Here is a 72,089-nt window from a genome sequence, read left to right as displayed (position 1 = left end):
CGATAGAACCATAGCAATGGTGGTGATATAAATGAAGAGTTCCTCCCTAGTTGAGTATTTTCTACTGAGTAGAGGAGTACTTGAAATTTTCTAAGAGAATAGGTCTTAAATCAACATACATACACACAAGGGTAACTATGTAGAGGTATGTAGAGGTGATGGATAAGTTACTTCGTTTGATGGTGATTTTTCCACTATATATATATGTATAAACATGAAGTTGTACACCTTAAATATATCATTTCTGTATGTCAGCAGTATCTCAATAAAGTTAATATATACGTTAAAAAGTCTGCAGAAAAGAAGGGATTTTAAGTCTTCGTTCCACTAGAAGGCAGGCAGATGCAGTAGTTGCTTTCAGCTTGCCAAGTTGAATGCATAGGCCCTGAGACTTAACTTGGTCTTCAAGGATAATTTAATCGGTTAAGTTTTGCACCCGGGTTATAATGGAATTCACTGGCATTCTGTGGTATGGAGAATAAGCGTCTCTCATTAGGAATGAGCCCTAGAAAATGGGAAGGTTGTGGAGTGTGGAGCAAAACTATATTCTTGTGCAAATGAAAACATACAGCCTGCAGAATCCTTGGGGACCCCGAATAAGTTGCAGAATTTGGGTTGCACAATGATGTGAATGTACTTAATGCCACGGAACTATACACTTAAAAATGGCAAAAATGGTACGTTTTATGTAATGTACATTTTACCACAAAAAAGGACGCGTAATTGACCATGACTCATTTTCAGAATGATCCTGTCTTAGGACGAAGGAGTAACGGGAGCCGGCTTGGAGGAGCTGAATCTAGGACCCTTGCTTGTGCCCTTGGGAGGAGTGAGTTCCCTCTGTTTCCCTGATTTGGAATAGCAGGAAGCCGGTAATTTAGGGTGGTGTTTTCTGTTATGTCCGCATCGGAGTGGTATGAGGAATTGCTGGTTTTGTTTACAGGCAAGGGAAATTTAACAAATTAATATCGCTGAGGAGCGTCTAGCCGCCTGCTGCTTCTCTCCAAATTTAGCCACGTGGGTTGGGGGAGAGATGTTTCTGAATTCTGAGTTAAGTGTACTTCTTGGTTAATCTAGGTTAAGGGCCAATCTAGGCTGTCCTGGAACCCAGTCCTATTTAGTTTTTGTGGAAGAACTTTTTCCACTTTGCATTCCGTCTCACCAGCTCACAATTCATATTGAGCAGTGGAATTCATTACTAGAGACTGTGTATAGTTTTATATTTTCACTCATCTTGGTTGTGTTCTCTCTGTTCAAATCATTCATTTATTTTTCCTATACACACTGTCATCTCTACTATTCTAAGAGTTCTAAAGTACCTTGTTATATCCTTCTGCCTTCTTATTCTTTTACAGTCTTCTGTGAAATAGGTTGACTTGATAGCCCAGTCATTTTTTTTTTTTTTTTTTTTTGCGGTACGCGGGCCTCTCACTGTTGTGGCCTCTCCCGCTGTGGAGCACAGGCTCCGGATGCGCAGGCTCAGCGGCCATGGCTCACGGGCCCAGCTGCTCCGCGGCATGTGGGATCTTCCCGGAGCGGGACACGAACCCGTGTCCCCTGCATCGGCAGGCAGACTCTCAACCACTGCGCCACCAGGGAAGCCCCTTGTATTTTTTAATAATGTGAGAAAAGCAGTCAGAATGTAAATAAGTCAAATGGAGATACAAAGTAATCTGTTTAATAATGTAAATGGTTCTCATTGAGGGAGGGCACATCTCAGCAGAAATGTATTTAGATTTTTTATAAAAAATTTAAGACATAGTACAAGTTAAAAGACTAGTATAATGAACCCCCATAGACTTTCATCCAGCTTGAACAGTTTGCTCTACTCTTATGTCGTCTGTACCCCCATCTGGTCTCTTCCCTCACAGATTATTCTGTAGTAGTCCCCAAACAGCTTGTCATTTCTTTTGTAAATATTTCAGTATGTAGCTCTGTAAGGACTCTTAAAAAAATTAAAACAATAACCATGATATGATTACTATACCTAAAAATTTCAACAGTGATTTCTTCATATCATATAGCAAGTGTATGCTTCCCCATCTGTATTTCCCATTTAATTTGCATTTGTATCTATTAAAAAAATTAAAACAATAACCATGATATGATTACTATACCTAAAAATTTCAACAGTGATTTCTTAATATCATATAGCAAGTGTATACTTCCCCATCTGTGTTTCCCATTTAATTTTGCATTTGTATCTAGTGGGTGCATGAGACTTAGGTTTGAGTTTTTACTCTTTCCCTTTCCATACTCAGAATTCTTTGAAGATAGTTGCTGAGTGCAGCCCACATTCCAGGAGGGAGAGGATGAAGCTCTACCTTCTGGAGAAGGGGGGTGGGATTCAGAGAATTATTTTGAAGTCAAATAATATTTTTTTTCCTGGTAGTCTCCTTGGGTCTGGTAAAGAGTAGAAGACAAAAGAAAGGACTCAGCTGAATAGGTATTCCAGGAGAATGTAAGGGGAAAAAAAATGGCCAAAGGGAGCTCCCTTGGCTGATGAACTGAAGGAGCTCTGATGATGAATCTATGATTTTAGGTTTTCTTTTTGTGTGTTGTAATTTATACTTTCCGTGAAATTTGTTAAATGCCTTCTGTCTGGCATGAACATTAATTAGCAAAGGAACATTGAGAGAAGTGAGCAGGTAAAGCTGTAGCAATAGCTGGTCAGTGGTTCTCAGAGAGCAGCTGTAGAACAGCAATCACCAGTGAAAGGTGACACGTGACAATAACCAAAACATAGAAGTCCCTCACGGGAATCCTCAAACATACAGGAGAGACTTGAATTTCCTATCCTAAAAGAAGGGGCTTGATTTCCTTTCATTAGATCTTAAGGAAAATATGACCCCAGAAGGCTAGAAGGTTACTCATGAGACATATATGTTTTCATAAAGTGAAATGGATATAATATGATGAATTGATTAGGGATTACAGTGTGAAAGTCTTATTACATGGACCTCTCTTTGTTACAAAGTGATAGCGTTTTGGATATAACATAGAGCCTAATAGGAAAATAGCTGTTAAGTAACTCATAGGAACACATTACTGTTTATTTGAATGGCTGACCACTTAGGTTTTTTTAAATTAAATTTAATTCTTCTTTTACTTATTCTTAGTGGCAGTGAATTGCTACCAAAATTGCTAGTTCAAAGCCAATAGTAATAGAATTTTATTTTATTTATTTTCTTAAATTTTAACTTAATTTAATTTTTATTTATTTATTCATTTTTGGCTGCTTTGGGTCTTCGTTGCTGCGCGCGGGCTTTCTCTAGTTGGCGGTGAGCAGGGGCTGCTCTTTGTTGTGGTGCGCTGGCTTCTCATTGCGGTGGCCTCTCTTGTTGTGGAGTATGGGCTCTAGTCACGTGGGCTTCAGTAGTTGTGGCACATGGGCTCAGTAGTGGTGGCTCGCCGGCTCTAGAGTGCAGGCTCAGTAGTTGTGGTGCACTGGCTTAGTTGCTCTGCGGCATGTGGGATCTTCCCGGACCGGGGCTCGAACCCGTGTCCCCTGCATTGGCAGGAGGATTCTTAACCACTGTGCCACCAGGGATGCCCCTGGCCCACTCTTGAAGAAGAATGATAAGGTGGGGGAGTTAGCCCTCTTAGATATAATGACTGATAAAGCTACTGAATTTAGTTGAGTGTGGTATTGTTGCAGGGGTAGACAAATAGACCAAAAGAGCAGAATAGAGAATCCAGAAGCAGAACCACACTTTAAAAGACCCTTGATATATAACAAGATGGTTTTCAAATCAGTTTGAAAGGATAGTTTTTTTCCTTCAATAAATATTAATGGGACAATTGGGTACCCATATTCTAATAAATGGAACAGGACCCCTACTTTATACCATACACAAATGAATTCCAGAAAAAATATCTTTGTATTTTCCACATAAGGAAGAATTTCCTAAATAAGACTACCCTCACGCATGCATGCCAAAAGCAAAATAAAATAAAGTGCAGTTGTGTGTGTGTGTGCAGAAACACACATACACATAGCGTAAAAGGAAAGATTGTTAAAATGAATTTCTTTTCGTGAAAGCTACCATGAAGACGGTAAAGACACAAGTTGCAAACTGGGTGAAGATAATTACAAATCATATAATTGACAAAAACTGATATCCAGTATATATAGAGAATTCCTACCAAATAAACAAAAATGAAAGAATCTAATAGAAAAATGAGAAAAACATGAGAAAAGGTACTTCACAGAAGAGGAAATCTGAATGTCAATAAACATGATAATATGTTCAACCTCCTTATTAGTTAGGAAATTCAAATTAAAAGTACAATAAAAAACATTCCTATGAGATTGGTAGTATTATAAAGTCTGATAATACCTGGGATTAAGAATGTGGTGCAGCTGTAGGGATGTATACATGAAACATAATGTTATAAACCAGTGTTACCCCAATAAAAATGCATTTTATTATGTTTTAAAATTTTATTTTATTTTTTGGCTGCACCGCACGGCATTCGGCATTCAGAACTTCTTAGACCAGGGATTGAACCCGTGCCACCTGCAGTGGAAACAAGGAGTCTTAACCAGTGGACCACCAGGGAAGTCCCAAAAATGCATTTTAAATAAATAAAACTGGGAAAAAAAGAATATGGTGCAATGGGAACTCTCAGGCACTACTGGTGAGAATGTAAATTGGTTCAACTACTTTGGAGACTAATTTGGCATTACTTAGTAAATTCAAATATGTGCAAATCCTAAAATCCAGTGGTTCTACTTCTAGATTTTTAACCTAGAGAAAATCTTGCACGTATACACCAGAAGACAAGTATAAGTGGTGTTCATAAAAGCCCTAAAGTGGAAACGATCCAAGTATTTATCATCAGTAGAATGTATAATTAATTGAGGTGTGTTTATATGATACTGCAGTGAAAATAAGATCTATAGCTACATGCAGCAATATGGATGGGCTGAAAGACAGTGATGAGCAAAATATTCAGGCTACAAAAGAATACATGCAGTATGATTCCATTTAGGTAAAGTTAAAGGAACAGCCAAAATTAAGCAGTGTAATATATACATACATGGAACAACTATGAAGTCGGACTCAAGACAGTGGGCTACTTTCACAGGGGAGGGAGAGGATGTGATTGGAAGAGGGGCACACAGGAAGCTTCTAAGGTTTTGGCAATATTTTCTTTCTATAAGATGTGCTTTTGCCTAGGTGTTTGCTTTCTAAAAATGAATATTCTTTGAAAAATATGTATATTTTATTTTCACCAGTATATTACAATAAAATTACAATTAGAAAGTTAAATAGGAAAACTTTAACAAATGCATCGTGTATAGAAAGTACTCTACATTTTTAATTTATTATTGCTTTATTAGTTATTAATATCAAAATGTTTCCTTCTAAATACAGCTATAGCTGCATCTCACAAATTTTTCATATAGTGCTTTTATCTAGCTTAAAGGCTTTTTAAAATTCGCTCATAATGTTCTCTTTAAAACAAATATTATTTAGTAGATTATAGTTTTTGGGTACATTGGATTGTTCAGTTTCTCAGTGCTGCATTATAGAAAACAGTCTATGAAGGTAGTTTTTATTTTACTTTTTGACATTCATTGAATAAATTTATTTGTAGCTTGAAATAACAAATTGTACTTGGGTGAATAAAAATATCTTTTGTAGTTTCATGCAGTGAAAATAATTTTGGTATTGCAGTTCTGAAACTCTCTAGTCCATTCCCCTCTTTCCTCATTATAGCCTTGATTTTAATATCTCTATTTTTGTTAAGCTGAGGTTTCTTAGTACCGTAACCGTAGTGATATTACAGAATAGACTATGATATTTTGTGTTTTAGCTTATTGTTTAGTGTCAATTTAGACTACCTTCAGCAATGTATGGGAGTGCCCATTTCCCTGTCCCTTGGTGAGTGGTATTGAATAATATCTTTCAAAAATAATTTTTGGCAATTTGAAATATATATATCTTTCACTTATATTTTATTCTTTTTTTTTTTTTTTTTTTTTTTTTTTTGCGGTACGCAGGCCTCTCACTGTTGTGGCCTCTCCCGTTGTGGAGCACAGGCTCCAGACGCACAGGCTCAGCGGCTGTGGCTCACGGGCCCAGCCGCTCCGCAGCATGTGGGATCTTCCCGCACCGGGGCACGAACCCGTGTCCCCTGCATTGGCAGGCAGACTCTCAACCACTGCCCCACCAGGGAAGCCCTATTTTATTCTTTATATATCTTTCACTTATATTTTATTCTTCATAATTAAGGTTTAACTTTTTTATCCATACATTATCCAATTGTCACTCTGTGTGAATTGTTCATGTAATTTTGTATTGTAGAAGCAATGTTTTTCTTTTAATTAATTTTAAAAACCTATTTATGTATTTAGGATGATATCATCCCTTGTTGCAATCCCCCCCACCCCATTTGCTATTTACTTTTTAATTTCAACTTATTCTTTTTACCTTTCTTTTCTTCCTCTTCTTCAGGAAAAAATATCCCCACATTTTTCATCTTATTTCATTTAGAGAAGTTTAGTCTTTTATTGCAGGGAGAAGATGATCATTTGGCAGAGATAATGTAGCCCAGATTGCAGAATTGAGTTGAAGGTTAAAGAATGTGAGCACTGATCCTCTCCAATTCTGTAAGTCAGTGAATATCACACCTATTCAGACAGCTTTCAGATAATAGATAACTGAAATACAATGTTCCTTACGATACAGTAGTGACCTCATATTTAAGCATGTCAAGAAAATATGACCTTCTGACTCCTTGACAAAATTTTATCTTAGGTGACTTCATAAATACACTGTGCACACTTTATCAAACAATCCCAGGGAAAACATCTCTGCTATCTATAGTGAAAGAATAACATTGACATTTGGCAAAGGTCAGAGCTTCAGAAATTTAACTTATTAATAAATCTGTGAACTGCTAGTATTTTTATATTGTTGTAAAAGAAAATTGCAGGATTTTTTTTTAAACATGTTTAATTCCTACCAAGAGTTTCTAAGCACATTGTTTTTCTACTAAAATCCAATCTGTTCCACATTTTTGACTGAGAGAAGCTAAATCTTTTCTCTTTGGAAAATAAAAAAGAGGCTTTTTTTTTTGTTGTTGGGGGGAGATCTATTATGTAGGATAGAGGTCTAGGAAATATGTAAACTCTGCCACAGGCTTCCCCACATTCCCAAAACTGACTTAAGATGACCCCAAAAGAGGACAAATCCGAGAGAGCCCTGGAAGTAGGGAAGAAAGCCACATGCCCCGATACTAAGAGACCATCTACTGTAATACAGGAGGAACTATGTTGAAAGAAAACATTAGAACTGGCCTGCAGTATTGCTTTTTAAAAAATCATCAGTATCACATGAAATGAAGGGAGATTATGGGAGAACCCTACTGAGAGCCCTCATTTAGAGGGGTGAGAGAGCTAGAGGTGAGGGCTGTGGGACAAAAAGTAAACACTGTGATATGAATCAACAGCATCTAAAGCAGTTAAACCAAGGGGCCCCAGGATAAACAGGGCAACATCAACATAGTCGTATGTGGGCAATGGGCTGCTTATTGATACAGCTGGGCTTTTCCATAGTGTAGTGGCCCATGGCCTTAGAAAGGAGGAAGGCCACAGCCAAAGCCACAGAACAATTATGTAACAAATACTTACATAGCCTTTATTATATTCCAGGCATTGTTTTAAATTAGTGGTTCTCAGCTGGGGGTGATTTTGTCCCCCAGGGGACAAAACATGTCTTATCACTCCAAGTTTTCTTGGAGTGTAATCCTTCCTTCCACTCACTTTCTGGTCTTTGCTCCAATCCTTATCTACCTTTGATCTGCTTTCTGTCACTATAGATTAGTTTGCATATTCTGGAGTTTTATGTAAATGAACTCATACAATATATACTTTTTGGGGAGTTATGTTTTCTTTCACTCAGGATGTTTATTTTGTGACTTATCCATGTCATTGCATGTATCAACAGTTCATTCTTTTTACTGATAGATGGTATTCCATTGTGTGGATATAATACAATTTGTTTATCCCATTCACCTTTTGATGGACATTTGGTTGTTCCCAGTTTTTGGCTATTACAAATAAAGTTGCTATAAACATTCATGAGCAAGTCTTTGTATGGACAGATGTTTTTGTTTCTCTTGGGTAAATATCTGAGAGTGAAATGGCTGGATCATATGGTAAGGATATGTTTAATATTCAAGAAACTGCCAAGCTGTTTTTCAAAGTTATTGTTCCATATAACATTCCCACCAGCTGTGTAAGAGAGTTCCAGTTGCTCCACATCCTCTTCAATATTTATTATGGTGAGTCTTTATAATTTTAGACATTCTAGTAGGTGTGTTGGGGCTGCTATACAAAATGCCATAGACGGGGTAGCTTATAAACAAAAGAAACTTACTTCTCACAGTTCTGGAGGCTGGAAAGTCTAAGATCAAGTCTCCAGCAACGTTGGGTTCCAGTGAGGACTTGCTTCCTGGTTCATAGATGACGGTATTTTCACTGTAATTTCACATGGTGGAAGGGGCAAGGGAATTCTCTGGGGTCTCAGAGCCCTATTCCCATTCATGAAAACTTTACCCTTATGACCTGAGCATCTCCCAAAGGCCCTACCTTCTAATACCATCACCTGGGGGTTAGGATTTCAATATATGAATATTGAGGGGACACAAACATTCAGAGCATAGCAGTACTAGTATCTTGTATTCTCTAATGTAAGTAATTAATGATGTTGAATATCTTTCCCTGTGCTTATTTATCATCCATATATCTTCTTTTATGAAATGTCTGTTCAAATCTTTTATTGATGATATATATGAGAGATTGAGATTGATATAAGGAACTGGCTCAAGCAATTATGGAGAATGAGAAATCCTGTGAGTGAAAGCTGGAGACCCAGGAAAGCCTGTGGTGTAGTTCTAGTCCAGACCCAAAGTCTTGAGAACCAGGGAGCCAGTGTTGTTAAGTCCCAGTCAGCGTTTGTAGGCCCAAGAACCAGGGAGGCGATGATGTAAGTCCCAGTAAGTTCTGAGTGCAGAGAAGACCAATGTCCCAGCTCAACAGTCAGGCAGAGAGCGAATTGTATCTTCCTATGACTTTTCATTTTATACAGGTCCTCAATGGATTGGATGATGCCTGCCCACATTGGAGAGGGCAACTTGCTTTACTCAGGCTGCCAATTCAAATGCTAATCTCATCTAGGGACACCCAGAAATAATGGGACAGTGATTAAATCAGATTAGATTAGATCAAGTGTTTCTAGTTTTCTTGCCTCCTTACTGAGCAATTTTAGCTTTCCATTTTCTCAATATTTCCTTTTCCAGAATAGGGTCTTTGCCCCATCTTTGCAAAACCAAAGAGTGTTTTTATCAAAACAGTCAGTGTGTTAAAAGTGAAATAATCCTCTATTTCTGGAGAAATGGAAAAAGTTCTTATAGTTTTAAAATGGCAGATTTTCTTATTCCTAGTCCTTAGGGTTCCCTAAAAAATTGAAGTTTAATTTTATTGAAGGCACTCTATTACAGTGGGTAAAACATTCTGATACCTTTGAATTAAAAAAAACAAATTTAAAAAACAAAAAAAATTCCAATTTTAAAAAATTGTATATACAAACACGAAGTTTAGAAAACTGAAAGGGAAATTTCGTTACAGACTGTTGGAGCTATGTTTTGGTTTACAAAGCTTTGTTTTGTGTTAGGTGTACATTTCCTTTCTAGTTGTACATTCCTTTCCTAGTCTAGTTGGAAGAAACTGTTAGAAAATGATTATTTTTGTCTTTATCGAAAGCACTCTTGAAATTAGACCTGTTTTTTGGGAAACCTTGATATCTAGAATTGAGGAAATTTCCCATTTAAAAACTCGTAAAACTGGTCTACCTGGGCACAAATCCCATTTCTGCAACTAATTAATTGCATGATTTTGGACAAGTGCATAATTTCCTATGGCTCAGTTTCTTCATCTATAAAATGGGGATAATTCTAATGACGAGAAGGTACCAGCTTGACAGAATATGCTGATGACTTTGTTAAGGAGTGTGTGTGTGTGTGTGTGTGTGTGTGTGTGTGTGTGTGAGTGAGTGTGTGTGTGTGAGAGAGAGAGAGAGAGAGAAAACACTAGCAAAGGAAATTGAAAAGGGTCAGCCTACATGGTAGGAGGAAACCAGGAAAGTGTCTTTAGAAACCAAACTAGTTTGTGATTAATTGAATTAAATTCTGCTGTCTAGTATATTAAGTAAGATTTACAGCTACTGTTGGATTTAGCCATTCAGCAGTGATTGGTGACTTTGAGGGGAGCAGTTTTGGTGGAGGAGTGGACAAAAGCTTGACTGGAATGGTTTCAAGAGAGAATGGAAGGAGAGAAATAGGAGCAAGAAGTATAGACATTAAAAAAAATAAAGTTTTACATTAAAATTGATAAACAGTATGTAACGTCTTTGAAATAATAGGTGACGTTTATTGAGCACTTACTGTGTGACAGACACTGTTTTAGGCACTTGTATTAACTTGTTTAATGAGGAATAAGAAATACAGCTGGTCCTTGGTTTGTATGACAGTGTAAGACCACATGCACTAAAACCATGGAAAGCAATCTTGAAAATCAGTGAGAAAGATTAAGATGTGACCTTTAACATTTTTGTCAAAACATTCTGTATTTTTTTTTTTTTTTTTTTTGCAGTACGTGGGCCTCTCACTGTTGTGGCCTCTCCCGTTGCGGAGCACAGGCTCTGGACATTCAGGCTCAGCAGCCACGGCTCACGGGCCCAGCCGCTCCGCGGCATGTGGGATCTTCCCGGACTGGGGCACGAACCCGTGTCCCCTGCATCGGCAGGCGGACTCTCAACCACTGCGCCACCAGGGAAGCCCAAAACATTCTGTATTTTAACTAGCTTTAACTGTTGTTTATTAATGTATTGAGAAGTGAAAAAAGTTAGTAAAACTAATACTTATAGTACATTGTAATTTAAAACATTAAAAACATTAAAGACAAAAGTGTTTGTTTCACTGTAACATACCAAGATTAGTTTGAACAGTGCTTGCCTTCTCATCTGTGTTTGTAAATCAGCTTCCAAAATTTTAGCTTTTCCTCTTTCAGTGTTGTGAAATATTTCTGAGAGTCGATTTAATGTGAAGTTTTGTGGGTATTACTCCCTCTGGGATGTCTCATCATTTTCATCATAACCACTTCCTCATTTATGTTTATAAATCCTCCTTCACTAAGTCCCTCAGGCTGCATATCTGCCCTTCTGTGGGTCCGGGTCCGAGTGTGCCCTGCCTGAGCTTTCTATTGCTAATATGCCAAAGTTAAAAAAAAAAAAAAAAAAAAATATATATATATATATATATATACTGAGACCAGGAGGGAGAAGTCAGTGGAGACAGGGGTACAGTGGGCAAGTATCGTACAAGTGGAAAAGACTGTTTTTTGGTTTTTTTTTAAATTTTTATTTATTTATTTATATTTGGCTGTGTTGGGTCTTCGTTGCTGCGTGTAGGCTTTCTCTAGCTGCGGCGAGAGGGGGCTGCTCTTCGTTGCGGTGCGCGGGCTTCTCATTGCGGTGGCTTCTCTTGTTGTGGAGCCTGGGCTCTAGGCACGCGGGCTTCAGTAGTTGCGGCATGTGGTCTCAGTCACTGTGGCTCGTAGGCTCTAGAGCACAGGCTCAGTAGTTGTGGTTCACGGGCTTAGTTGCTCCGTGGCACGTGGGATCTTCCCGGCCCAGGGCTCGAACCCGTGTGCCCTGCACTGGCAGATGGATTCTTACCCACTGCGCTATCAGGGAAGACCGAAAGGTTTTTAAGGGCAGGATATCTCACCCAAACTCAGCTGTGCAGGGTCCTCCAGGTGCATAGGATCTGATGAAATGTTCGAGCAGCTTTAGCTTGCTTTCTCTGCTGGTAAACAACTTATTGGACACAAATTCCCCACCTTTCATTTGGTCAGTCTTGCTGGTGATCGGTGCTGTTGGGGAAACAGAATTGAAAACAGCATCTCTTGACACTGCAGGAAACTGCTCCATAAAGGTTGAAGACCAAAGAGTTTTATTACTGAATGAGGGTTTGAGCAGAACGGGATGCACATCACAGGCAGTCAGCTAAAGAGAACGTTAAAGGCAGAAGGAAATTTCACCCTCTCACATAGCCAGGCAGATAAAACATACCTCTACACCATGTTCTCAAGATAAATGGTAACCAGTCCTCAGGTAAGAGGACAGGACAGCACCATTTGTCACAAATATTCCCTCATAGGTTCACTTGGTAATTGGGGTGACCCTCTGTGTTTGTTAACGGTCTTCATCTGGAAGAAGAATGAAGCTTCGCTTCTCTCTATGACAGTAGGTAGTTAGAATTTGGAGCCAGAGGACTAAGTTAAACACTCACGGAGACTTCAGACTGGGCTGTTCTTTCCCTTGATGTTTACATTTCAAAGATGTGGCTCCTAGGTCCTCGAGAAAGACATTCCGGAGTTGTAAACCTGGCAAGAAGCTTATTTAGCTTTTAAAAAGATTTACATACCTCTCAAAAGGACAGAGAAAGAATTTATAATTACAAGTTTTCTAAGGGGAAATGGAGGGGGGAGGTGTCTTTCCCTATGTGCCATTACAGTACTTAGGATCAGAAAGTCTTTGAACATAGTCCAAAGCTTATTTCTGTTCATATGATCTCATTGGAGACAGAAGAAGAGCTTGTTGTCAACCTCCAAATAATTACTTTGATTTTGAAGATTATCCTCTCTCCTTTAGGCCACTAATTAATTACTCCAGTCATTGTTATCTGAGCCCTTTCTTTTCTTGGCCTGTGAACTATATCAACAAATGAAGATGTTTTCAGGCATGTTCAACTAACCATGCTAAAGAGAAAGTCCTTTACATTAAATTCTCTTTGATTTTGAGTGGCAATGAATATTAAACAGCAGATGTTGTGCCCCACTGTCCTGTGCACTAGGGATAAGTGCTAAACATGGTGGCTGCGGTGCTTTCCCTCCTGGATCTTACTCTCTGGCAGGGAATCAGTTTAACACATAGGCATCAATGCCCTGAGTACAACTCCAGGGGAAGTACAGAGTGGATAGTGAATAAAGTGCCTGCCTTAGGCCGGGATCTCAAGAAGTCAGATTATGGAGGTCCTGTAAACTTTAGTGAGGATTTGGGATTAAGAATTCAGTGTCTTGGGCCTATCCCTAGAGATTTTGATTCTTTGGGTTTGGTGCAACTCAAGAGCCAATGGTTTTAAGGAGCTCTTCTGTAGGACTCTGGGGCAGTTAGTCCCAACATATCCCTTTGAGAGTCTCTGGACTTCATCGCCTTTGAAAATTTTAAAAGGCAGAGATTGACATAATTGGATTTGAATGGATTGGTGGAGGGAGGGGACAAGAATGGTAGGATAGTTAGGTGGCTACTGCAGTAGTCAAGGAAGGAATGATGGTGGCCAGGATTAGTGGGCATTTAGAGAAGTGACAGTTTTGAGACACTGAGGAGGTAGAATAGGATTTTGTGATTGTTTAAATGTGAAAGGAGATTCTGAAGGAGAGGGAGGTATCAAGGTTGACTCCCAGATTTCATATTCGAGAAATGGGCAGGATGGTGATGTCATTTCCTGAGATAATGAACATGGGAGGAAGAGCATTGGGACTGAGGGGTAGGGATGAGAAGTTCATGTTTTAGACACAGGGACAGCCACAGGGAGACGTTTAGGAGGCAGCTGAATGCAGCAGTCTGGAGCTCAGGAGCTCTGGGTGGTTCTATACTAGAGATGGGGATTTGAGAGCAGTCAGCCGATAGATGGTAATTGAATGGAACGGATGAAATCCCCCAAAGAAAGGCTGTAGATGAGAAGGGAAGAAGGTCTGGAGCAGAGCGTGAGCAATATCAGGATATATTTTGGTAGGAAGAGGATCCAGCAGTCGATGTTGAAAGGAATGGCTAAAGTGATGGGAGGGAAACTGGGAGAGTGTGGTATCCATGTGGATATATATCTGTGGAGAGTGGCCCTTGGTGATTTTTCTGTATTTGTAATTTGGCAAAAGCAAGTTAAAAAACGTTTCAGTCTCATTTCCAATCACACGATCCGGAAGGTGGATATTCTCAGTGCCACATGCAATGGTTTTATCCCAGGCATCAATCACTTTCACAATGAGATCTTAACACATACCTTTCAGGATAAGTGAGTTAATACAGCCACAGAAGTCACAAGTCTCTCTCCTTCCATATGCACATCATTGATGTTTTCCATCTCACTTTGGTGTCTGGACTTCTCAGGAGCAGACATTCAATGGCTTTTTTTTTTCAATAAATTAATTTTATTTATTTATTGCTGCATTGGGTCTTCGTTGCTGCACATGGGCTTTCTCTAGCTGCGGCGAGTGGGGGCTACTCTTCGGTGCGGTGCATGGGCTTCTCATTGCAGTGGATTCTCTTGTTGCGGAGCATGGGCTCTAGGCGTGCAGGCTCAGTAGTTGTGGCTCGCGGGCTCTGGGGCGCAGGCTCAATAGTTTTGGCACGTGTGTGCTCCACGGCATGTGGGATCTTTGCAGACCAGGGCTCGAACCCGTGTCCCCTGCATTGGCAGGCGGATTCTTAACCACTGTGCCACCAGGGAAGCCCTCAATGGCTTTTTGACCCTGTGAATGAAAACACTGATAAGAAATGATCTGAAGCTCCAGTCAACGGGGATGAGGATGACTGTATTGTTTGCTGCTCTCAGGTCAGTTTCGGGGCGATGTGTTTATCTTTTACTGAGAAAAAATTCAGCGTGATAAAATCCTTATCTTTTCCACTGAATGTGAATGTTTTTTCTGCATCTAGTAGTACATATTTCTCTTCTTTTTTTAAAAAAAATATTTTTTTTAAGTCTGCCTGACCCAAAGCTCTCAACCAGGCCCACCACTTGCTCTGGTACAGCCCACCAGCCAGGAATGGTTTTTATATTTTTGAATTGTTTCGTTTTAAGGGATTACATAAATACCTACATAACCTTGATTTTGCCTCTTGACCCACAAAACCTAAAATGTTAACTGTTCGGCCTTTTATGGAAACATTTTGCAATCCCTGATCTTAACTACCAAAGACTGAAAAAAAATCTTTTCACTCAAATGGGAAAGGCAACTAGGCCAGTGGTTCTCAAACTTCAGCATAGGTCAGAAGCACCTGGAAGGCTTGTTCCGGTACAGATTGCTGGGCTCCATCCCCGGTGTCTGGAGTGGGACCAGAGACATGGCATTTCTTTCTTTCTTTTTTAAATTAATTTTTAAATTGTGTTATATTTGACATATAACATTATATTAGTTTTAGGTGTGCAATGTAATGATTTGATATTTGTATATATGGCAAAATGATCACTACAATAAGTCTAGTTAACATCTGTACCAATACACAGTTACAAAATTTTTTTTCTTATGATGAGAACTTTTAAGATCTATTCTCTTAGCAACGTTCAAATATGCAATATATCAATAGTATTACTATTAACTGTAGTCACTGTGGTATGCATTATACCCCCATGACTTATTTACTGTATAACTGGAAGTTTGTACCTTTTGACCCCCTTCACCCATTTTTCCCAACCCCTCCCCTCTCCCCCCACTTCTGGCAACTACCAATCTTCTCTCTCTATCTATAAATGAGCTCAGGTGTTTTTTTTTTTTCTTGTTTCACTTTTGTATTATCCATATAAGTGAGATCATACAGTATTTGTCTTTCTCTGTCTCACTTATTTCACTTAGCATAATACCCTCAGGATCCATCTATGTTGTCACAAATGGCAAGATTTCATTCTTTTTTATGGCTGAAAAATATTCCATTATATATATATATATACCACATCTTCTTTATCCATTCATTTGTTGGTGGACACTTAGGTTGTTTCCATGTCTTGGCTATTGTAAATAATGCTGCAGTGAACATAGAGGTGCATACATCTCCTCAAATTAGTGTTTTTGTTTTCTTTGGATAAATACCTGGAAGTGGAATTGCTGGATGATATCGTAGTTCTACTGGTTTTTTTTTTTTGGCTGCACCATGCGGCATATGGGATCTTAGTTCCCTGACCAGGGATTGAACAGGGATCGAACCCAGGCCACCTACAGTGGAAGTACAGAGTCTTAACAGCTGGACCACCAGGGAAGTACCCTATAGTTCTATTTTTAATTTTTTTAATTTTTTTTTGGCCACGTTGCACGGCTTGTGGGATCTTAGTTCCCCTACCAGGGATTGAACCCATGCCCTTGACAGTGAAAGAGCAGAGTCCTAACCACTGGACTGCCAGGGAATTCCCCATTTTTAATTTTTTGAGGAACCTCCAGTTACATTCCCACCAACAGTGCACAAGTGTTCCCTTTTCTCCACATCCTTGCCAATGCTTGTTATTTCTTGTCTTCTTGATAATAGCTATTCTGATAGGTGTGAGGTGGTATCTTATGGTGGTTTTGATTTGCATTTTCCTGATCATTAGTGCTGTTCAGCACCTGTAGGCCATTTCTGAGTTGTCTTTGGGAAAATGTCTATTCAGATTCTCTGCCCATTTTCTAACCAGGTTGTTTCTTTTTTTCTTTTTCTTTTTTCTTTTTTTCTTTTTGCTGTTGAGTTGTATGAGTTCTTTATGTATTTTGGTATTAACCCCTTATCAGAAGTACACGCTTCTTTTATTTTTTTTAATAAATTTATTTACTTATTTTTGGCTGCGATGGGTCTTCATTGCTGCGCATGGGCTTTCTCTAGTTGCGGTGAGTGGGAGCTACTCTTCCTTGCGGTGCATGGGCTTCTCATTGCGGTGGCTTCTCTTGTTGCAGAGCACAGGCTCTAGGCGCGTGGGCTTCAGTAGTTATGGCACACGGGCTTCAGTAGTTGTGGCACACAGGTTTAGTTGCTCTGTGGCATGTGAGATCTTCCCGTACCAGGGCTCGAACCCATGTCCCCTGCATTGGCAGGCGGATTCTTAACCACTGCACCACCAGGGAAGTCCGTACACGTTTCTTAAGTAATCCACTTCCATGACGGTAGAAACACACACACACACACCTGTTACTGATGGTAAATAAACCATAGTTTTTTTTTATTTTAAAGAAAAGAATAGAATTTGTCACTTTAAAACGTTTGACTGTAGTAGCCATATATCTGCCAAGTCTAACTTTCTCGAGCAACTAGTCCCCCCCCTCATCCCACCAGGTGAGCTGTCATTCTGTCAACCTGTCAGGACTGGTGCCCTGTCTTTCCACCACATGGGTTGTGGACACATGGCTAGGGGTCCCCTGGGCCAAGTGATTGGTTTAGGGATAGGCACATGGCCCATACAGATTTCTGCCCGGAATAGGTACCTGGATGTTAGGGGCGGAAAATCCTTTGTTCCTGTTGCGGTGGCTGAGCTAGAAGGATGTGCCTCTGGGTCTTTGGGCAGCCGCCTTTCTTTCTTCATGGTGAAGGGCTTCTCTGAAGAAGGAAACCAGCCCATAACCAGAAGCAAAGTTGAGAGATGAGCTCTGGTGACAGTGTGAGTGGTGGATCCAGCTCTCACTTTGAATCCTTGTATCCCACTTAACGTGATAATACCCTTTCTTACTTAAACTGATTGGCGGTAAACTGTAGTCATCAACAACTGAGAGAGTCTTAATTAATCCAATGACCCAGTGGTTAAAGTATTCACTCTAATGTTTTCAGAGGTATTTATTAAACATCATTTATGGGCCTGAAGCCCACTACCCTATTCCTCTATACTTACCATAACAACAACAAAAAAGGGGTCATCAAACTGTGACTTGTTGGGCTTCCCTGGTGGTGCAGTGGTTGGGAGTCCGCCTGCCGATGCAGGAGACACGGGTTCGTGCCCCTGTCCGGGAAGATCCCACATGCCATGGAATGGCTGGGCCTGTGAGCCATGGCCGCTGAGCCTGCGCATCCGGAGCCTGTGCTCCGCAACGGGAGAGGCCACAACAGTGAGAGGCCCGCGTACAGCAAAAAAAAAAAAAAAAAGATGTGACTTGTTAATTTTAAGTCAGTTAAGAACAGTATTCTCCCTTTTAGGGAAATAAATGATATTTATTACAACAAGAGAAGAGAATATACAATAGTTGCTAATTTTTTTTGAGAAATCTCTCTCTAGAAATGATGCTTGCTTGCTGTTTAAATGTTTAAGTAGAGGATCAGGGAGGGACTCTGCCCACTGAACTTGCCTCAGACGAGGTTCTAGAGTTATGATTGGATTCACCAAGGACCATTTATTTCTACCCCAGGGCCTAAGCAAAAATAGTCAGAAACTTCGCCCTATTGTGTGCACAGAAATTGGTTGTCCAACCCTTGGTACTAAGTGAGTTCCCAGCTTACCGTGGGGGTGGGATGATGGTGTCACACTGTGGCAGATGGCTGAAAACTGCAAAGTAATATTTAATGTTGCTTAGTCCTGCCTTGGAAAATGAGCGAACAGAGACCTTTGATTGGTGTCCTGAAATTTCCATCTCATTGCTTAACAAATTTCAAAGTTAGCCCAGAACAGAAAAGGAACCCATCCCAGATTTTGGTAAGGTTTTAAAACACATGACAAGATAATCAAATTTTGAGCATGTTGCCTAAAAAGGGCAGATCTCTAGCTCAGATGAATTAAAACTGCAATGACAGAACTTTTCATTAGGACATGTGAAGAGGAAGAATATTTTTAATATTCCTTGTGACAGGAGAAGTGAAATTTTAAAAGTTAACTCACAAGTCGAAAAGGCGGATGAGCCCAAATAAGACCATTAGCATAGGAAGATCACATTTAAAGAGATTCAAAAAATGATGCTTGAATTTTAAAATTAAGATAGAAGAAACGTACTTTCAGAAACTGTTGGAAAGTAGTCAGTCCTGTGGTGTAGAGGTATAAGTCAGTTTTCCTTTCAAAGAGTCGTTGATGACATTTAATTTTCTGTTAGCAAATTCCTGCAATCCGTCCTCCTTCCAAAGGGCAACCACTGGGAGGTGAGAACTTATCTCAATCTTTTGTTTCCCCCCATCTTTTCACTCTCTGGTAAAACAAATAGCCCTCATAAGCAATGTTCAGCCCTGCTGTTTTTTTTTTTTTTTGCGGTACGCGGGCCTCTCACTGTTGTGGCCTCTCCCGTTGCAGAGCACAGGCTCCAGATGCGCAGGCTCAGCGGCCATGGCTCACAGGCCCAGCCGCTCCGCGGCATGTGGGATCTTCCCAGACCGGGGCACGAACCCGCATCCCCTGCATTGGCAGGTGGACTCTCAACCACTGCGCCACCAGGGAAGCCAAGCCTTGCTGTTTTTGTTACAGACCTTCCTGTACACTTGCAAGTATCAGAAACATCAGCCATATATTTCTCCTACCTCGGCACGTGGAGGAACGTAGCACAGCTACTATGTTAAGGATGGCTATGTGCAGGTTTCAGCTGAAAGACATTAAAGAATCTCTCAATTTGTGCTCATTGGCAAGTGGTGGTTGCATGCCTGCTCTTTCCTCACCCATTTATCAAGTGCCTGCACCATAGCTCTGCAAGGCTCAGGAGACACAGAGATGAAAAAATATCTCCTGCTCTTAAGTAGCCTACAGCCTAGTGTGACTCCAAATATGAAAGGCAATACTATACAGCCTCTTCACCATTGACTCTGAGGTTAGGAGAGCAGCTTTTAGCTCTGAAACAAGGCAGTTAACTGACCTGGACTCTCAAGACACTTGCCTTGTCAATATTGTGATTTAATGAACTGAGTTAAGCAACTAGAGTTGTCTCTGAAGTGTAGACATTACCTAAGTTCTAATGAAAAGATTTCAGACAGTAACTCCCAGGAAATCTTACAAACAAAGGAATCAACACATGCTGATTATTTGGGATGTTGGTGCATTTTCCAATAGTTTTAACTGTACTTTGAACATTTACAAATCTTCTTTCTCCCTTCCATCCTCCCTACATAACAGCAAATTACATTTCTTTAGTTATTCATCCCTGTTGAAAGCAGGTGCAAGGTGCCTTAGCTAACAGTCTACAACTACAAAGGTCTTGCACAACTATCTTCCCCCCATAATGCACACCAAATACTCTCACGTTGTCCAGTCTGTCATTCCCATACCTTCCACCCTTGTACTTTGAATCCTTGTACACTTAGACATGGGCTGTCCAGCACTCTTCTGCATGTGTGTCATTTTTTAAGAAGCTTCTTTCAGATGTGGTACATATATACAGTGGAATACTACTCAGCCATAAAAATGAATGAAATAACGCCATTTGCGGCAACATGGATGGAACTAGAGATTATCATACTAAGTAAAGTAAGTCAGAAAGAGAAGACAAATACCATATGATATCACTTATATGTGGAATCTAAAATATGACACAAATGAACTTTTATGAAATAGAAGCAGACTCACAGACATAGACAATAGACTTTTTGCCAAGGGGAGGGGTTGGGGAAGGGATGGAGTGGGAGTTTGGGATTAGCAGATGCAAACTACTATATATAGAATGGATAAACAGCAAGGTCCTACTGTATTGCCCAGGGAACTATTAATATATTCAATATCCTGTGATAAACCATAATGGAAAAGAATATAAAAAATGTGTATATATGTATAACCAAATCACTTTGCTGTACAGCAGAAGTTAACACAACATTTTAAGTCAACTATATTTCAATAAAAAAAATAAATAAGAAGCTTCTTTGCAGTAGGAAGTGTGGTTGTCTTACGAGAACTGAGCATGTACAATCCACAAGGATTTTTCAGCATTCTTTCTTGGGCTCCTACCCATTCCCTGAGCCAGTTGTTAGTTGTAATCTCGCATTGCTAGATTATAATAGTTAGGTTCCTCTCACTGTTCCCAATGTCCAGCTACCAGTAATTTTACTCCTTCCTTCACCAAGTTTCTATTCATAAAACCTTGCTGAACTTATTTATATTCTGTTACCATTTTATTCTTTCATTTCCCACTACCTTAATCTATGTATTTCCTAATTGGTATATTCCCTATTTTCCATAGTGATACAAGAAAGAGTAATGTTTACATTTTCAATAAGTGGATTTGTTAAAATGGTTTGAAAATTATTCAAGAAATAGAAACTGGCGTATCTTGAGGCAGATTGCCTTGGTTCAAACCCCAGTTCTGCCTCTTGCTGGTTGGATTAGTCATTTATTCTGTTTCTTTAAACATCCAAAGAGTGAGTGTAATAGTGGTACACAGGTTGTATTGAGAGGGTTCTGGCATTGGGTTCAAATCTTCACTGTCACTTATTTGCTGTCTAATGTTGGTCAAATTTACTTAACCTTTCTAAGTCACAATGTGCTCTTCTGCAATTCAAGGATAATGATAGCACCTGCCTCTTGGGATTATTGTATGGAATATGATATGCATGTAAGGCATTTAGCACAGTGCCTGGCACACTTTAAGTGCAGAAAAACATGTTAGATATTCTTAGGAAAAACACACAGCAGGGCCAAAGCTGATAAACTAAAACTCAGATATGTAAAATAGTATATAGCTTTCTAACTTTTTTTGTGACTGGATGAATATTGTTTCTGCTGTTGAGGGGACAAAAGTGAAATTTCCCTTCACAGGTCAATGTCTCTTCTAGTATCTTTCAGATAAATGGTATCTTTCAGGTTATTTCCCCATTTTGTTGGTAAATGGACAATCTTGGAGGATTCCTCTCCCTGCCATATTCCTCTTGATTGCCCTGCCTTCCTCATTCTTTACCTCCATCTGGGCACAGAGACACTTACATGACCTGGTAGAAGGAAAGATTTCTATCCTAAGAAAGGGCTTTCTCTGCTGGTTCCCACTGAACTCTGATCCATGCGTAACTTGTGCCACTTCATCTCTGAGAGTCTGCTTCTGTCTTTTCTGCAGCTGTTGTTGATGCTTTGTGGCCAATGTAGCTTGTGTTTTCTAGTCAAAGGAAATGCAAGATGACCCACTGATTCCTGAGCTCCCACTTGACTCCTACTGATGCTGATGCCCTTATGTGACCCAGCAACATTGCTCCCTTCTCCCCTCCCCTTTCATTTTCACTCTATTATATGTTGGCACAAGGTACCTGCCAGCCATTCTTTTATCAAAGTTCCAAATGGAAAAGGAAATTCAAGTCTCCTCTTTGCTTTTGGCGTGACCTCAAACTATCTGGAGTATTTTTATTGCAAACCTTACCCAAGGTTTGACAGTGGGAGATATGGGAGGCAGGGGGACAGAATTGAGGACTCTCCTTGATAACTTCTCTCTCTCTCCTCTCCCAGCTTCTTTTCCCAGTGGCCAAAGGGCTTTCTACTTTTCCTCTCTACGTGATGAGAATGCCATATCTTCTTTCTTCCCTGTTCTATGGATTTTGTAAGACTCTGATCAAGTTGGCCAGATTTGACTCTCTTGATATATGAAAGATATTAAATACACTTTTGAGGTATTGTCCCCTCAAAAAACAAACAACCAGACCTAGCTTTCAGATCTTTTCTTGTTCCTATGTGCTAGACTTCTGGTTTGAAGATCAAACCTGAGCAATACTTCTCTGTCTCCCCAAAATGTTGAATGGATGCTGTTGCTTAGGCAGGATAACACAACATATGGGAAATGAAACTTACATCAGTTTAATATTTCAAAAATATCATCCTTATTATTTCTGTTTGTTATAGAAAGGGATCATCACAAAGTAGAAAAAGTCATTTGTAATCCCATCTCCAGGAAATAATCACAGTTAATAATGTTTTCTAGCTGGGTGCTAACTGGGTGACTTAGAGCAAGTTACTTTACTATCTGATGCTCAGTTTTCTCCTTTGCTAAATGGGAATAACCCCTTCCTCCCAAGTGGGTTGTTTTGATTCAAGATGGCATTTTTATCACAGAGGGAAATTATTATATACAATTGGTTCTGATTCTTTCTTTCTGTTCCTGTTGTAATACTCTATTATTGTAATTTATGTATCTTTATAGTACATTTTAACACTTGGTAAAACAAATATTATACATCTTTTATTATCTTATTACACATCTTTTAAAATAATTTCTGCCAATTATAACTTGTTTATTCTTTTAAATGAACATTGGAATTATTGTGTTAACTTCTTAAACAGTTTATTGGTATTTTCATTAAGATTACCTTAATGTTTATGACATTAAACATTCAAATAAACAGATTTTCTTTTCTGGACCTTGGTAAAGTTTGGTAGTTTTCGTCATATAAGGTGTTTCACATTTCTTTTTTTTTTTTTTGCGGTACGCGGGCCTCTCACTGTTGTGGCCTCTCCTGTTGCGGAGCACAGGCTCCGGACGCGCAGGTTCAGCGGCCATGGCACACGGGACCAGCCGCTCCGCGGCATGTGGCATCTTCCCGGACAGGGGCATGAACCCGTGTCCCCTGCATCGGCAGGCGGACTATCAACCACTGTGCCACCAGGGAAGCCCCACATTTCCTATTAGAAGTTTCCTAGGCCTTTTATATTTCTGATGGTTGTTTAAAATGAGACTTTTTTCTTGTTAAATTTCTTAACTGATTACTGGTGGTATATAGAAAAATATAATCTTGACTTTTGTATATATGTATATATTTTTAACATCTTTATTGGAGTATAATGGCTTTACAATAGTGTGTTAGTTTCTGCTGTATAAGAAAGTGAATCAGCTATACATATACATATGTCCCCATTTCTCTTCCCTCTTGCGTCTCCCTCCCACCCTCCCTATCCCACCCCTCTAGGTGGACACAAAGCACTGAGCTGAACTCCCTGTGCTATGCGGCTGCTTCCCACTAGCTATCTGTTTTACATTTGGTAGTGTATATATGTCCATGCCACTCTCTCACTTCGTCCCAGCTTACCGTTCCCCCTCCCTGTGTCCTCAAGTCCATTCTCTACATTTGCATCTTTATTCCTGTCCTGCACCTAGGTTCACCAGAACCTTTTTTTGTTTTTATAAGATTCCATATATATGTGTTGGTATATGGTATTTGTTTTTCTCTTTCTGACTTATTTCACTCTGTCTCTAGGTCCATCCACCTCACTACAAATAACTCCATTTCATTTCTTTCTTTGGCTGAGTAATATTCCATTGTACATATGTGCCACATCTTCTTTATCCATTCATCTGTCGATGGACACTTAGGTTGCTTCCATGTCCTGGCTATTGTGAATAGAGCTGCAATGAACATTGTGGTACATGACTCTTTTTGAATTATGATTTTCTCAGGGTTCATGCCCAGTAGTGGGATTGCTGAGTCATATGGTAGTTCTATTTTTAGTTTTTAAGGAACCTCCATACTGTTCTCCATAGTGGCTGTATCAATTTGCATTCCCACCAACAGTGCAAGAGGGTTCCCTTTTCTCCACACCTTCTCCAGCATTTATTGTTTGTAGATTTTTTGATGATGGCCATTCTGACTGGTGTGAGGTGATATCTCATTGTAGATTTGATTTGCATTTCTCTAACGATTAGTGATGTTGAGCAAATTTTCATGTGCCTCTTGGCCATGAAATGTCTTCTGTATGTCTTCTTGGGAGAAATGTCTATTTAGGTCTTCTGCCCATTTTTGGATTGGCTTGTTTTTTTAATATTGAGCTGCATGAGCTGCTTGTATATTTTGGAGATTAATCCTTTGTCAGTTGCTTCATTTGCAAATATTTTCTCCCATTCTCAGGGTTGTCTTTTTGTCTTGTTTATGGTTTCCTTTGCAGTGCAAAAGCTTTTAAGTTCCATTAGGTCCCATTTGTTTACTCTTGATTTTATTTCTATTACTCTGGGAGGTGGGTCAAAAAGGATCTTGCTGTGATTTATGTCATAGAGTGTTCTGCCTATGTTTTTCTCTAAGAGTTTTATAGTGTCTGGCCTTACATTTAGGTCTCTAATCAATTTTGAGTTTATTTTTGTGTATAGTTAGGGAGTGTTCTAATTTCATTCTTTTACATGTAGCTGGCCAGTTCTCCCAGCACCACTTATTGAAGAGTCTGTCTTTTCTCCATTGTGTACTCTTGCCTCTTTATCAAAGATAAGGTGACCACATGTGTGTGGGTTTATCTCTGGGCTTTCTATCCTGTTCCATTGATCTATATTTCTGTTTGTGTGCCAGTATCATACTGTCTCGATTACTGTAGCTTTGTAGTATAATCTGAAGTTGGGGAGCCTGATACCTCCAGCTCTGTTTTTCTTTCTCAAGGTTGTTTTGCCTATTCGGGGTGTTTTGTGTTTCCATACAAATTGTGAAATTTTTTTGTTTTAGTTCTGTGAAAAATGCCATTGGTAGTTTGATAAGGATTGCATTGAATCTGTAGATTGCTTTGGGTAGTATAGTCATTTTCAGAATGTTGATTCTTCCAATCCAAGAACATGGTATACTTCTCCATCTGTTTGTATCATCTTTAATTTCTTTCATCAGTGTGTTATAGTTTTCTGCATACAGGTGTTTTGTCTCCTTAGGTAGGTTTATTCCTAGGTATTTCATTCTTTTTGTTGCATTGGTAAATGGGAGTGTTTCCTTAATTTCTCTTTCATATTTTTCATCATTAGTGTATAGGAATGCAAGAGATTTCTGTGCATTAATTTTGTATCCTGCTACTTTACCAAATTCATTGATCACCTGTAGTAGTTTTCTGGTAGCATCTTTAGGATTCTCTATGTATAGTATCATGTCATCTGCAAACAGTGACAGTTTTACTTCTTTTCTGATTTGGACTCCTTTTATTTCTTTTTCTTCTCTGATTGCTGTGGCTAAAACTTCCAAAACTATGTTGAGTAATAGTGGTGAGAGTGGGCAACCTTGTCTTGTTCCTGATCTTAGTGGAAATGGTTTCATTTTTTCACCATTGAGAACGATGTTGGCTGTGGGTTTGTCATATATGGGTTTTATTATGTTGAGGTAAGTTCCCTCTATGCCTACTTTCTAGAGGGTGTTGAACTTTGTCGAAAGCTTTTTCAGAATCTATTAAGATGATCATATGGTTTTTATCGTTCAGTTTGTTAATATGGTGTTTCACATTGATGGATTTGTGTGTGTTGAATAATCCTGGCATTCCTGGGATAAACCCCACTTGATCATGGTGTATGATTCCTTTAATGTGTTGTTGGATTCTGTTTGCTAGTATTTTGTTGAGGATTTTTGCATCTATATTCATCAGTGATATTGGCCTGTAGCTTTCTTTTTCTGTGACATCTTTGTCTGGTTTTGGTATCAGGGTGATGGTGCCTCATAGAATGAGTTTGGGAGTTTTCCTCCCTCTGCTATATTTTGGAAGAGTTTGAGAAGGATTGGTGTTAGCTCTTCTCTAAATGTTTGCTAGAATTCACCTGTGTATCCATCTGGTTCTGGGCTTTTGTTTGCTGGAAAATTTTTAATCACAGTTTCAATTTCAGTGCTTCTGATAGATCTGTTTATACTTTCTATTTCTTCCTGGTTCAGTCTTGGTAGGTTGTGCTTTTCTAAGAATTTGTCCATTTCTTCCAGGTTGTTCATTTTATTGGCATATAGTTGCTCTTAGTAATGTCTCATGAACCTTTGTATTTCTGCCATGTCAATTGTTACTTCTCCTTTTTCATTTCTAATTCTATTGATTTGAGTCCTCTCTCTTTTTTTCTTTATGAGTCTGGCTAATGGTTTATCAGTTTTGTTTGTATTCTCAAAGAACCAGCTTTTAGTTCTACTGGTCTTTGCTCTCATTTCCTTCATTGCTTTTTCATTTATTTCTGATCTGATCTTTATGATTTCTTTCCTTCTGCTAACTTTGGGGTTTTTTTTGTTCTTCTTTCTCTGACTGCTTTAAGTGTAAGGTTAGGTTGTTTATTTGAGGTATTTCTTTTTTCTTGACATAGGATTGTATTGCTATAAACTTCCCTCTTAGAGCTGCTTTTGCTGCATCCTAAAGGTTTTGGGTCATTGTGTTTTCATTGTTATTTGTTTCTAGGTATTTTTTGATTTCCTCTTTGACTTCTTCAGTGATCTCTTGGTAATTTAGTAGTGTGTTGTTTAGCCTCCATGTGTTTGTATTTTTTACAGATTTTTTCCTGTAATCGATATCTAGTCTCATAGCATTGTGGTTGGAAAAGATACTTGAAATGATTTCAATTTTCTTAAATTTACCAAGGCTTGATTTTTGACCCAAGATATGATCTATCCTGGAGAATGTTCCATGAGCACTTGAGAAGAAAGTGTATTCTGTTGTTTTTGGATGGAATGTCCTATAAATATCAGTTAAGTCCATCTTGTTTAATGTATCATTTAAAGCTTGTGTTTCCTTATTTATTTTCATTTTGGATGATCTGTCCATTGTGAAAGTGGGGTGTTAAAGTACCCTAGTATGATTGTGTTACTGTCAATTTCCCCTTTTATGGCTGTTAGCATTTGCCTTATGTATTGCTCCTATGTTGGTGCATAAATATTTACAATGTTATATCTTCTTGGATTGATCCCTTGATCAGTATGTAGTGTCCTTCTTTGTCTCTTGTAATAGTCTTTATTTTAAGGTCTATTTTGTCTGATATGAGAATTGCTACTCCAGCTTTCTTTTGATTTCCATTTGCATGGAATATCTTTTTCCATCCCCTCACTTTCAGTCTGTATGTGTCCCTAGGTCTGAATTGGGTCTCTTGTAGACAGCATATATACGGGTCTTGTTTTTGTATCCATTCAGCCAGTCTGTATGTCATTTGATTGGAGCATTTAATCCATTTACATTTAAGGTAATTATCAATATGTATGTTCCTATTACCATTTTCTTAATTGTTTTTGGTTTGTTGTTTTAGGTCTGTTCCTTCTCTTGTGTTTCCTGACTAGAAGAAGTTCCTTTAGCATTTGTTGTAAAGCTGGTTTGGTGGTGCTAAATTCTCTTAGCTTTTGCTTGTCTGTAAACATTTTAATTTCTCCATCGAATCTGAATGAGGTCCTTGCTGGGTAGAGTAATCTTGATTGTAGGTTTACCCTTTCATCACTTTAAATATGTCGTGCCACTCCCTTCTGGCTTGCAGAGTTTCTGCTGAAAGATCAGCTGATAACCTTATGGGGATTCCCTTGTATGTTATTTGTTGCTTTTCCCTTGCTGCTTTTAATATTTTTTCTTTGAATTTAATTTTTGAAAGTTTGGTTAATATGTGTCTTGGCATGTTTCTCCTTGGATTTATCCTGTATGGGACTCTCTATGCTTCCTGGGCTTGATTGAATACTTCCTTTCCCATATTAGGGATGTTTTCAACTATAATCTCATCAAATATTTTCTCAGTCTCTTTCTTTTTCTCTTCTTCTTCTGGGACCCCTATAATTCGAATGTTGGTGCATTTAATGTTGTCCCAGAGGTCTCTGTGACTGTCCTCAATTCTTTTCATTCTTTTTTCTTTATTCTGCTCTGTGGTATTTATTTCCACTATTTTGTCTTCCAGGTCACTTATGCGTTCTTCTGCCTCAGTTATTCTGCTATTGATTCCTTCTGGGGAGCTTTTAATTTCATTTATTGTGTTGTTCATCATTGTTTGCTTGCTCTTTAGTTCTTTTAGGTCCTTGTTAAACGTTTCTTGTATTTTCTGTATTCTATTTCCTAGATTTTGGATCATCTTTACTATCATGACTCTGAGTTCTTTTTCAGGTAGACTGCCTATTGCCTGTTCATTTGTTTAGTCTGGTGGATTTTTACCTTGCTCCTTCATCTGCTGTGTGTTTCTCTGTCTTCTCATTTTGCTTAACTTACTGTGTTTGGGGTCTCCTTTTTGCAGCCTGCAGGTTCTTAGTTCCTGTTGTTTTTGGTGTCTGTCCCCAGTGGCTAAGGTTGGTTCAGTGGGGTGTATAGGCTTCCTGGTGGAGGGGACTACTGCCTGTGTTCTGGTGGATGAGGCTGGATCTTCTCTTTCTGGTGGGCAGGACCATGTTCAGTGGTGTGTTTTGGGGTGTTTGTGACCTTATTATGAATTTTGGTAGCCTCTCTGCTAATGGATGGGGTAGTGTTCCTGTCTTGCTAGTTGTTTGGCATAGGGTGTCCAGCACTGTAGCTTGCTGGTTGTTGAGTAGAGCTGGGTCTTAGCGTTGACGTGGAGATCTCTGGGAGAGCTTTTGCTGTTTGATATTACATGGAGCCAGGAGGTCTCTCATGGACGAGTGTCCTGTACTCGGCTCTCCCACCTTGGAGGCTCAGGCCTGACACCTGGCCAGAGCACCAAGACCCTGTCAGCCACTCAGCCAGGTACGTGGAGAGTTTCCTGCCTTTTGGGAAGTCTGAGGTTTTCTGCCAGTGTTCAGTAGGTGTTCTGTAGGAGTTGTTCCACATGTAGATGTATTTCTGATGTATTTGTGGGGAGGAAGGTGATCTCCACGTCTTACTCCTCCACTATCTTGAAGATCTCTAGACTTTTGTATATTTTAAAACTAATTAGCTTAATGACTTCTACTAGTTTATTTTCATTTGATTTACTTAGGTTTTCCATTTAAAGAAGGATGATCTAAAAATAGAGACTAATTTGTCCCCATGTTTCTAAAATTTACCAATTAAAAGAATTCTTCTGTCCTTTATTGCATTGGCTAGAACTTCCAGGAAAGTGCTAAATAATAACCAGCACACTGCTCTTGTTGCTAAATTTAATGGGAATGGGCTCTAGTATTTCATCATTAACTCTAATATGGGCTATCTCTATGTAGTAACTATTTTCTAATTGATTAAGGAGGTTTTCCTCTATTGTCAGGAAGCTTTTGTATTTATTTAATATTTAATTTATTTTGTAATCTTTGCATTTATTAAAATAACTGTTTTTAATCTTCTGAGGTACTGAAGTGACTAATTAAATGACTGGTGTATTTTACATGATACTGGATTAGCATGTTATATAGGGAGATTAGTTTGTGATTTACATTTTTGTGCTCTATTTGTTGGACTTGGGGATTAGAGTATTGCTGGTTTGGGAAAATGAATTGGGCAGTGTGCCATCTTTTTCTGTACTCTGGAACACTTTAAGTGATATGTGAATTATCTTTCCTTGAAGATCTGCTAGAACTCACTAGTAAAATTGTCTAGACACAGTACAGCATTTGGAGTTATTCCCTAGGCAAAAATTTCCATTTCTTCCATGGTTGTTGGTATCCACATGGACTACTTTCTCAAATCATTTCTGGAAGTTTACATGTTTTTTAGAAAATCATGTGTTTCATCCTTATTTTTGGAATTTTTAGCTTAGAGTGGTGCATTTAAATTTCTTATAGCATTACAGGGTACTTGTATATCTGTGAATAAAACCTGATTCTCATTTTTAATGATTTGAATATATTTTCTGTTGTCTAAATCTGTAAGCTTTGTCTATTTTATTGATATTTTCAAAGAAATTATTTCTCAGAATTATTTATCATATCTATTTTTGTTTTCTAATAATTTCTACATCATTATTTTTATTTTATTTTTTTATTTTTATTTTTATTTTTTTTTTTGGCAGTATGTGGGCCTCTCGCTGTTGTGGCCTCTCCCGTTGCAGAGCACAGGCTCCGGATGTGCAGGCTCAATGGCACGGCTCACGGGCCCAGCCGCTCTGCGGCATGTGGGATCTTCCCGGTCCGGGGCACGAATCTGTGTCCCCTGCATCAGCAGGCAGACTCTCAACCACTGCACCACCAGGGAAGCCCTACATCATTATTTTTACATCATTATTAATTCATTTCTCCTTATCTCTCAGATTTCTCTTCTTTTTTGACATTTTTTCAAATTCATTTTCATTTTCTGTTTTTAAAAATAAATATATTTAAGGCTGTGAGATTTCTTCTAAATGTAGTTGGCCTCGTCATATCAATTTTGATTTGTAGATGTTGTTGCTTTTATAGGTGTAATGTTCTATAGCTGCACGTATTTTTAACTTTTGTAAACATTGAGTATAATTTACAAACATTGAAACACACATATTTGAATAGTACACTTTGATAAGTTTTTTATTGAAGTAAAATTTATGTACAGTGAAATGCATTTCTTAATTGTGCAGTTTGTAGAGTTTCGATAAGTCTGTGTAACCAACACACCAAACAAGATGCAGAACCCCTCCCTTGAGCTTTCCTTTGGCCCCCTTCCAATCAGTCCCCCACCGGGCAACCACTGTTTGGATTTCTATCACCAGAGTCATTTTGTTGATTCTTGAACTTCATATGAATGAAATCATACAGTAGTGCTCTCTGTGTCTGAGTTCTTTCCCTCAGCATAATGATTTTTTGGTTAATCCATATTGTTGCTTGTATCAGAGGCACATTTTTTGTAAACTGCTGAGTTTTAAAATTACTGAGTTTTAAAAATTGTATCATTTGACTGTACCACAGTTTATCCTATGTCCTCTGGATGGACTTTTGTGGTATTTCCACTGTTGGACTATAATGAATAAAGCTGCCTGGACATTCCTGTAAAAGTCTTTTTGTGGATATGTTTTCATTTCTTTTGGGTAAATACTTAATGGTGTTACTGGGCCAAGGGGTAGATGTATGCTTAATTTTAAAGAAAGTGCCAATCTTTTTCCAGTACTTGTACCATTACAGACTCCTTCCGGAAATGCATGAGACTCCAGTTGTTCACATCCTTACTAACAATTGGTATTGTCTGTCTTTCATTTTAGTCATTTTTGGGGGTATAAAATAGAATCTCATTGTGGTTTTAATTTGTATTTCTCTGTTGTCTAATGATATTAGGCATCTTTTTGTGTGCTTCTTCTTGGCTATTTATATAGCTTCTTTTGTTAAATGTTCAAGCCTTTTGACTATTTTTAAGTTGGGTTGTCTTTTTGTTATTTGAGTTGTAGGAATTCTTTATATTAATATGTTCTGGATATAAGTTCTTTGTCAGATTTATGATTCTAAATATTTTCTTCTAGTCTGTGGTTTATCTTTTCTTTGCAGTGTCTTCGAAGAATAGGAGGTTTTAATTTAATGAATCCCCTTCTTGTAATTTTTTTCTTTTATGGTTATTGTTTTTTGTGTTTCATTTAAGAAATTTTTACCTACCTGAATATTGCAAATATATTCTATATTTTCATGTAGAAGCTTTCCAGTTTTAGCTTTTTTTGATCCTATCATTCATTCCCAATTAACTTTTGGGAGGAAGTGTAGCGGTCAGGATTCATTATTTTTTACCCAGTAGCTCTTTGGTTGTTCCAACACCATTTGTAGAAAAAACTATCCACTTCCTATTGAATTATCTTGGTGCCTTTGTTGAAAATCAGTTGAGGGCTTCCCTGGTGGTGCAGTGGTTAAGAATCCGCCTGCCAATGCAGGGGACATGGGTTTGAGCCCTGGTCTGGGAAGATCCCACATGCCACGGAGCAACTAAGCCTGTGCGCCACAACTACTGAGCCTGTGCTCTAGAGCCCGCAAGCCATAACTACTGAGCCCGTGAGCCAAAACTACTGAAGCCCATGTACCTAGAGCCTGAGCTCCGCAACAAGAGAAGCCACCTCAGTGAGAAGCCCGCGCACCGCAACGAAGAGAAGCCCCACTCGCTGCAACTAGAGAAAGCCTGTGAGCAGCAATGAAGAACCCATGCAGCTAAAAATAAATAAAATAAATTTAAAAAAAAGAAAGAAAATCAGTTGAATGTATCTTGTAGGTCTATTTCTAGACTTTCTAGACTGTTTCTGTAGTTGCAGGTTTGGTATTCTCTTTGACCCATGAATTGCTTAGGAATATGGCGCCATCTTTAACAACAACTCTAACTTATGACCCTGAAGACCATTATGTTGGAGCCAGATCAGGAATGAGGCCGAGTAAGAATGTCATCCTCTAAAGCAGTAGTTCTAAAATTTAGCAGTGTTACACAGGGAGTTAACAAACAAGAATAGATTTTGGGACCCTATTCCAGACCTAATTTTCAGTGTAAAAACTGGGGAATTTCTCTTTTTAAAAAGCCCTCCAGGTGACTCTAAGACGTCCAGTCAATTTGAGAACCATTGCCCTAAGCATCACCTCTTACATCAAAGAGCAGACTTATAGTTACACGCTGAGATCTCAGTGGGTTCAATCCGTTCCATTATTTCAGTGTATAGACTAGACCTTCAAAAAAGGGAAACAGAAAATTAGCCTGTTACTTCTTCAGGCAGGCATTGAAATGAACATGAACCTCACATCATCTTTGAATGACCTTTTTAATTTGGGAGGACGTAATATCTATTATTGTTGTGGTGTAGTTAAGAGATTTTTTATGTAGGAAACAATTGGATTCTGGATGACTGTTTTGCTGTTCAAGTATCGTGACTTAAAGTTTTAGGGAGAACTCTTTGGGGCATGGAGGCAGGAACTCTTCCATGGCTAATGGATCAGGGAAGCTCCAAGAAAGCCAAGAGAGCTGTCAAATGAAGTGCATTACAGTTCAGGACCAGAGGGAGGGCTTTTGGAGAGACTTACGATCTTATTATATTGGTGAGAGTATTAAAAAAGGAGCCCAGCTTCCGTGCTCCTTAGTTGTGGCATATGAACTCTTAGCTGCAGCATGCATGTAGGATCTAGTTCCCTGACCAGGGATCGAACCTGGGTCCCCTGCCTCGGGAGTACAGAGTCTTAACCACTGCGCCACCAGGGAAGTCCCCTAGATGGTTTTCTTGTGTTGTTGTAAATCTGGATTGTGAATCATATTATGGTTGGTGAGATTTACCATGGGAATTCTGTGTGGTTTGGTTTGAGTGTGTGAATTCAGAAAGAGTTTGTATTTGTTTCTGTCAAGTTCCCCTAGGGAATTAGCCCCAGCTTACTTGCTTATTTATTTACTTAGTTACTGGATTGAGGTTTCCTGAATTGAACAGGTAGTATGGATTAGAATTTCAGATCTTTATCAAGGCAGGTCTGTGCTTACTAACTCATAAAGGGAGACTTCCCCTTTTCTATCAGAATCTAGGACAAGACAGACAAACTTCTTTGTCATCTTTCATGGGTATATTTTTTTCCAGTTCTCCCTTTCTCTGAGAGTAGTCCTTTGAAGGTTTAGGCTTATGCAGGGATTTCAGGCCCCTTGCCTCCTGTCTGAGTGAAAATAAGAAAGCCAGTGAGGCTGGAGGGTAATTAATGAGGGGCAATGATGGCAGGATATGAAGCCAGAGAGGTAATGAGAGGCAAGAACATGTAAGGCCTTGTGAGTCAGGACAAGATTTTTTGCTTATACTCTCAGTGAGATGAAAAACCATTGGAGGGTTTTGAGCAAAGATATGACATGCATGAATGTGATCTGATTTGTATTTTAAATGGATTTGCTGGTTGCAGTTAGAAAATAGACTATGGGACCCAAGGATGGAAGTAAGGGAGACAAAGTTGAAGGCTATTGCAGTATTGTGGGTGAGAGGTGATGATGGTGTATACTTAGGTGGTTATGGCGGAGGTGGTGACAAGTGGTAAAATTCTGGGTATGGTTTGAAGGTGGAGAAAATAGGATTTGATAATAAACTGAATATTGAATATATGGGAGAGACTTCAAGGTTTTTAGACTTAGACAACTGGCAAGAAATATATTGCTATTTGCTGAGATGAGGAAGACTGGATAGACCAGTTTGGTGGAGGAAAATCAAGAATTTGGTTTTGGACACTTAGATTATAAGCTTGAGATGTCTGTTAAGCCATACAAATGGAGATGTAGATTGACAGTTGAATTTATGATGCTGGGAGACATGAGAGGAAATATCCACATTATATATATAAATTTGGTAATTGCCAGGTTATATATGATATGAAATTCTATGGAATTTTATAAGATTATTCATTTTAAAAAGATGTTATAAATCACCTAGAATTTCTGGGTATTTTGTAGCAGATGTATTTTTAATTAGTTAATTAATTAATTAATTAATTAGGCTGCCTTGGGTCTTCATTGCTGCACACAGGCTTTCTCTAGTTGCAGCAAGTGGGGGCTACTCTTCGTTGCGGTGCACGGGCTTCTCACTGAAGTGGCTTCTCTTGTGGCGGAGCACCAGCTCTAGCTGTGTAGGCTTCAGTAGTTGTGGCTCACGGGCTCTAGAGCACAGGCTCAGTAGTCATGGCGCACATATGCTGCACGGCATGTGGGATCTTCCTGGACCAGGGCTTGAACCTACGTCCCTTGCATTGGCAGGCGGATTCTTAACCACTGCGCCACCAGGGAAGTCCTAGCAGATGTATTTTTAGATTACATTGTCTCTACTGTGTTAGAAGAAATGAAAGTATATATATATATTTTAAAATGCAGTAAAATACATATAAACATAAAATTTATCATCTTAACTGTTCTTAAGTGTACAGTTTAATAATGTTAAGTATAATTCACATTGTTGTGCAACCAATCTTCAGAACTTTTTCATCTTGCAAAACTGAAACTCTATGTGCATTAATAACTATTCTCCATTCTTCTATTCCTCCCAGCCCCTGGCAACTACCATTCCACTTTCTGTTTATATGAGTTTGATTACTCTGGATACTTCATATAAGTGAAATCATACAGCATATGTCTTTTTGTGACTGGCTTATTTTACTTAGCGTAATGTCTTCAAGGTTCATCCATGTTATAGCATGTGTCAGAATTTCCTTCCTTTTGAAGACTGAATAGTACTCCTGTGTGTGTGTGTGTGTGTGTGTGTGTGTGTGTGTGTGTATCAATCACATTTTGTTTATCCATTCATCTGTTGATTGACATTTGGTTTGCTTTCACCTCTTGGCTGGTATGAGTAAAGCTATTATGACCATGGGTGTGCAAATTCTCTTTGACACTCTGCTCTTCTATACTTAGAAGTGGTATTGCTAGGTCATTTGGTGATTCCATTTTTAATTTTTTGAAGAGCTGCCATACTGTTTTCTATGGTGGCCACACCATTTTTCATTCCCACCAATGGTGCACAAGGCTTCCAATTTTTCCACCTCCTTGTGAACATTTGTTATTTTCTGTTTTTAAATTTTTTTCTATAGCAGCCACCCTAATGGGTGTGAGATGATATCTCATTGTGATTTTGATTTACATTTCTTTAAATGATTAGTCATTTAAATCATTTAAATCATTTCTTTAATGATTAGTGATATTGAGCATCTTTTCTTTGCTTGTTGGCCATTTGTATATCTTTTTTGGAGAGATGTCTTTTCAAGTCCTTTGCCCATTTAAAAAATCAGGTTATTTGGATTTGTGTTGTTGAGTTGTAGAAGTTCTTTAATACATTCTGGATATTAGCTCCTTATCAGGTATTTAACTTGCAATTATTTTCTTCCATTCCATAGGTTGCTTTTTCACTCTGTTGATTGTGTCTTTTGATGCACAGAAGTTTTAAATTCTGATGTAGTCAAATTTACCTATTTTTGCTTTTGTTGCCTGTGCTTTGGGTGTTATATCCAAGACATCATTGCCAAATCCAATGTCGTAAAGCTTTCCTTGTTTTCTTCTAAGAGTTTTATAGTTTTAGGTCTTAAATTTAGGCCTTTGGTCCACTTTGAGTTAATTATTTTCCGTGGTCTAAGTTAAGGATCAAACTTCATTCTTTTTGCATATGGAAACCAGTTTTTCCAATACTTTTTGTTGAAAAGACTGTCCTTTATCCATTAAATTGTCTTGGCACCCTTGTCAAAAATCATTTGACCGTATATGTGAGGGTTAGAAATATATTCTTGTCATCTCCTCTCTGTGGATGAAAAATGTTGCCTGCCATATAAGTAAACAAAAGATGTTGCCACCATCAAGCCCTAGGCCACTGCAGCCACCCCCTACTGTGAGCCCTGAGGGAAGTCAGGATGGAAAGCTGGGCACTGACCCTACCTAGATGGTTAAGGTGCATATAAAAGGAATGATTTCAATAGCCCAGACTCTTGCATCTTCCCATACACAAAAAAGCTCACTAACTTCATTAACTTGAGATATCTGGTTTTCTTTAATCAACAGTAATCTTTTGATGTTCCAACTACCTGGTTTTTGTTGCAAAAAACCCTATATATCCTCGCTCCTCCCTTACCTCTTTGGAGCCATCCCTCAGAGCTATCTGAGAGACTGTCTTCCAAGCTTCAGTCCTCAGTTTTGTCCATCAAATAAAACATAATTCTCAACTTTTAGGTTGTGCATATTTTTTCAGTCAACATCTCCATTAAACAAGTCCATTTTTATTTTGCCTACTAAATATCTTCTGAATCTCCCTACTTCTCTTTATTTCTGCCAGTGCCACCCTGGCTTATATTATCATCCTATCATCCAGGTTACGGGAATAGCCTGAAAACTTGTTTCCTTACATTTACTTTAAAAAAAAAATACCCCAACAAGCCAGCTTTATTGTGATATAATTCACATAGCATAAATTTACCCATTTAAAATGTACAATTCAGTAGTTTTTAGTATATGCAGCCATCTCTAAAACCTAATTGTAGAACATTTTTCTTCTATCCCAAATCACAAATACTCTTGACCCACTCTAACCTGTTATCCAATTTGCAGCTAGATTGATCTTTTTTTTTTTAAAGCTAATCTGATTATGTTCCCCTCCCCCATTTCCCTACACAAAAATCCCTTCAATGGTCTACTGTCTCCTTACAATAGACCAAAATCTTTGGTGTGGCTTTCATTCCACACTGCCTCCCGCCCTCTGCCTCCCCCTCCCCCGCCCCAATATCTCCAGCTCCATTTCACATCACTTTCTCCCATAATACGGCACTATGATATGGCCACACCATGCTTTTCCCTTCCTCATGGATTTTCAGATGCTTTTCTTTTTCTCCGCCCCATCCCCATCTCTATCACCGTCCCAACTTTTATATCTCAGTTCAAATACTGCTTGCTCAAGGAAGGCTTCCATGACTGCCCTTCCCCTTACCACACACCCAGATGAGCTTAGGGTCCCTCTGTTAGCCTCAGATTCCTCCTCTAGAATATAGGCTCCATGAGGCCAGGTGCTGGCACAATCACTGTATCCCCAGTGCCTAGCACGGTGCCTGCCACTTTGCAGACATTTCATTTGTTCAACTAATATTGGGTGCTCACTCTTTGTCAGGCACCTTTCTAAGTGAAGATATGCAAAAGAGCATGGCTGGAAGTCTGAGTCCTTGACTGTAACTACCTCCAGAAAATGCCAAACACTGGCTGTGCACTAGGTCTGGTGTGGGAAGTGGGACAGCTTTCCCCATGAGACCTGTCAGATACAGCCTTTGCAGTTAACTACGGTCAGGCCTGAAAGATCATATATAGGATTTTGGACAGGAGCTGGACTCCTCAGAGATTAGGGGATGTTTTTCTCTTGAGAAATTGGATGGGCCAAGAGAAAAGCTTCCAGGTACTGGTATTTGTGTGTGTGTGTGTGTGTGTGTGTGTGTGTGTGTGTAGTCCACTGAATAGGCCTTTTGCCACCTTATCACTGCACAATCAGATGTTCCTGTTGACCACCCCCATCCATGTACATAGAGCATCCATGTTGATTTTCAAGTGCCCAATGAAAAGATATGAGCAGACATCTAAGGATTTCAGGTATTTGATGAATACCTCCTACTTGAAAGAGATACTAAATAATCACACAGATAAAAGAAACTCAGAAGCAACAGGGACAATGTAAAGAATAAAATAAAATTTCAAAAAATTTATCACATCATAATAATAATCTGAATGTTTTCATCATGTAAGAGAAAATATTGCATCCAGGAAATAATGGGATGCTGTGAAAAAGAATAACCAGAGAACAATTAGGAGCTCTAAAATGAAAAAAAATATAGTGACTGAAAAAAAAATCAACAACAGAAGTGCCAAAAGATAAGATCAAGAAAATCTGGTAGAAAATATAGCAAAAGATAGAGTGGTATACAGTAGAAAACTTAAGTTTACAAGGTAAATTCAGGAGATATAATAGACTATTAGGAACTCCAGAAGGAGAAAATAGAGAAAATACCAGGAAAATACAATATTTCTGAAATTAAGAGCACTAGCCTCCAGTTTGCCAAGATCCAGGGTGTGTCCAGCACAATAAATGAAAAAAATCCCTACTCCTGCCCACCTAAAATTGAATAATCACAACACCAGGGTATAGAGATGATTTGAAGAAAAGAGATGAGGAGAGAAACAGATGACATAGCAAGTATTAGGGATCATAATGGCACCAAACTCTATAGTTAGAGAAAACTGAAAAATAATGGACTTTAAAATTCTGAAGGAGAATCATTAATCAACTCAGAATTCTAAACCCAACCAAACTTTCCAAAAAGTGCCAAGGTAGAATAAACATATTTTTAGATAAGCAAGAAGTAAAAATTAAATTTTTCTTTTCTAAGAAAGTTTTTGAAAGATATGCTTAAGCCAAATGAGCAGTAAACTCAGGAGACTGGAGATGCTGTACAGGGAAGTGGTGAGGAGTTCCTAGGTCATTTTCTTCCTTGTATAGCAGGTGGAAAGCAGTCATTCCCAACCAGAATAGGTGGCAAAGGGCTCTGGGTAAGAATTCTGCAGGGATAAAGATAGACTTGAAACCTTATCTGATGCCGTCAATGTTTTGGAAAATAAGAATGGAAGAATTTTGACAGGTATGATGGAGGATGTGGACAAATTGAAGATAAATACATAGAAAATGAAGCAAATGAAATTCCAGTAAAACCAAAAAAAATGTATTTTTTTGGAGGGGGGAAGGAAGGTGTACTACTTGGCTCAGCAGATAGCAAAATTTAATTAGCAATGCAAAACACTACTAAGTTAACTTAGTAAAGCCCTTGTGTATAGTTAGAGAAAGTAGTAAAGGAAAATGTGGTGCAAGTGTGATGTGAGAGAATGAAATCTTTTACAACCAACCTAGGGAATTGATATAAAATGCCAAAATGGAAAAAGGAAGACATAGCAGTGTTACAAACACTGCTAGAGACCTACCTGGGGTCCATTCTTCTCTTTCCCTTCCTAACAGAACATACGGTAGCAACATGCTTAGCAAAAAAATTTTATTTCCTTGCCTTTCTTGTCAGTAAGAGTGGTCATTTTATATCAATCTGGCCAGTGATACATGTGACACATGATCAGAAGTCATTGGGTGGCAGATGCAGCTGAAATGTGTCCTTTGCCCTTCCTCTTCTTGCCTGGAATACAGTTGAGTTGCTGGAGGTGCAGCATCCATCTTGAGATACTGAGGTGACAAGGATGAGAGAGAAAGTCATGTGCTAATGAGGGGAGTTAGAGCAGAAAGGTCTCAGATGGGTCTTGATGGCGTATTGGGTTGTGTGCCATCCCTGCTTTGCCTCTGGGCTTCTTTTACCTGAGAAATTCCCTGATTTGTTCATAAAATTGAGATTTATTCAGAAAATTTAGTCAATTGTTCATAAAATTGAGATTTGTTTAGAAAATTGAGTTGATCAAGCAGCATAAGCATAATAGCTAAAAAATATGGTGGTAAATAGTGTTTAAAACAGTTAAAATAATTCAAAGTGATTGTATGGGGGGATGGGGAGAGTGGTAGAAATTGCTGGGTTTTGGTACAATTGATGCTGTAGTGAGCTCAATTTGATATTTTGGACAATGCATATGTATTAGTTTAATAAAATACAGATTAATAAGAAAGAAGACTATCTTCCTGCATGGAACACTTTGATATCTTCCTATTTTACTTGAAATAAAATCCAAACTCCTTTAACAGATTCTTCATGATATGGCTGGCCCTGGCCACCTTCCTTCCTCATCTTTCATCATCTTCCTCCTTGTCTAACCCCCAGCCACATTACCTTCTTTCAATTTTGTAAACACCCTTTTTTAGTAAATTTGCACATGAAGTTTCCTCTGGCTCATTTAGGAGCCCAGGAGGAAACATGACAGGCGCAAACTTGGTGACCCAGGAGAGTTTAATAAAGGCGAGATTTAAGGAAACCAAGGGATGATGCAGTACTTTGGGGCCTACAAGAGCAGGGAACCATCCATCCCCAGGCCTGAACCACCTGTAAGGAGAAAATCACCTGATAGAACTGTGACCTTTAGGAGAATAAAGCTGATAACCCATAGGTATTTGAACATTGAGAGTGCAGTGCTCACTGTTAATTAAAATGATTGGAGTGGTTGCTATAGGAAAATGTCTCAATGCACATTAGTTTGAAAGCTTGCTTGCGCTATGTAAAAGTCTCTACCCTTCTTGACTGAGTCTCTGGTAGTCACATGATCAGGGCCTCACAGAGCATGTGTTGAGGCCTCACATAGTAAGGCCTCTTTTTTAACAAAATTTTGTTGAAGTATAGTTGATTTACAATGTTGTGTTAATTTCTGCTATACAGCAAGGTGATTCAGTTATACATATACATATATATTCCTTTTCATATTCTTTTCCATTATGGTTTATCACAGGATATTGGATATAGTTCCCTGTGCTATTCAGTAGGACCTTGTTGTTTATCCATTCCATATATAATAGTTTGTATCTGCTAATCCCAGACTCCCACTCCATCCCTTCCCCAACCCCTCTCCTTGGCAACCACAACTCTATTGTCTATGTCTGTGAGTCTGTTTCTGTTTCATAAAAGTTCATTTGTGTCATATTTTAGATTCCACATATAAGTGATATCATATGGTGTTTGTCTTTCTCTTTCTGACTTACTTCACTTAGTATGATAATCTCTAGTTCCATCCATGTTGCTGCAAATGGAATTATTTTGTTCTTTTTTGTGGCTAATATTCCATTGTGTGTGTGTGTGTGTGTGTGTGTGTGTGTGTGTGTGTATACTACATCTTCTTTATCCATTCATCTGTTGATGGACATTTAGATGGTTTCCATGTCTTGGCTATTGTAAATAGTGCTGCTATGAACATTGAGATGCATGTATCTTTTTGAATTATAGTTTTGTCTGGGTGTATGCCCAGGAGTGGGATTCCTGTATCATATGGCAACTCTGAGGAACCTCCATACTGTTTTCCATAGTAGCTGTACCAATTTACATTCCCACCAACAGTGCAGGAGTGTTCCCTTTTCTCCACACCCTCTCCAACAGTCATTATTTGTAGACTTTTAGTAAAAGGCTTCTTGGTCACGAGTATCCAGGTACATAGTTCAGCACTTGAATTTAAAATGAGGGCACAATCAGTATTGACATGGGAGGCGCCACTGGCAAACTGGCCTGTGAAGGTCACCCTGTCATAGCCTTGGTTCCTTGCCCTCCAGAGCACCGACACCCCTTCACTGGGGAGGATGAGCAGGAGAGACAGAGACACCCGGCCCTCCCAGAACAGGGTGAAGCTGACAAGGTAGGTGCCATTGTTGAAGTCTGTCACCTTTCCCGAAGCGCCTGCCTTCAGGGCTGGGGAGGACATCTTGGCCCTCAGGAAATCCCCGCCATATTCCTTCCTGCGTCCCAAGTGGTCCCTCACCTCCAGCAGGACGTCTAGCTGATCCCCCCTGCAGTATGTGTCTTGAGGGCTGAGGAGGGTGGCTTTGCTGTGTGTGGCGCTGGTGGTGGAGCTCACGTGGGTGAAGGGTCTGGGTGGGATCAGCTGGTCTAGTTTCTCCATGATCCCCTTTATTCTCAGCTCAGTCTCTGTTGGTGAAACTGCTGGATCCAGTAGTACTTCATGGTGTAAGACCATTCTGAAGGTATTTCTCTGATGCATAAAGGGAGGCATCTCTTATTCACACCAAACTTGAAATGACAAAGACTGAGACATATCCTCTGTACACAGCTGAGCCTGTCTCTGTTAACCTTAAGGTTGGATTTATATCTTTATTAATATATTACCACCAAAGAGTCCAGTCCAAGAATTTCCATAATTAAAGTGCAGAAAGCTTTTGGTAAAACCTATGTGTCAGTTGTTCCATTACTACTTCACTACTATTCCATAGGCTATTAAAGCCCATTAAAAATATTTAAAGATATTAAAAAATATTAAAAGAATTCTTTTGATTAAGAAGTGGTTACAACAGTACATTGAAAGAATTAAATATTAAGAAATATTTCACTATGTCTTGTCCTAGTAAAATGAAACGAAAAATCATAATAAAAAAATAAACATTTTTAACAGTGAAATGTCAAGTTTTTTTGGTAGGTACCGTATAAACAAGGTATAGAATTAAAAAGATACAAAATGGAAAGAAGTATGAAAGGAGCCTCCTTCTTTCATTCCTGTCTCCTGCCACACAGTTTTCCTCCCAGGATTAATCACTCTTATGTCTTTTATAAATATCTTTCCAGAGCCTATGTATATATACACATGTGTGTGCACATACACACACACACTACATATATTCTCTTTTCTTTTTACATAAATGGTAATATTATATGCATTGTTCTGTGCCTTGCTTTTTAATGTAAGGATGTATTCTGAATTTCTCTTAATTTTAGCACATACTGAGCTGCTTTAGTCATCCATTAAGATGGACACAAAGTATTTCACTGAATGGATGTATCATTCTTTAACAGTCACCTGTTGGTGGACATACAGATTTTCCCCATTTTCTGTTAATATGGAAATTAATAATCTTGTACATTTACTTAACTAGCTGAAAGAAGGCTGTGGCCTTTAGTCTGTGACAATGGACCCAGCTAAAATTATGGTGTTCAATTACTAAAGAGGGAGAGGGGAACGGATATTGGGAGAGCACCTGCTTCACTTTCCGTGCTTAGCCCCGTGTAAGCCTTGTGGTCTCTGGTTGTCAATGTCCACATAATAGTCATCAACATGGTTGTTCTGTGCATGTAACCTTTAGACAAATGACAAAATGGTGCTGATTGCAGAACTAGAAAAGTTCTGGATTAGCTATTCCATGATGACCTGGAGGAGTTGTTAAGTCCTGGTGATTTTGGCCTGCTAAAGAGAGTTTTCATAATCCTATGAAATTCCTGTGTTGGAATTTCCATGTGACATGTTTGACCTTCTATGATGTTTGAGAGCATCACATCCTGGATGGCTGAATATCATAACCCTGGAAACTTAACATTGCTATACCCATCCTAACAATGCACTGGCATACTTTGGTGAGAAAGATAGCCTTTGAGTTTATTATTATAAACCATATCTTGTATAATATTAATGTCTCAGGGTATTCGTTTTTGCCAAGTGTCAAACTAAGCGCTCTGCAGGACTATTTCAAATATATAGCAAATTCTCTTATGATCAGTCTTACATGTTTATTTTACTTGATAATTTTAGAATAGGCTTGAATATTTTTAAGAGTATGTTAGTAATAGTTTTAAGATTCCATTGTATTTATTGATTAGTTTAGAGATTGTGGCAGGCAGACTAATGGCCCTCCAAAAATATCTACTTTATAATCCCTGAGACCTGTGAATATGTTACCTTCCATGGCAAGTGGGACTTTCCAGATATGATTAAGGGTATGGGTTTTGAGCTGGGAGATTATCCTGGATTATCTGGGTGGGACCAATCTGAATCACCTTAGTTCTCAGAAGTGGAAGAGGGAGGCAGAAAAATGGGTCAGAAAGATGTGGTGTGAGGACTTGACCCACCATTGTAGCTTTGAAAAAAGGAGGAAGGGGGCTGCGAGGAATGTGGGCAGCCTCCAGAAGCCTGAAATGACAAGGAAACTGATTCTGCCCTAGAGCCTCCAGAAAGGAATGCAGCCCTGCTACACCTTAATTTTAGCCCAGTGAGACTGATGTTGAACTACTGAACTACAGAACTGCAAGATGATACATTTTTGTTGTTCAAGATACTTTGTTACAGTAACAATAAGAAAATAATGCAGAGATGATTGACATTTTTTTCAGTATCAAGTCATCCCACCCAGAAACAAATAGTAGTTTTTCATCTATTTATATAAATTTTATTTTATATCACTTAGTAGCAATTTAAATTGTCTTTCTGTAGGTCATGCACATTTTGTTAAATTGTGAATTAGCTCTTTAAAGCACAAAGCAGATTGCATCACTCTCTTCCTTAATTGTTTTTTTTGTAGCTTTCAAAAACTTACTGAATAAACACTAAAATCCTCAGCTTTGTACTTGAGAGCCTTCCATGATTCAGTTTCTTCCTTTTTTTAGCCTCATGCTTCACTACATTCCACCAAATGCTCTCACTCCTTTGGGCTGTTGACCAAAGTTCATGATGATTTTGCTCCTGAGTAGAGTTAATCAGATTTAAAAAATACAGAATACTAAATGAAATTTGAATTATTTTTAACAAGCAATAATTTTTTAGTGTCAGTATTTCTCGTGCAATATTTTCCCTTTATCTCATGTCATATGCATAAGAAATTAGGAATTACTGAAATTGAACTGATACTTTGTATTATTATTTGCTAAACCTGGCAACCTTACTCATGATCTTTATGAGTTTTCTCTTTCACCTCATTCCCTGTCTACAGATATCCTGTGGGGCTAAGTCAAATACCACCTTATCATAAGCCCTTCTGCCTTTTTACTTCCTTCATAGAATTGGTAGGTTAAATGTCTTTCAGATTGCAGCCTTGCTGAACATTTATTTTTCTCCATTTGCCCATAATGCCTCATATCTGTTAGAATCTCAATAAACATTTGCTGAATAAATGAATAAATATTAGGCAATAAATCAGTTGAGGTACATCTCAAAATGATTGTTATTGGTAAACTCTTAGGCTTTAAAGAAAGTTATTTTAAAGCTAAGTATAAACATTGTTCTTTCATAAGTAACATGGCTTTGTGTTTAACACTAAAACACATTTAATGAAATGGAAAACTCCATATAAAACTGCTAAGTGCATCCACTAAAGGTTAGGAAGGTATGCCCACAGAGAATTCAGCTAACTAAACCAAAATGTTCCTACTCTGAAGCTGTGGTATCCATCAGAGATTTGTACAGAATGTCCCTCAGACAGAATCACTGACTCTAGGAGATGCATTCCTGGGTTTAAATATGGATGTAGGATATGAATACTTTCCCCTTTGGGATAAATTGAGATGAAATCTGTTATAAAAAGAGTTTGAAATAATTTCCTTGAATTGATTTCTCTCTTTAAAATCCAAGGTGATTGACACCACAGACCCCTGCTAGGAATGGTGTTCCCAGAAAATCGTGATTGCTAGGGTTGATTCTGATAAAGTTTCCTCTGTGTCAGAATGTCTCTTAGAAGATCCATGCCAAGCACCACCTACCACAGGACAAAGCAAACTTACTGTTATATCAGGAGACATCAATATGGTTAAGATGTTTCATCATTTCAACTCCTATACTGGACCTTCAAAAAAATAAGACAACAAATTACCCTGCTGTCTGTTGACACAATACAAGTAATAGAAGCTTGTGGGTGAAGGATAATTTAAAATTTGCTACAACTGCAAGCTATTATGGTTGTTGTAAATATTGTATCTATTGGGCATTGTATATGAATTGGGATTTTTTATTGTATATCCATTGTATAAGCATTAGGAAAACTATTTACCTTTCTGGGAGCACCTTGAAGTCCAGGGCAGCTCTGCTCTTCTGTCACATGCAATCAGTGTGTCCTGGAATTTTAGGTTCAAAGTATTTATCTAATCTGAAAGTCCTCCTCTCTCTCTACTTACACATCACTTATTCAAGTTCATACAATATTTTTCTTAGATTACTGTCAGCCTCTAGCCAGGCCATCTCAATTTTATCCCATCTAAATTCTTCAACACAATTGCCAGAGCATCCTTTCTAATTGCAAATGCAACTGCATTACTGCTTAAAATCCTTTATTTTAAGGTTGTTTATTTAAAATCCCCATCACTTACCTAAGGAGTTCAGGCTTCTTAGCCTGGCATGAAGACCTCTTCTCACAGGGTTCCTGCTTCCCTCTTTATGTATGTTTTCTGCCATGTTTACCTTCCATTTTTCCTAGAAACTTGCTTTCTGAGGGTTGTAAGCTTTATGAAGGAAGGTAATACATTTGCCTGGTCCACTGCTGTGTCCCTAATACCTCACAAAGTGACTGGCAGAAAGTCATGTTCAGTCTGATGCATGAATAAGTATACACTGCGTTTCTTTCCTCCAGTTGATGAAAGACTGACTATCTGACTCTCCTACTTCAAAGCTCTTACCCTCCCTTTGATTCACTCTTTGTTCCAATCCTGTGTACATGTGTAGGTAAGCGGTAGCAGGCAGAAAGGGGACACGGGTAAATGGGGACCCAGGTGCCAGGTAGTACAACAGATATAAGTGGTACCTGATTCACTGCTATGGATGTCTCTTCAGGTTCAATCCAGAGAAAGGAAGGGATCAACACATTTTCATCCTTACTGGGACTTAGGCATAAGGACACTTAGTGGGTAGGAGGAGATTTGGTGAGGGGTACCATCAGAGATCAAAGGGAAAGAACAGAAACCCAACTGTGCTTTTACTTGTTTCAGAAGGGAATCAAAGACTATTGATCAGGAGCCAACACTTGGATAACTATGTAAGATCTGAAATGCATGTTATTTTTCCATGTTTGCTATCCATACTTTACTTCCTCTTAGCATATTTTTTGGGAGCTTAAGGGGAAAAGACTGTAAGCTTACTTAGAAAACTGCTAAGAAAGGGGTTGCTGAGAACCTAGCATTCCACTCTATGGCTAAGCTTAGGGAAAGTGAATTTTCAGGAAAAAAAATGGATCCCTAGGGGAAAGAAAAAGAATGGAAAGGGAAAAGGAAATGGACTGAGCCCCTGAGACTTACAGAAAGTTAGAAAAGTAGCCAAAGAATCTGAAACTGATAGGTTGTCTCAGGGATTGGCCCATAGGTTCTGGGATTTGTGATGGCATCTAAGTTATCCTTTGTAAATTCCCAAAGTGACTCATGAAGTGTTTTGAAGCTTATGGTAGAGCTGGCAGACCAGGAAGTGAGTATATTTGTGAGGAATGGAAGAAAATCTTGGCATTGACACTGCCGTGATTGATATGAGAAACATGCTTACACCCCAGTTTATGGAGGTCTGTTCAACTGGAGGCTTCCGAGAATCACTAGATCACAACTCAGGGAGTATGAAGGACTCCTCCAACCTGATATCGGAGAATATCTGAGAATACTTGATCTTGAGATCAATTGGAGATGACCAGTAGGAAGGAGTTGGATTGTTGGAAAGATGACTCAGGCTGCAGTGTGGACAATGGATTAGAGAGGGTAGGCTAGGCAGCAAGAAATCTGTGAAAAGTAATCTAGATGAGATGATGATGATCTGAACTCAGGTAAGAGCACTAGTCATGGAGAGAAATGGATAAATGCAAAAGATACTTAAGAGGTAGAATCTACAGAATATGATATGGGGGATGAAGAAGCATGGATGTTATCATACATTTATCAAGGAATCCTTTTCTGGTGTAACATCTATTAACTAACACAGCAGAATACTTTTCCATTGAACATATTTTGTGAAACCTAGGTCTACAGTAAAAGATATGACTGAATCTGAGAATACCGGTCATCATGGAGAAGGACAGGCATATGTAATATAGTTCACCTTGGGCAGCCCTCTTTTATTGAACATCTGAGTGAGAATGCCAACCCTGGTGGTAGGAGTCATGAACAGGGGGCTCAGGAAGATGCCGCATACCTGATCAGACCTTAAAGAGGCATCTGAGAGGGTCATGCTCAATATTAATTGAGGTAGGCAATGTAGCTCTGCCTGTGTGTACCTCTCAGGGTATCTAAAAGTATACTTAGTTGTGAAAAAAAGCTTCTTTCTTGACAGTAAGATAAGAAATTTCTCCATTTTTGGTGGTCATGTCAGTCAGGGCCTCACAGAGTATGTGTTGAGGTCAGAAAGTAGAATTCTTGGACACGAGTATCCAGGTTCTCACACAGTTCAGCACTTGAATTTAAAACCAGGGCACGATCAGTATTGACATGGGAGGTGCCACTGGCAAACTGGCCTGTGAAGATCACCCTGTCATAGCCTTGGTTCCTTGCCCTCCAGAGAGCCGACACCCCTTCACTGGGGAGGATGAGCAGGAGAGACAGAGACACCCGGCCCTCCCAGAACAGGGTGAAGCTGACAAGGTAGGTGCCATTGTTGAAGTCTGTCACCTTTCCCGAAGCGCCTGCCTTCAGGGCTGGGGAGGACATCTTGGCCCTCAGGAAATCCCCGCCATATTCCTTCCTGCGTCCCAAGTGGTCCCTCACCTCCAGCAGGACGTCTAGCTGATCCCCCCTGCAGTATGTGTCTTGAGGGCTGAGGAGGGTGGCTTTGCTGTGTGTGGCGCTGGTGGTGGAGCTCACGTGGGTGAAGGGTCTGGGTGGGATCAGCTGGTCTAGTTTCTCCATGATCCCCTTTATTCTCAGCTCAGTCTCTGTTGGTGACTTTAACAGGCTCGGTGATGTTTTAGGGTATGGGGACTTTGTGGAGCTGTTCCAGTGGCAGAGGGAAATGGGTAAGTTAGAGTGAACCAAACTGAAGGGGCAAGGAATGTGACATACTATGAAATGAACCTGTCCAAATAATTTTTACTTATTCTGTGTTTGAATATTTATTTACATATTATCATCAATTTTATTTAAACTCTGACAATGTTGAATAAAATGTATACTACACATTTATCTTTAACCTTAGTGTTTTTGATAATACCTGAACAGTTGTAGATAAATATATTAAATCCAAAATATAGAGCTCAGAGAATACTTATGAGTAATAAATTGATTCCAGTGCATTTACTCTTCCTTTTCTTATACATCTTATCACCAGTCATCATTACTTTCTGGTAGTTCTACTTATGTGTATCTTTTACCCTTATCTAATAGTCTTTTCTTCCCCAACTGTATTATAGTTCAAGTCATCATTGTTTATTTCCTGAATTGTAGAAGTCATCCCAAGGGTCAAAGCTTCAGTCCCACTTTCTCTCCAATTTTCTCCATTGTTGCTAAATCAATCCTTCTTAAGCAAAATTCTCTTCACGTCCCTCCCTGCTTAAATCCCTTCAATGACTTCTCATTACCCTGGGGGTAAAGTCTAATTTTAATATGGCTTTATGCTATGCCCTCTTTTTTTTTTTTTTTTTTTTTTTTTTGCGGTATGCGGGCCTCTCACTGTTGTGGCCTCTCCCGCTGCGGAGCACAGGCTCCCGACGCGCAGGCTCAGCGGCTATGGCCCACAGGCCCAGCTGCTCCGTGGAATCTTCCTGGACCAGGGCACGAACCCGTGGCCCCTGCATCGGCAGGTGGACTCTCAACCACTGCGCCACCAGGGAAGCCCTATGCCCTCTTTTTTAACTCTCTCGTTCCTGCCACTCCTTTTTTGCATTCTACTGATACATTTTAATGAGTAACTTTTTATTTTCTGGAGCTGACCTTCCTTTCCTTCAGCTCTCACTCTTTATTAATACACCTCTTCCAGGATGGCTGGCCACCTCCACATTTTCCCCCAAACCACCTAAATATCTGTTAACTTCTTACTGAAAAATCGTTAGAACCTTAGAGGTTCCTTTTTATCCTTTTAGCACTAGATCATGTTTTTATAGGTTCTCAAATTCAGTAATTTCCAAATCTTCTTGATAGTCAGAGGTGCCTGCAAACTTTTCTAAAAATATGGATTCTCAAGCTGCAGCCCAGATCAGCTGAATCATAATCGCTAAATGCCTTGCCCAAGAGTTTATGTTTTTCAAAAGCCTCACATGCAATCAAGTCAGGTAATTGTGAGAACAATGGTTATAGACTGGTGGCTGTCAACCCTTTTGTACTTTAGAACACACATAAAGCTTAAACAAAAAAATAGGTCCACTGCACCCCAGCCATAAAATCAATAAGACCCAGGTGGTTGGTACAAAGCAATAGAGTAAATCAAGAGGGACAAGAAACAAGAAAATGAGATATAATTAAAAATAAAAATTAACAGAACCCAAGTTCCTTTCAAGGTCAGGAATAAGACAAAAATGTTATCTACTTTAGAAGTCCTGAACAATAAAACAAAAGAAAACAAAACAAACAAACAGGTGTATGAGAATTGTAAGGGAAGAAGCAAACTGTCTTATTTTTCATTTTTCTTTTCTTTTTTAATTTTATGTTTTGCAGATGTTGTTATTGTCCACCAAAAAACCCCACCAGAGTTAGCAAATTGTTAGCATTAACAGAGTCAGCAAGGAGCTGGATACAAAATAAACTTGTAAAAATAGCATTTATCTTTACCAGTAATAATCACCAGAAAATACAATAGAAGATAATCTCTGACCTCATTGTAGGCATTTTGAAAACTCTTCTGAAGAACATTTTTAAAAGACCTTGAATGAAAAGCTTTAACATTTTTAAAAGTAGTAGAGCCTAATATTTTAAATTTGTTAATTTTTACTCAAATAATTTAAAAATTCTATGTATTTATTTTTTTAAATTGAAGTATAGTTGATTTACAATATTGTGTCAGTTTCAGGTATACAGCAAAGTGATTAAGTTATAGCTATCTATCTACCTACATATTTCCAATTATTTTCCATTATAGGTTATCACAATGTATCAAATATTGTTTCCTATGGTATATAGTAAGTCTTTATTGCTTAGCTGTTTGATGTACAGTAGTCTGTATCTGTTAACCCCATACTCCTAATTTATACCTCCCCTGCCTCTTTTTCCCTTTTGGTAACCATAAGTTTGTTTTCTATGTCTGTGAGTCTGTTTCTGTTCTGTGTATAGATTCATTTGTATTATTTTTTAGATACCACATACAAGTGAGATCATAAATTTGTCTTTTTCTGACTTCACTAAGTATAATATTCTCTAGGTCCATCCATGTTGCTGCAAATGGCAATATTTCATTCTTTTTTTATGGCTGAGTAATATTCCATATTATATACATATACCACCTCTTCTTAATCCAGTCATCTGTTGATGGGTACTTGGGTTGTTTCCATGTCTTGGCTATTGTAAATAGTGCTGCTGTGAACATTGAAGCGCATGTGTCTTTTCTAATTATAGTTTTCTCCAGATATATTCTCAGGAGTGGAGTTGCTGGATCATATGGTAGCTCTATAGTTAGCTTTTTAAGGAACCTCCATACTGTTTTCCATAGTGGCTATACCAATTTACATTCCCACCAACAGTGTAGGAGGGTTCCCTTTTCTCCACACCCTCTCCAGCATTTGTTATTTCTAGATTTTTTGATGATAGCCATTCCGATAGGTGTGAGGTGATATCTAATTGTGGTTTTGATTTGCATTTCTCTAATAATTAGTGACGTTGAGCATCTTTTCATGTGCCTGTTGGCCATCTGTATGTCTTCTTTGGAGAAATGTCTATTTAGGTGTTCTACCCATTTTTTGGTTATGTCGTTTGTATTTTGATATTCAGTTGTATGAGCATTTGTGTATTTTAGAAATTAAGCCCTTGTCACTTGCATCATTTGCAAGTATTTTCTCCCATTCTGTAGGTTTTCCTTTCATTTTGCTGATGGTTTTCTTTGCTGTGCAAAACCTTGTATGTTTGATTAGGTCCCATTTGTTTATTTTTGCTTTTATTTCTATTGCCTTGGGAGACTGACCTAAGAAAACATTGCTATGGCTTATATCAAAGAATGTTTTGCCTATGTTCTCATCTAGGAGTTTTATGGCATCATGTCTTATATTTAAGTCTTTAAGCCATTTTGAGTTTATTTTTGTTTATGGTGTGAGGAAGTGTTCTAACTTCATTGATTTACATGTGGCTGTATAGCTTTCCCAACAATAGTTGTTGAAGAGACTGTCTTTTCTCCATTGTATATTCTAGCCTCTTTGTCAAAGATTAATTGACCACAGGTGTGTAGATTTATTTCTGGGCTCTCTATTCTGTTCCATTGATCTATATGATGTTTTTATACTAATACCACATTGTTTCTTTTTATTTTGGCCATCCTCACAAAATGTATTTATTTATTTATTTTCTTATTAGCCATCCATTTTATACACATCAGTGTATACATGTCAATCCCAATCGCCCAATTCATCACACCCCCCACCCCCCGCTGCTTTCCCCCTTGATGTCCATATGTTTGTTCTCTACTTCTGTGTCTCAATTTCTGCTCTGCAAACCAGTTCATCTGTACCATTTTCTAGGTTCCACATATATGCGTTAATATACAATATTTGTTTTTCTCTTTCTGACTTACTCCACTCTGTATGACAGTCTCTAGATACATCCATGTCTCTACAAATGACCCTATTTTGTTCCTTTTATGGCTGAGTAATATTCCATTGTATATATGTACCACATCTTCTTTATCCATTCGTCTGTCAGTGGGCATTTAGGTTGCTTCCATGACCTGACTATTGTAAATAGTGCTGCAATGAACATTGGGGTGCATGTGTCTTTTTGAATTATGTTTTTTTCTGGATTTATGCCCAGTAGTGGGATTGCTGGGTCATATGGTAATTCTATTTTTAGTTATTTAAGGAACCTCCATACTGTTCTCCATAGTGGCTGTATCAATTTATATTCCCACCAACAGTGCAAGAGGGTTCCCTTTTCTCCACAGCCTCTCCAGCATTTGTTGTTTGTAGATTTTCTGATGATGCCCATTCTAAGTGGTGTGAGGTGATACCTCATTGTAGTTTTGATTTGCATTTCTCTAATAATTAGTGATGTTGAGCAGCTTTTCATGTGCTTCTTGGCCATCTGTATGTCTTGTTTGGAGAAATGTCTATTTAGGTCTTCTTCCCATTTTTTGATTGGGTTGTTTGTTTTTTTTTAATATTGAGCTGCATGAGTGGTTTATGTATTTTGGAGATTAATCCTTTGTCTGTTGATTCATTTGCAAATATTCTTTCCCATTCTGACAGTTGTCTTTTCATCTTTTTTGTAGTTTACTTTGTTTTGCAAAAGCTTTTAAGTTTCATTAGGTCCCATTTGTTTATTTTTGTTTTTATTTCCATTACTCTAGGAGGTGGATCAAAAAAGATCTTGCTGTGATTTATGTCAAAGAGTGTTCTTCCTATGTTTTCCTCTAAGAGTTTTATGGTGTCCAGTGTTACATTTAGGTCTCTAATCAATTTTGAGTTTATTTTTGTGTATAGTGTTAAGGAGTGTTCTAATTTCATTCTTTTACATTTGCTGTTCATTTTTACCAGCACCACTTATTGAAGAGACTGTCTTTTCTCCATTGTATATCCTTGCATCCTTTGTCATAGATTAGTTGACCATATGTGTGTGGGTTTATCTCTGGGCTTTCTGTCCTGTTTTTGTGCCAGTACCATATTGTCCTGATTACTGTAGCTTTGTAGTATAGTCTGAAGTCAGGGAGCCTGATTCCTCCAGCTCCATTTTTCTCCCTCAAGACTGCTTTAGCTATTCAGGGTCTTTTGTGTCTCCATACAAATTAAAAATTTTTTTGTTCTAGTTCTGTAAAAAGTGCCATTGGTAATTTGATAGGGATTGCATTGAATCTGTAGATTGCTTAGAGTAGTATAGTCATTTTCACAATATTGATTCTTCCAATCCAAGAACATGGTATATCTCTCCATTTGTTGGTATCATCTTTAATTTCTTTCAACAGTGTCTTGTAGTTTTCTGCATAAAGGTCTTTTGTCTCCCTAGGTAGGGTTTATTCCTAGGTATTTTATTCTTTTTGTTGCAATGGTGAATGGGATTGTTTCCTTAATTTCTCTTTCATATTTTTCATCATTAGTGTATAGGAATGCAAGAGATTTCTGTGCATTAATTTTGTATCCTGCAACTTTACCAAATTCATTGATTAGCTCTAATAGTTTTCTGGTGGCATCTTTAGGATTCTCTATGTAGACCTTAGACCTGTATTGCTGTAAACTTCCCTCTTAGAAGTACTTTTGCTGCATCCATAGATTTTGGAAAGTTGTGTTTTTATTTTCATTTGTCTTGAGGTATTTTCTGATTTCCATTTTGATTCCTTCACTGACCCATGGGTTTTTTAGTAGCATTTTGTTCAGTCACCCCATGTTGTGTTTTCTCCATTTTTCTTCCTGTAGTTAATTTCTAGTTTCATGCTACTGTGATTGCAAAAAATGCTTGATATAACTTCTGTCCTCCAGAGTTTGTTGAGACTTGTTTTGTGACCTACCATGTGATCTGTCATGGAGAATGTTCCATGTGGTCTTGAAAAGAATGTGTATTCTGCTATTTTTTGATGGAAAGCCTTGTAGATGTGTATTGACTCCAATGGTCTAATGTGTCATTTAAGACTGCTGTTACCTTACTGATTTTCTGTTTGGATGGTCTAATTGGGGGTATTAAAGTCCCCTGCTATTATGCTATTATTGTCAATTTCTCCATTATGTCTGTTAATATTTGCTTTATATATTTAGGTGGTCCATGTTAGGTTCATGTATATTAATAAGTGTTACATCTTCTTCTTGTATTCATCCCTTTATCATTACATAATTCCCTTCTTTGTCTTTTTATATAGTCTTTGTTTTTAAAGTATTTTTTGTGATGCGAGTATTGCTATACCTGCTTTCTTTTTGTTTCCATTTGCATGAAATATCTTTCCCCATCCTCTTGCTTTTAGGCTGTGTGTGTCTTTAGCTCTGAAGTAAGTCTCTTGCAAGCAGCATATGCGTGGGTCTTGGTTTTTTGTTTTTTGTTGTTGTTTTTTTTTAAATTGGCCACCCTAGGTCTGTTGATTGGAACATTTAGTCCATTGAGGTTCTTTGTTTTTTTTTAAGATTTAATTTTATTTATTTTGGGCTGTGTTAGGTCTTCATTGCTGCATGCGGGCTTTCTCTAGTTGTGGCGAGTGGAGTTCTCATTGTGGTGGCTTCTCTTGTTGCAGAGCATGGGCTCTAGGCATACGGGCTTCAGTAGTTGTGGTGTGCAGGCTCAGTAGTTGTGGCTCATGGGCTCTAGAGCACAGACTCAGTAGTTGGGGTGCACAGGCTTAGTTGCTCCACAGCATGTGGGATCTTCCCGGACCAGGGCTTGAACCCATGTCCTCTGCATTGGCAGGCATATTCTTAACCACTGAACCATCAAGGAAGTCCCTCCATTGACATTTAACATGATTATTGTAAGGTATGTACTTAGTGCTATATTGTTACTTGTTTTCTGGTTTTTCTTGTAATTCTTTTCTGTTCTTTTCTTCATGTTTTAGTTTATTCTCCTGTGGTTTGATGATTTTCTTTAGTGGTATCCTTGTGTTCCTTTCTGTCTAGTTTTTACATAACTATTATAGGTTTTTGGTTTGTGTTTACCATGGGGTTTAATATATATTAACCTATAACTATATCTTTTAAACTGGTAGTCATTTATGTTCAGACATATTCTATAAGATCTACAATTTTTACTCCCCCCACCCATGTTTTGTGTTTTTGATGCCATATTTTATATCTTCATGTTTATCCCTTAACTCTTTATTTTAGTTATAGTTGATTTTACAAATTTTTGTCTTTTAATCTTTGTACTAACTTAAGTAATTGATCCACAGACTTTACTATATATCTGCCTTTCCTAGTGGGATTTTTCTTTTCCTATAGATTTTTTTTTTGACTGTATTAGTGAGATTTTACTTAAAGCATTTTGAAATTTTTTGTGAGGGGGCTTGAAGATGGCAGAGATAATGTTTTACAAAAGAATTTTTCCCCCATTATTTTTCTCCTGGGGAGAAACTAGCATCTTTTCAGATGGGCTCTTCCTCTTCTATCCTTGACTTAAATGTCCTTGGTGCTATAGATTCTTACTTCTAGTTGTAGCCTTTTCTTTTCCACTTAGAGACGACCCTTTAACATTTCTCTTAAGGTAGATTTAATATCAATGAACTCTTTTAGTTTTTGCTTGTCTGAGAAGTTCTTTATCTCTCCTTCAATTCTAAATAATAATATTCCTGGGTAAAGTATCCTAGATTTCAGATTTTTCCCTTTCAGCACTTTGAATATGTCATGACACTCTCTTTTGGTGTGCAATGTTTCTGCAGAAAAATCAGCTGATTTTGTATGTGACTGTTTGTTTTTCTCTTGTTACTTTTAGAATTCTTCTATTTCTTACTTTTGCCATTTTAATTATATGTTGTGTTCTGAGTTTGTTTGGGTTCATCTTGTTTGAGACCCTCTGTGCTTCCTGTACCTGGATATCTGTTTCCTTCTTCATGTTTGGGAAATTTTCAGCCATAATTTCATCAAATGCATTTTGATCCTTTTCTCTCTCTCTTCTCCTTCTGGGCCCCTTACAGTACCAGTGTTGGTGTTCTTGATGTGGCACAGGTCCCTTAAACTGTTCTCATTTTCTTAAGTCTTTCTTCTCTTTGTTGTTCTGATTAGGTGATTTCCATAATTCTGTCTTCCAGATCACTTATGCATCTTCTGTATGAGGTAGTCGGCTGTTAATTCTTTCCAATGTGTTTTTCATTTCAGTTATTGTACTCTTCAGGTCTGACTGGTTCTTTTTTATATTTTCCAATTCCTTGTTAAAATTCTCACTGTGTTCATCTATTCTTTTCCCTAATTCTGTTAGTGTTCTTATTACTAATTCTTTGAACTCCTTATCTGGTAAATTATTTCTGTTTCATTAGTGGGTTTTTTTTAAAGGGGTTTTCTCTTGTTCTTTCATTTGAAACAAATTCCTCTGTCTTCTTATTTTGCTTAATTTCTCTATGAAATTAGGTGAAATATTACCTGTTTTGATCTTGAACCAGTATCCTTATGTGGAAGCATCCTTACACAGTCTGTGTGTTCCCAGTGGCTTTGTTTGGAGAGCTGGATCTGGTATAAGCATGAATCATGTCTTCCTCCAGGGCATGCTGGCAGCTATCGCCTTGGTAGGAGGTGGGGCTGGAGATTGAAGGACTAGAGCTGGAGCTAGGTGTGAGCCTGGGTTTCTCCTCTTCTCAGTTGCCACCACCTCCTTATTGGGGGTGGGGTCTGTTCCCTAGTTACTAGAGCAGATGCCTTTAGGTTTGGGTCTGAGGTGGCTCCATTCCCTCTAACTGTGTGCTCTCACCACTCTCAGCAGCAACATTCTTGCCCTAGAGGTGAGCTATGCTGGAGCAAGAGGGGCTATTGTGGGCACTTGGTGTGGGTAGAGGCATGAGCTGTGGTAGTCCTGGCCTCAGTCAGAGTTCCAGACTACTTCCTATGTGCTGCCTCCACAAGTGTCAGCAATGGCCACTCTTGCCCCATTCAGCTGCCATTCTGGGTCGGGGACAGCTCTGTCCCTCACAACTGCACACTCCCCTCAGCCACTACAGCTGCTGCTCTAGTGTGGAGCTTTGCCATGGGGCAAGAGTGGCTAGAGCAGGCGCACGACTCAGGCTGGGGCTTGTACTGGGGTGGTTGTGGGAAACTGGCCAGAGTCCTGGGCAGTTTCAGTCAGCTTCCTCCACCTTGTTTTGGGAGTAAGCAAGTGTGTGTGTGCTCTTCATGAGCAGAGTCTAGGTTTCTTACAGCCCTCTTGTTTGTCCCACTGATTTTCAAACCAGCTAAGGGGACTCATCTTCCTGGTGTCAAACCCCCAGGTTTGGGTTACCCAATATGTGGCTCTACCTTAGATCCTTAGATCCTCAGGGAGGATCTCTGAGTTTGTGTAATCCCCCTCCTCATCTTTGTCCCCTACCAGGGGTGCTGGTCCTGACCTGATTACTTCTCTTCCCTTCCTACCCAACTCTGTGTGGATCTTTCTTACAGCCTTGGTTGTACAAGAGTCTTTCTGCCAGTCTCCAGTTTGTTTTCAGTGAGAATTTTTCCACATGTAGATGTATTTTTGATGTGTTGGGGGGAGGTGAGCTCCACATCCTCCTACTCTGCCATCTTGATCTCCCCCTGATTGGAATTCTTAACCCTTAGAGTCCTTAAGTCCAAGTGGAAACTAAGAAGTTAGCAATTGTGGACTGTTGGTTATGCTAGCATTCTGTTGATTGCCAAATTTATAAATACATTTAATAATTTCTGGATGTATATTCTTCCTTATAGTAAAATTTTCAATGCCTCAAAAAACATGTTTACTAATAAACCCAAATATCTTTAGTTCCTCTGTAAAAGGAAGCCAAAAGTGGTTAAACGTATGTTCAGTAATTAATGTTTCAGTATTTTTTCTTAGTTGAAAATGATCTAGCTATTCAATGAATAGCCATCATTTAACTTATCTCAATATAACTTTAAGATTTCAAGTTTTTAAAAAGATTTAGAAACAATTTTTATGTAGACTTATAAAGCATAATTACTGTTGAAAAATTCATTAATAAACTTTTCTCTTATATCTAATTTACTTATTCTTCGCAATCATGTTTAGATTACTTATGAAAACTTCATATGACATTAAATGCTAACCATCATCATATCTTTCTTGCTGACAAATTATGTAACAGAGATAATGTGAGCTTATTTAACTTTTAGTAAACCGAGGTAGAATAAAAGTTGTATATCTATATTATATTTGAATACTGAAAACTAAAGACATTCCTGTTTTAATTAAGCCAACAAACTTAAACTAGCTTTTATTTACTAAAGATTATCCTAGATCACATGAACCTGAAAAACATTTCAGTAATTTCTATATTCCTGAGAGTATATTTAATTTAAGTCAATCAAACAGAGCTCTTTACAAATTAATTTTGGCAATACCAGCCAGAGGTAGAAAAATATCACATATCTATAACATGCATACATAGACATATATAAACATACAGACAGATTCAAACAGAGATCTTACAGCTTTCATTTAAAAATTTTAGCCATGACACATATATGATAATGCAAAACTCACTAGTTTATAAAAGAACAGTTGGATCCAAATTGTGTATCTGGCAGATAGAATAAGTTCAGGTTACTTGCTCAGGTGGCTTAAACTTTTCACTAATATTGGTAGTGAAGGTTTTTAAGATTATTTTTATTCACCTAGTTTCCAAATAGCCTTTTTTTTCTCTCTCTCTCTTTTTTTCCCCTTCTGATAAGAATGACCTCTCTGAAGTTTGCATTTTAAAGAGATGGCCCTCAGTTCCTAGAGAAGACAGGGTAGAACATTTAAATATATCTCAAAGGCACAGAGAGAGATTACAAGTTTCTCCTAGAAGGGCTTTTGTTTCCTAAAGCCTGAGTTTTTTCAATACCTACAAGCCTTTTGAGATGAACACCGGATGTTTGGGGATTGGTAAAAAAGGATAGCTGAGATTTTTCGTTCTTGTAAAGACTCAATTTGTAAGACAAGTTGTACAAGTTGTCTTCAGTTTGTCAGACAGTTTTTAATTCCTCAAAGATTGGGTTGAGGGACTTCCCTGGTGGTCCAGTGGTTAAGACTTTGCCTTCCAACGCAGGAGGTGTGGGTTCGATTCCTGGTTGGTGAGCTAAGATCCCACATGCCTTGAGTCCAAAAAACCAAAACATAAAACAGAAGCAATATTGTAATTGCTTCAATAAAGACTTTAAAAATGGTCCACATCAAAAAATCTTAAAAAAACAAAAAAAAGATTGTGTTGAAAACTTAGATATATCAAGGAGCTAATCCACCATCTAAGTACATTATCTTCAATTTGCTTCTTTATATTTAGCAGAAGACCTTTACTAAGATAGAAGTGAAAAGTTTCCTAGGTTCTCTTTGGAATGTTTCAGTAAATCCTCCCACAAAGGGTTCAGAATGTTTTTCTTTCCCTCTGGGCATGTAGTTTCATTTTAGATTAGGGGCATGGCCAAAAAGGAAAGTTCCTATTAGGCTCTGAATATCAGCTTTTAATTTGGCCAAATTCTGGGAATTCCCCAGTGGTTAGGACTCCGTGCTTTCACTGCCGTGGGCCTGGATTCAGTCCCTGGTCAGGGAACTAAGATCCTGCAAGCCACGTGGTGGCTTTATTTTAAAATAAATAAAATAAAAATTAGCCAACTTCTCAACATAAAGCTACTTTAAAAAATCGTTTCAAATATCTCGTTAGGCTTTAGCCAGGACAAATAATATGTACTCCTGACAGGACTGAACAACTCCATGGACGAAAGAAGTGTTCCCAAAGAGGGTGCAAAACATACTACTTTTCCCAAAGTCAAAGATAACCAAGAGAAAGAAAGACTTAGACAATTGCCCTGAGAGCTGGCAGCAGTTGGTTGTACCCTAACTGTAAATGGAGTGCAAACCCACATTTCTGTCCAGCCATGTCTAGTCAGTGGGGTGTGAGCCACCATTTTATCTGGGCATTTAAAAAAAAAATTTATTGAAGTATAGTTGATTTACAATGTGTGTTAATTACTGCTGTACAGTAAAGTGATTGAGTTATACCTATATATTATATACATTCTTTTTTAATATTCTTTTGCATTATGGTTTATCATAGATTATTGAATATAGTTCTCTGTGCTATAGAGTAGGACCTTGTTGTTTATCCATTCTATATAAAAAAGCTAACATCTGCTAACCCCACCTCCCATTCCATCCCTCTCCCTTGGTAACCACCAGTCTATTCTCTATGTCTGATTCTGTTTCTGTTTCATAGATAGATTCATTTGTGTCATATTTTAGATTCCACATATAAGTGATACCATATGTTATATGTCTTTCTCTTTCTGACTTACTTCACTTAGTGTAATAATCTCTAGTTGCATCCATGCTGCTGCAAATGGCATTATTTCATTCTTTTTTATGGCTGAGTAGTATTCCATTGTATTGATATATATGTACCACTTCTTTATCCATTTATCTGTTGATGGAAGATTAAGTTTTTTCCATGTCTTGGCTATTATGAATAGTGCTGCTATGAACATAGGGGTGCATGTATCTTTTTTGTTCTGTAGTTTTTTTTCTTTCTTTCTTAACATCTTTATTGGAGTATAATTGCTTTACAATGGTTTGTTAGTTTCTGCTTTATAAAAAAGTGAATCAGCTATACATATACATATGTCCCCATATCTCCTCCCTCTTGTGTCTCCCTCCCGCCCACCCTATCCCATTCCTCTAGGTGGTCACAAAGCACTAAGCTGATCTCCCTGTCCTATGTGGCTGCTTCCCACTAGCTATCTACTTTTCATTTGTTAGTATATATTAGTCCATGCCACTCTCTCACTTCATTGCAGCTTACCTTTCCCCCACCCCGTGTCCTCGAGTCCATTCTCTATGTCTGCATCTTTATTCCTGTCCTGCTCCTAGGTTCTTCAGAGCCATTATTTTTAAGATTCCATATATATGTGTTAGCATACAGTATTTGTTTTTCTCTTTCTGACTTACTTCACTCTGTATGACAGACTCTAGGTCCATCCACCTCACTACAAATAACACAATTTCGTTTCTTTTTATGGCTGAGTAATATTCCATTGTATATATGTGCCACATCTTTATGCATTCATCTGTTGCTGGACAATTAAGTTGCTTCCTTGTCCTGGCTATTGTAAATACAGCTGCAATGAACATTGTGGAACATGACTCTTTTTGAATTATGGTTTTCCAGGGTATATGCCCAGTAGTGGGATTGCTGGGTCATATGGTAGTCCTAATTTTGGTCTTTTAAGGAACCTCCATACTGTTCTCCATAGTGGCTGTATCAGTTTACATTCACACCAACAGTGCAAGAGGGTTCCCTTTTCTCCACACCCTCTGCAGCATTTATTGTGTGTAGATTCTTTCATGATGGCTATTCTGAATAGTGTGAAGTGATACCTCATTGTAGTTTTGATTTGCATTTCTCTAATGATTAGTGATGTTGAGCATCTTTTCATGTGTTTGTTGACAATCTGTATATCTTCTTAGGAGAACTGTCTGTTTAGGTCTTCTCCCCATTTTTGGATTGGGTTGTTTGTTTTTTTGATATTGAGCTGCATGAGCTGCTTGTATATTTTGGAGATTAATCCTTTGTCAGTTGTTGCATTTGCAAGTATTTTCTCCCATTCTGAGGGTTGTCTTTTCGTCTTGTTTATGGTTTCCTTTGCTGTGCAAAAGCTTTTAAGTTTCATTAGGTCCCATTTGTTTATTTTTGTTTTTATTTCCATTTCTCTAGGAGGTGGGTCAAAAAGGATCTTGCTGTGATTTATGTCATAGTGTGTTCTGCCTATGTTTTCCACTAACAGTTTTATAGTGTCTGGCCTTACATTTAGGTCTTTAATCCATTTTGAGTTTATTTTTGTGTATGATGTTAGGAAGTGTTCTAATTTCATTCTTTTACATGTAACTGTCCAGTTCTCCCAGCACCATTCAGTGAAGAGGCTGTCTTTTCTCCATTGTATACTCTTGCCTCCTTTATCAAAGATAAGGAGACCATAAGTGTGTAGGTTTATCTCTGGGCTTTCTATCGTGTTCCTTTGATCTATATTTCTGTTTTTGTGCCAGTACCATACTGTTCTGATAACTGTAGCTTTGTAGTATAGTCTGAAGTCAGGGAGCCTGATTCCTCCAGCTCTGTTTTTCTTTCTCAAGATTGCTTTGGCTATTTGGGGTCTTTTGTATTTCCATACAAATAGTGAAATTTTTTGTTCTAGTTCTGTGAAAAATGCCATTGGTAGTTTGATAGGGATTACACTGAATCTGTAGATTGCTTTGGGTAGTATAGCATTTTCACAATGTTTATTCTTCCAATCCAAGAACATGGTATATCTCTCCATGTGTATCATCTTTAATTTCTTTCATCAGTGTCTTATAATTTTCTGCCTACAGGTCTTTTGTCTCCTTAGTTAGGTTTATTCCCAGATATTTTATTCTTTTTGTTGCAATGGTAAATGGGAGTGTTTCCTTAATTTTGCCTTCATATTTTTCATCATTAATGTATAGGAATGCAAGTGATTTCTGTGCATTAATTTTGTATCCTGCTACTTTACCAAATTCATTGATCACCTGTAGTAGTTTTCTGGTAGCATCTTTAGGATTCTCTATGTATAGTATCATGTCATTTGCAAACAGTGACAGTTTTATTTCTTCTTTTCTGATCTGGGTTCCTTTTATTTCTTTTTCTTCTCTGATTGCTGTGGCTAAGACTTCTAAAACTATGTTAAATAATAGTGGTGAGAGTGGGCAGCCTCGTCTTGTTCCTGATCTTAGAGGAAGTGGTTTCAGTTTTCACCATTGAGAACAATGTTTGTGGTGGGTTTGTCATATATGCCGTTTATTATGTTGAGGTAGGTTCCCACTCTGCCTACTTTCTGGGGAGTTTTTATCATAAATGCGTGTTGAATTTTGTTGAAAGCTTTTTCTGCATCTATTGAGATTATCATATGGTTTTTATCCTTCAATTTGTTAATGTGGTGTATCACATTGATTAACTTGTGTATACTGAATAATCCTTGCATTCCTGGGGTAAACCCCACTTGATCATGGTGTATGATCCTTTTAATGTGCTGTTGGATTCTGTTTGCTAATATTTTGTTGAAGATTTTTGCATCTGTGTTCATCAGTGATATTGGCCTGTAGTTTCCTTTTTTTGTGATACCATTGTCTGGTTTTGGTATCAGGGTGATGGTGACTTCATAGAATGAGTTTGGGAGTGTTTCTCCCTCTGCTATGTTTTGGAAGAATTTGAGAAGAATAGGTGTTAGCTCTTCTCTAAATGTTTGATAGAATTTGCCTGTGGAGCCATCTGGTCCTGGGCTTTTGTTTGTTGGAAGATTTTTAATCACAGTCTCAATTTCAGTGCTTGTGATTGGCCTGCTTATATTTTCTGTTTCTTTCTGGTTCAGCCTCGGAAAGTTCTACTTTTCTAAGAATTTGTCCATTTCTTCCAGGTTGTCCATTTTATTGGCATATAGTTGCTTGTAGTAATCTCTCATGAGCCTTTGTATTTCTGTAGTGTCAGTTGTTACTTCTCCTTTTTATTTCTAATTTGGTTGATTGAGTCTTCTCCCTTTTTTCTTGATGAATCTGGCTAATGGTTTATCAATTTTCTTTACCTTCTCAAAGAACCAGCTTTTAGTTTTATTGATCTTTGTTATTGTTTCCTTCATTTTTTCCCCATTTATTTCTGATCTGATTTTTTGTGATTTCTTTCCCTCTGCTAACTTTGGGGGGGGGGGTTTGTTCTTTTTTTCTCTAATTGCTTTAGTTGTAAGGTTAGGTTGTTTATTTGAGATTTTTCTTGTTTTTTGAGGTAGGATTGTATTGCTATAAACTTCCTTCTTAGAAGTGCTTTTGCTGCATCCCATGGTTTCTGGGTCATCGTGTTTTCATTGTCATTTTTCTCTATGTATTTTTAAATTTCCTCTTTGATTTCTTCAGTGATCTCTTGGTAATTTAGTAGTGTATTGTTTAGCCTCCATGTATTTGTATTTTTTACAGTTTTTTTTCCTGTAATTGATATCTAGTCTCATAGCGTTGTGGTCAGAAAGGATACTTGATATGATTTCTATTTTCTTAAATTTACCAAGGGTTGATTTGTGACCAAAGGTATGGTCCCTCCTGGAGAATGTTCCATGTACACTTGAGAAGAAAGTGTATTCTGTTGTTTTTGGATGGAATCTCCTGTAAATATCAATTAAGTCCATCTTGTTTAATGTGTCATTTAAAGCATGTGTTACCTTATATATTTTCATTTTGGATGATCTGTCGATTGGTGAAAGTTGGGTGTTAAAGTCCCCTACTATGATTGTGTTATTGTCGATTTCCTGTTTTATGGCTGTTAGCATTTGCCTTATGTATTGAGGTGTTCCTATGTTGGGTGCATAAATATTTACATTTGTTATATTTACTTCTAGGATTGACCTCTTGATCATTATGTGTGTTCTTCTTTGTCTCTTGTAATAGTCTTTATTTTAGAGTCTATTTTGTCTGATATGAGAATTGCTACTCCAGCTTTCTTTTGATCTCCATTTGCATGGAATATCTTTTTCCATCCCCTCACTTTCAGTCAGTATGTGTCCCTAGGTCTGCAGCGGGTCTCTTGTAGACAGCATATATATGGGTCTTGTTTTAGTATCCATTGAGCCAGTCTATGTCTTTTGGTTGGAGCATTTAATCCATTTACATTTAAGGTAATTATCAATATGTATGTTCCTGCTACCATTTTCTTAATTGTTTTGGGTTTGTTTTTGTAGGTCTTTACCTTCTCTTGTGTTTCCTGCCTAGAGAAGTTTCTTTAGCATTTGTTGTAAAGCTGGTTTTGTGGTGCTGAATTCTCTTACCTTTTGCTGTCTGTAAAGGTTTTTTTAATTTCTCCATCGAATCTGAATGTGATCCTTGCTAGGTAGAGTAGTCTTGGTTGTAGGTTTTTCACTTTCATCTCTTTAAATATGTCCTGCCACTCTGTTCTGGTTTGCAGAGTTTTAGCTGCAAAATCAGCTGTTAACCTTATGTGGATTGCCTTGTATGTTATTTGTTGCTTTTCCCTTGCTGCTTTCAATATTTTTCTTTGTATTTAATTTTTGATAGTTTGATTAATATATGTCTTGGTGTGTTTCTCCTTGGATTTATCCTGTATGGGACTCCGTGCGCTTCCTGGATTTGATTGACTATTTCCTTTCTCATGTTAGGAAAGTTTTCAACTATACTCTCTTCCAATATTTTCTCAGACCCTTTCTTTTTCTCTTCTTCTGTGATCACTATAATTCGGATGTTGGTGTGTTTAATGTTGTCCCAGAGGTCTCTGAGACTGTCCTCAATTCTTTTCATTCTTTTTTCTTTATTGTGTTCTGCAGTACTCATTTCCACTATTTTGTCTTCCAGGTCACTTATCCATTCTTCTGCCTCAGTAATTCTGCTATTGATTCCTTCCAGAGAATTTTTAATTTCATTTATTGTGTTGTTTATCATTGTTTGTTTGCTCTTTAGTTCTTTTAGGTCCTTGTTAAACGTTTCTTGTATTTTCTCCATTCTATTTCAAAGATTTTGGATGATCTTTTTTTTTTTTTCTTTCCTCATTTTATTTTATTTATTTATTTATTTATTTTTTACAAATTTAATCAGTTATACATATACATATGTTCCCATATCCCCTCCCTTTTGTGTCTCCCTCCCACCCTCCCTATCCCACCCCTCCAGGCGGTCACAAAGCACCGAGCTGATCTCCCTGTGCTATGCGGCTGCTTCCCACTAGCTATCTACCTTACGTTTGGTAGTGTATATATGTCCATGCCGCTCTTTCACTTTGGATGATCTTTATATCATTACTCTGAATTGTTTTTCAGTAGGCTGCCTATTTCCTCTTCTTTTTTTTTGGTCTGGTGAGTTTTTACCTTGCTCCTTCATCTGCTGCATATTTCTGTCTTCTCATTTTGTTTAACTTACTGTGTTTGGGGTCTCCTTTTTGCAGGCTGCAGGTTCATAGTTCCTGTTCTTTTTTGTGTCTGCCCCTAGTGGGTGAGGTTGATTCAGTGGGTTGTGTAGGCTTCCTTGTGGAGGGGCCTTGTGCCTGTGTTCTGGTGGGTGGGGCTGGATCTTGTCTTCCTTGTGGGCAGGGCTACGTCCAGTGGTGTGTTTTGGGGTTTCCGTGAAGTTAGTATGATTTTAGGCAGCCTCTCTGTTAATGGTGGGTTTGTGTTCCTGTCTTGCTAGTTGTTTGGCATGGGGCGTCTAGCAGTAGAGTTTGCTGGCTGTTGGGTAGTGCTGGGTCTTAGCGTTGAAACGGAGATCTCTGGGAGAGCTCACACTGATTGATATTACATGGGCCCAGGAAGTCTCTGGTGGTCCAATGTCCTGATCTTGGCTCTCCCACCTTGGAGGTTCAGGCCTGACACCAGGCCAGAGCACCAAGTCCCTGTCAGCCACGTGGGTCAGAAGATAAGGGAGAAAAAAAAGAAAGAAAGAATGATAAATAAATAAATAAATAATAAATTGAAAAATATTATTAAAATAAGAAAATAATAAAAAACAAAAGAAGAGACCAACCAAACCAATAAACAAATCCACCAATTATAACAAGTGCTAAACACTAAACTAAGATAAACATAAAAATCAGAAATAAATCAGTTGCCGACAGCAAGCCCCAAGTCTACAGTTGCTTCCAAATCCACCACCACAGTTTTGGGATGATTCATTGTGTATTCAGGTATTCTGAAGATTCAGGGTATATCAAGCTGATTGGGGGGATTTAATCCACTGCTCCTGAGGCTGCACAGAGAAATTTCCCTTTCTCTTCTTTGTTCACACAGCTCCTGGGGTTCAGCTTTGGTTTTGGCCCCACCTCTGCGTGTATGTTGCCCTCAAGTATCCGTTCCCCACCCAGATAGGAGGCAGTTAAAGCAGTGGCTGATTAGGGTGCTCTTGCTCATTCAGGCAGGGGGCTAGGTAGGGGTACTGTAGTTATAATTGGAATGCGGAGTGAGCCTGTGGTGGCAGAGGCTGGCATGATGTTGCAACAGCCTTGGGCATGCCGTGTGTTCTCCTGGGGAAGTTGTCCCTGGATCCTGGGACCCTGGCAGTGGTGGGTTGCACAGGCTCCTGGGGGGCAGGGTGTAGATAGTGACCTGTGCTTGCACACAGGATTCTTGGTGGCTGCAGCAGCAGTGTTAACATTTCATGCTTGTTTCTGGGGTCCAAGCTGATAGATGTGGCTCATGCCCATCTCTGAAGCTCATTTAGGTGGTGCTCTGAATCCCTTCTCCTCGTGCACCCCGAAACAATGGTCTCTTGCCTCTTAGGCAGTTCCGGACTTTTTCTTGGACTCCTTCCCGGCTAGCTGTGGCACACTAACACCCTTCAGGCTGTGTTCATGCAGCCAACCCCAGTCCTCTCCCTGGGATCTGACCTCCGAAGCCCAAGCCTTAGCTCCCAGCCCCCACCTGTCCCGGCGGGTGAGCAGACAAGCCTCTCAAGCTGGTGAGTGCTGGTCAGCACCGATTCTCTGTGCAGGAATCTCTCGATTTTGCCCTCTGCACCCCTGTTGCTGTGCTCTCTTCCGTGGCTCTGAAGCTTCCTCCCCACTACTCCTGTCTACGCCATGAAGGGACTTCCTAGTGTGTGGAAACTTTTCCCCCATCGCAGCTCCCTCCCAGAAGGGCATGTCCCATCCCTATTCTTTTGTTTCTGTTTTTTCTTTTTTCTTTTGCCCTACCCAGGTACGTGGGAAGTTTCTTGCCTTTTGGGGGGTCTGAGGTTTTCTGACAGCATTCAGTAGGTATTCTGTAGGAGTTGTTCCACGTGTAGATGTATTTCTTATGTATTTGTGGGGAGGAAGGTGATCTCCACATCTTCTGTGCCATCTTGAAGGTCTCCCCCAGCATTCTGTTAGTTTTTAAATGCTGGACTCAGTTTTGACTGAGTTCTGAGTAACAGTACTGATAGAGCCTTAAAAGCAGAAAAAAAGAACACAAAAAACTGTTCTCTCTGTATTCTAACAGTTGTGTGGCCTAGTTAAAATGATATTTATGAGATAGCTAGTGGGAAGCAGCCATATAGCACAGGGAGATCAGCTCGGTGTTTTGTGACCACCTAGTGGGGTGGGATAGGGACGGTGGGAGGGAGACACAAGAGGGAGTAGATATGGGGATATATGTATATGTATAGCAGATTCACTTTATTATAAATCACAAACTAACACACCATTGTAAAGCAATTATACTTCAATAAAAATGTTAAAATAAAAATACAGCCTAAGAGACGTGAGAGGTTCCAGTATAGGAAGTGGTCAACTGTGGTAAAAGATAATAAAAAGTCTGTTGCCTCTTCAGCAGTTCCAAACTTTTTCCCAGACTCCCTCCCAGCTAGCTGTGGCTCACTAGCCCCTTCAGGCTGTGTTCACACAGCCAACCCCAGTCCTTTCCCTGGGATCCGACCTCCGAAGCCCTAGCCTCAGCTCCCAGCCCCCACCTGTCCTGGTGGGTGAGCAGACAAACCTCTCAGGCTGGTGAGTTCTGGTCAGCACTGATCCTCTGTGTGGGAATCTCTCTGCTTTGTCCTCTGCACCCCTGTTGCTGTGCTCTCCTCCATGGCTCAGAAGCTTCCCCCCTACCCACCCTTGGTCTCTGCCAGTGAAGGGGCTTCCTAGTGTGTGGAAACTTTTCCTCCTTCACAGCTCCTTCCCAGAGATACAGGTCCTGTCACTATTCTTTTGTCTCTGTTTTTTCTTTTTTCTTTTGCCCTACCCAGGTATGTGGGTATTTTCTTGCCTTTTGGGAAGTCTGAGGTCTTCTGCCAGCATTCAGTAGGTGTTCTGTAGGAGTTGTTCCACATGTAGTTGTATTTTTGATGTATTTGTGGGGAGGAAGGTGATCTCCACGTCTCACTTCTCTGCCATCTTGAAGGTCCCCCCTGTAAGTTATTTCTGTACACGTTCTTCTCTTTGGTTGTATTGTGAGTACTTTCTGGGCAGAGATCAAATTTTATTCTTTCTTGTTTTTCTAAGTTTGTCAAACCTTTTATGGTAACCACTTGTATCAATATCATTGTTTATATTCCAAAGGAGCAAATCTTTTCTGGCAACACAAAGGGTATAACTCATATGTGCATATTCTCTTTTCCCTTTTAAGGCTGCAGTCATCAATAGATAAAGGTGAAAAATACAATCTGTGTCCCTAAATTCTTCATTTCTGAGTCAGAGCATCAAAATATTTTGGGATACACATCTCATGGCCTTTGGCAGATCGGATGAATCTTGGAGGCTCTGTGTCATATCATGGATTTATTGTCCTAAAAGAGAATATGTCTCTATTACATGCCATGTCATTTTATACATAAACCTCTTTCTAATTCCAAATAGGTGGATATTAGCAACTATTGCATCTAGCTTCCTCCCTGGCAAATGTGAAAGGAATCTTCATTTTATTCAGCACATACAGACTGAGCTATTGATATATTCTGGGCATGGTTCTAGATGCTGTGGGCAAAGCATCTAGTGAACAACACAAGGCCCTTACAGGTAGGGAGCTTAGAATCTAGCATTGAGTAGAACAGGTAAAAATCACATATATGACCTAACTTAATGAGACCATTTTGGATAGTGATACATAGTCATATGAAAAGAGAACATGGCCAAATAATTAACTAATGGAGAGATGGAGAGGCCTACTTCTATATTGTGTGGTCAGGAAGAATGATCTCTCAGGAGACAGTTGACTGGAGACTGGACTGACAAGAATACAGCCTTGTGGATCATTGGAAGGAAATTTAGCAGCCATTGAAAGATTTTACCTAAGGATATGAAATAATCTGATTTCCATTTTAAAAGATCAATCTGGCTACTTTGTAGATATTGACTTGTGAAGTGTCAAGATTATAAGCAGAAAGACCAGTCATTTCCTAAATCCAGGAAAGAAGTGGTATAGCTTGGGCTAGGATGGTGACAATGGAAGTAGATAAGAAGAGACCAACTTTCTACATATATTTTAAGAAAATATGGCAGGACTTTGGAATGAGTGAAAGAAATGGATGAATCAAGGTTAGCTTCTAATTACTGTATGGATCTTACTAACATTTTTTGAATTGGAGAAGACTGGGGACAAATGTGTTCTGGAATATAAGTCAAGAATTCCATCTTGATCATGTTGGTTTTGAGATGCCTCCTAGATAGGTAAATGGAGAATGAAGTAAGCAATGGGATATGCATGTCCTAAGCAATGGGATATGCAAGTCCTAAACTCAGTGGAGAGATCAGACCTGGAGACACATATTTAGAAGTCATTGAATACAGGTAGTATGTAAACCCGAGAGTGGATATCACCCAGAATGAGAGCATAGATAGAACAAAGCAGGTGGTAGGACTGAACCCCAGGGTATTCCAAATTTAGAGGCCAAGAGGTGGAATTAGCAAAGGAGAGTGGGAGGGAGCCTCCAGGGAGGAAGGAGGAAAACACAGAAAGAGTCATGTCTCACAAAAAAGGAAAGTGAGGGTTTAAATAAAGAAGGTTTATTCAACTTGGTTAAATTCTACTGAGAGGCTGAACTGGATGAAGATAGAGAAGTGGCCATTGGGATGGACAATATGAAGGTAACTTCAACAAGAGCAGTGTAGAACACAAGCCCAACTGGGATATGTTGTAACAGAGAAGAGGAGGTAGTGAAGACATTTTCAAGAAGGTATTGTACAAAGAGGAGAAGATATGTGTCAATATCTGAAGAGAAAAATAATATCAGGGGATATTTATAATTTCTATTTTTTTTTTGCTTTGTAGTCTCCTATTTATTTCATAAAATATTAGCTCTTTACCATATCATTAGAAATTTTATTTTTATTTTATTTATTAAAAATTTTTATTGCCATATAATTGATTTACAAAGTAGTGTTAGTTTCTGCTGTAAAGCAAAGTGAATCCATTATACATGCACATATATCCACTCAATTTTAGATTCTTTTCCCGTATAGGTCATTACAGAGTACTGAATAGAGTTCCCTGTCCTATACCATAGGCCCTTATTAGTTATCTATTTTATATATAGCAGTGTGTATATGTTAATCCCAATCTCCCAATTTATCCCTCCCCCTCTTATCCCCTGGTTTGTTTTCTACATCTGTGACTCTACTTCTGTTTTGTAAATAACATTTGTACCCTTTTATTTAAGATTCCACATGTAAGAGATATCATATGATATCTGTCTTTCTCTGTCTGTACTTCACTCAGTATGACAATCTCTAGGTCCATCCATGTTGCTGGAAATGGCATTATTTTGTTCTTTATTTAATGGCTGAGTAAT

General features: G+C 38.6%; 1 protein-coding gene and 1 pseudogene across 2 annotated transcripts; both read right to left on the bottom strand.

Moving 5' to 3' along the window:
* Positions 1-13,723: 13,723 nt before the first annotated feature.
* On the bottom strand, positions 13,724-42,411 carry LOC308620047 (NXPE family member 2-like; annotated as a pseudogene). Its single transcript has 2 exons — positions 41,809-42,411; positions 13,724-14,121 (listed from the first exon to the last, which is right to left on the bottom strand). The product of its transcript is annotated as an NXPE family member 2-like (transcript).
* Positions 42,412-48,295: 5,884 nt separating this feature from the next.
* On the bottom strand, positions 48,296-57,357 carry LOC308620046 (NXPE family member 4-like; the record flags this gene model as incomplete). The annotated part of the gene is made up of 2 exons (XM_081239394.1): positions 48,296-49,065; positions 57,296-57,357. 2 exons carry the CDS (start codon positions 57,355-57,357, stop codon positions 48,459-48,461), a joined length of 669 nt encoding a protein of 222 aa, XP_081095520.1. The 3' UTR covers positions 48,296-48,458.
* Between the last annotated feature and the right edge of the window lie 14,732 nt (positions 57,358-72,089).

Source organism: Mesoplodon bidens (assembly GCF_964165515.1).
Source record: "Mesoplodon bidens genome assembly, chromosome: 7".
NCBI lineage: Eukaryota > Metazoa > Chordata > Mammalia > Artiodactyla > Ziphiidae > Mesoplodon > Mesoplodon bidens.
This window is presented reverse-complemented; position numbering and strand designations above follow the sequence as displayed.